Source organism: Nelumbo lutea, chromosome 3 (assembly GCF_056320005.1).
Source record: "Nelumbo lutea isolate HS-2025 chromosome 3, American lotus-T2T, whole genome shotgun sequence".
NCBI lineage: Eukaryota > Viridiplantae > Streptophyta > Magnoliopsida > Proteales > Nelumbonaceae > Nelumbo > Nelumbo lutea.
In genome coordinates, this window is record NC_142686.1 from 8282007 (window position 1) to 8353949 (window position 71943).

Below are 71943 nucleotides of genomic sequence, written 5' to 3' on the forward strand. Positions count from 1 at the left end.
TGCATGCGTCCAACCACCTGATTTTCATGTCGATTTTAGGGTTTAGGATTAGATATTAGGGGTTTAGTCTTTCTTTTCGTATAAGATTTAATGGTTTAACTTTAGGGTTTAAGTTTAAGGTTAGGGTTTAAATGTGAAAATTAATAGAACATGGTAGGAGCAAGTAATGCCCGTTTTAGAGACCAATGAAAATGGTAGCAATTCGATCCAAATTAGATGAGATGAGGGTCCGTTGGTTGAAACTGACTTGTTTCTTGGCAAGGCTGCAATGGCATTAGTTCTCTGTCTAAATAGACAGGACATCATCGGTCTCTATGGCAGTGTTTGGAATCAATGCCATTTTTTAAGAAACGTTTTCTTATAAAACAGTGTATAAGTATGTTGTTTTCTCAAAAAACATTTTCTCAGATTTTTTATTTGGTACTATTGTTGATGCTATCACATAGGCGTTTTTCAGTGCCATGTCAATTGCTAGCAACATTAGGAAAAAATGAGAAAGCACTAAAAATGACTAGCCAAACAGTAGACATTTTCCCAAGAAAAAAAAGATATCTGATGTAATACCGTTTTCTGAAAAAACAGCATTGATGCCAAATGCATACAATATCACCTGGCTGGCCCAGCCTGGGCCTTGGGCAAGAATCAAGCAAGCCAGGATGGGCTAGCATTTGATCCTGGTGGCTAGGCCAGCCACTAGGGGTGATCATGGGCCGGGTCAGGCCAGGCTTTGCACTTATAATAAGTGCTATAGCTTAGGCCCGGGGTTCCGAGCTTGAAGCATAAGCCCTAGCCCAAGTTCACTCGGGCCCGGGTCAGATTTTGGGCCAATATCTTCTATATATAAAACATTATTTATCTATAATATTTTATATTAAATGACATAACATGCATATAAAATTATTTTATACACTATGTAATATAAAATATTACATATAATATAAATTATACATGTCATGCTATAATATTTATATATAAAATATATAATCTAATTTAAAATAACATGTATACATTATACGCAAAATGTGCAAGTTTAAATATATGCAGGTTGGGCTTAATGGCTTAAAGTATTAAGCCCAAGCCCGGCCCTAAAATTTGTGAGCCTAATGTAGACTCGGGTCCTAACCGGACCTAAACACAAAACCTAAGCCCAAGCCCGGCCCTAAAATTTGTGAGCCTAATGTAGACTCGGGTCCTAACCGAACCTAAACACAAAACCTAGGCCCAAGCCCATAATTTCTGGGCCAGGCTGGGCTGAAATGATCACCCCTACCAGCCATGCCTAGTCTATTTCAATTTCAGCATTGTGTATAAACAGCTCGAATTCAAAATGAATCAAGCAATATCCGAATTCAAATCCGATATTGACGGATATTGAAAATTAATATTTGAATTCGAATTTGACCAATTAATTATTTTAGGTAATTAATAAATATACAAAATAAATATTTTATTTATATAAAATATATAAATTATTTATATTTTTATATTTTATATAAGAATTAAATAATCCGTTGAATTCGAAAATTTATCAAATCGAATTAGGTCATATCTAAATTTGACCAATTATATATTTAGATTATCTGAATTCGATTCGATTATGTCAAATCTCAAATTCAAAATCGAATTTTTGAATACTATTGAAAAATCAATTAACCAAACCGGTCGGTTCAATTTCGTTTAACCAATATAAAAAATCGACGGTTGACCGAGCCAATTGGTATACATGTTTTTCTATATATTTTCTATATATTTATGTATATTATATATTTTTTTATATATTTTATATATTATAAATTAATAAATATGCATTATATAATATATATTTATAATGTATTATATACTATAAATTATTTATTATTTAAAATATAATATTTTATACATACTTATAATTTTTTATTATGTATTTATATATATTTTTATAATATATATTAAAAAAACTAAAAAATCGAAAAACTAGCAAACCGAACCGACAGTTAACCAAACTGATCACCGGTTAATCGACTGGTTTCGATTTGGTTCCAATTACCAGTTTTTGGAAAACCGGTACTATCGGTTCGGTTCAAAAAAAAAAGCATGAATGACCCCGTATAGTCCAGCAGAACCTGAGAGGCCAATATTCGATTTCCTTATAAAGTTGCCACTGCCCTCCCTAAGTGCAAATGCTAGGAAACAAGCCACATCCTTCCTTTGCATCCAACAGCCACGACCTATTGATTGGCCGGGTGAATCACCTGCATGGCTGATATCGGCCCAGAGCAATCTTATGGGCCCTGTCTACTTGCCTTTGTGGAAACATGTGACAGTGGAAGATTTGCTTATATAAAGGTGATGTTTGGTTCTGTTGAAAAAATGGCACCACGTACAAAAATCGGCTTCAGTCAGGGCAAAATCATGTCCACACCATTCTAACAGCCTTTTTTAATTTGTATTGGGAATATCTCTTCATGAAATAAAGCATATAAGTATAGAGATATTCTCAATACAAGGCAGTAAAGGTTACCCGAAAAGAGTTTGCCCTGACTGAAGCAGAACTCCAACTTAAGTACTACGTCAGGTATTGTCAAAACTGCATCAGTATATATTGTTTGGTTAGTCATTTTCTCAAAAAAAGCACCGTTATATGCTGTTTGATTAGCCTTTTTTTTCAAAAAATAAAATAGCAAATATAAAGCATTGCATCAAATATAACTTCCTGTTTCTCTGCTTTCCTCTTTATATATTTGGTAACAACCAAAAACCAGTGTGCTGTGCTAGACCTAAGGCTGCAATTTGGGCCAGGTTGGCCCGAACCCAACCCGAAAATGTCGAGTCGGGTTGACATTCGGGTTAGGGTTAAAATTCATGAACCCGATTTTATTTCGGGTTGGGTTAAGGTTGACCCCTTAGCCAAACCAAACAAACCTGAACCTGACTCTATAGTACATGACATATATAAATATATGTTATATATGATATATAGCATACATTGATTTGTTTAGATGTATGATATCTGCATAGCCCCCACCACATAGTATCATGTATTTCTTTTAAGATAATCACTTCACTTAATCCTAATCAGAAAGACTAAAACCTTAATAACATTATTTTATGTTTTTTTGAAAATGTTATTCTTCGTCTCCTCTATATTGTTTATTGCCCAAGAAAGATTTATCATAAGCCATAACTCATAAATCATAATAAATAGTCATTTCTAACACTTGTTTTTCTGACTTTTGTACCAAAAGAACAAAAAGAAAAACATCAACAAAGAAATACTAATGAAACATAGAATTAATATATGTAGTAAAAGTTGAGTTAAGATCTAAAATTGAGAAATTCTATGAGGTTTTAAGGGATGGGAAGCCCAACCCGAAATTGACTTCGGATTGGGTTAGGGTTGAAGGAATTTAGTTAGGGTTAGGGTTAGAGTTGGGTTGGTTGGATTGGGTTAGGGTTAGGGTTGGGGTTTAGAACTTAGGATTGGGCTAACCCGGCCCGACTTACAGCCCTTTGTTCAAATGGCACATAGCAGTGGAGGCATTCACCAACATCATAAAACTATTTTTATGAATCAACCGAGGGCTGGCTCGTTGATGTATTAATTGATTTGTGATTTGTTTTAGCGTTGATATGGAATCAAATCCTGTAATCAGCACTTTAAGAAAAAAAGGGGTCAGGGAAAAGTTATTAAGGATACATAGCACCGAATACTAAAAAAATAATTATTTTGACGCATAACACAATAAGGTTTTCTGATTAACCAATTAATATAAAAAGAAAAGCATCCGGTGTGCTTAATTGTTTATAAGCTCTAAGCCTTTGGGATGCTTCCACGGATAAAAGAATTGGAATCTTTACAGAACCCAATTGGCGTGGTCTATGACAACTAACAAATTAAAATTGATAGCAAGTTAGCAACCTATCAACATAGGATTTTAATACTCGGATCACGTTTATAGACGACAAGTTCACCACATTAGCATCTTCTGTATTATATGATCAAATGATAAAAAAAAAAAAAAAAGCCTCTCTTAAATAATTCATAGATGCAATATAAAGTGGCATTTTTTGGACCATAAACCAAACTAACTTTTTTACCAAACAAATAAACAACCCTTTTTGTGTGGATTGATAATGGTTGCTTACCTTTTTCGTATTTGATTAATTGAAGTTGTATACCATGGTTTAAGTGGGGTATTACCCATAGAATTAGAGCAGATAGACAAATGCATTTGAAATCTTATGTGTTAGGCAAATACCATTTTGAAAAAAAAAAAGGAAAATCCTGATTGGTGGTGATTTAATTGATAGGATGGATCAAATCCTGATGCCACCGGGGGGGGGGGGGGGGGGGGGGGGGCTTGTGTAGAGCCATAAAGCTTAAAAAAAAAGAATAAAAAGAATGTCTGAATGTAGAGCCATAAGGCCATCTATGTTATATGGTGTAAAGTGTTGAAAATTAAAAAAAAAAAAAGCATGTCTGAATGTAAAAACTTAAATGAATGAGTGATAAAACTAAAAAAGTCAGGTTAAGAAATGAAGTCCTAGAAGATCAAGGTTCTAAGTATCAACTCTCAATTTGCTAATTTTGTGTATCAAGAGTTTGTTTTGATTAAAATAGCTTTTACTTACTTTATTTGAAAACTTGATAAGGTACATGTCCCATCAAACCACCTAATTCCATACCAATGACCTGAAAACTGATACATATGGATTAATACACACTAATATATTGCAATATTTTAAACCTTGTAAATAATCATTTACAACAACAAGTTAAAGGGGTTAAAGAATTAAGAGGCAGACCGAAAAGAATTTGAGTGAAAGTAATAAAAAATAATTTAACAATGAATATGGCACTGAATAGAAGAAATATTGAAACAAGATTCATGTAACAAATTCTATATAATTGCCACAAAGCTAGATGGTGATGGATTAGGCGGGGATGTCAAAAGGTACCTGATTACACCCTATTTTCATTTGTTATATCATGATAAGAAAATATTAAAAACACAATATTATTGAAGGTTATGGTTTCCTCGAAAATGAAACCAAGAAATCAACCGAGTTTGGCTAGCACCAACTAGTCAACAAGACGTGCTTTAAGTTTGAAATGTGCAAAACTAATTTTGAGTACATAGCAAGGTTCAAAATATTGATACAGTATCAGCCTGTATCGGTATTTTTATAGGTTTTATTTATTTATTTTTTGAAATCGGTTCAGAGGGATCAGTTTGAGACCCAGTTACCCTTGGAACCATGATCTGACCCGATACAACCTTTGGAGGGGCATATCAATATGTATCAATACTTTGAACCTTGATACTTAACATACAAAGGAGGCTGTGTTACCTCAACCCAAAATTGGCCTTAATGGTAGCCAGGCCCAATTTCTCATTGAGGTCCATAGGGGTGTGCAATTGGTCAGTTCGGTTAGAACCGAAGATATAACCGATTATTTGGTTTGACTATTTTCTCTAGCCAAACCAAATTAAAATAGAGTTCAGAATCGAACTGGCCCTAACCGAAGATATAACCGATTAATAACTGTTATTAATTAAAAGTTCAAACGGCCCCAAAGTCCAATGGTTTTAATTAATTAGCTATTATCAATTAAAAGTTAAAATAAGTCCAAAACCCTATGTCAATGGAGAATTGGCAAATTGACCATTATTCACAAACAATTAATAATTAATCTAGGATTTAATCAACTATTATTAATTAAAAATTAGAATAAGCCCAAAGCCTTATGCCAACCAATGGGGAATTATAGAACCGATCATTATGCCAACCAAAGCCCAAAGCCTTAGCCTAGATTTTGAATAACTATTATTAATTAAAAGTTAGAATGAGCCTAAAGCCCTAGATTTTGAATAACTATTATTAATTAAAAGTTAGAATGAGCCTAAAGCTCATTGGGGAATTGCCAAATTGGTTATTGGGAAGTGTAATAATTAATTAGCATAAAGTATTAAGTAGAACATTAAATATTTAATATATTTAATTAAATAATAATACTAATTCGGTTTTTGGTTCGGTTTAATTAAAAATCTCAGCAAAACTGAATTTTAGAAAAATAACAAAAAACAAAAAAATCGAATTGAATCGTTACTTGAATTAACTAAACTGAATTAGCTTATTCGATTTAGTTTTCAGTTGAATTTGACCACACCATCAATGGACCGGGAGATGGAGTTAGGAAGCAAAATGGCTAATGGATATCACATTTCGGTGTGTAACAGGGCAAAAAGATACTTATACTTAGACTTTAACCAAGGAAATAGCTAAAACCTTAATTTAGCATATCACAAGAAAAGATTTGGTATAAATTAAGCTTAGCTTTACAGTTGTGGTCCTGCAGAATGCTAAATTATATTAAATAGGGACTGGTATTCAAAAGTTTGATTTCAAAGTTTATATTTAGTATAATCGAATCGAATTCAGATAATTCAAATATCATATTTGGTTGAATTCAGATATCTTAGTCATGCTGTTTAATTAATTAAATTGAATTCAGGCATGACCTGATTTGATTCGATAAATATTTGAATTTGACTGATTATTTAACTTTTAAATATAATATATAAATTATTATATAATATTTATATATATAATAATTAATTATATAAATAATTTATATATTTATATACTTTATACAAATAAAATATTTATTTTATCTATTTATTAATTACCTAAAATAATTAATTGATTGAATTCGGATTGAATTGAATATTCGAATACTTAATCAAATTTGAATTCGAACATTAATTTTCAATATATATCAAATATTGAATCGCATTCGAATATCAATTTTTTTAATCGAATTCAAATTTGGATATTGCCTGATTTGATTTGGATTGGATTTGTTTACGCTCATACTAAACCCCAAGTCTCAATTGTCAATAGCTTTGTATAGGCTTGTCAAGGTATTTCTAGCTGATTCACAGCCTAAACTGTAAGTGTACACAATGGAACCAATCAACCAATTGAATGGTTATGATTGATCAAACCATGACCACCCTTATCGATTGGAATCCGGATCTACTCCCAACAAAAAAAAATGTTGAAACATAATCTGTGTCTGCACATTTCAAGAGATCCCAACAAAAACTAAGCTTTTCGGCTTCAGCCCATCACCATCAGTAAAGCGTGGTTTCCACCCGGCCCGAAAATGATCAAGAGGCCCATGTTTTTATAATGGCTACTTCAATTTTAAATTTTTGGAATGGAAAGTTTCATAGATGGGTTTCTCCCCACTTTTGTGAGAATATGATTGCTTAATTAGATGAGCTGTAGGATTGAACCTACTGCCTCTCTGACCAGTAATGGGATTCCCTGTAAGCAAAAACTCTCTACACACTCTGAAATCAACATATTTGGAACATTTCTTCATGAATTTAATATATATTAATGTACAGCTGAGTGTTATGTGAGCAGAGTTTTTGCTTGCATGAGATCTGAGCTCCTCAGACCATGTTCCCAATTGTAAAATCATATCGCTGGTGCACATACCTTCATTCTAAACAATTGCTTACTGTCATAACCTAAGTAAGATCAAATAGCCTTTAATTTAGTCACCTAAGGATATTTAGGCTGCATTTGGCACTCCTTATTTTATAAGGACTTGTCTACTTTTTGTGGTTAAACTATTCCTATGAACACTGAGTATTTAACAGCAAAAAGGAGGTAATTCCTTAAAATTTTAAGAAATGCCAAATGCAGCCTAGTTAATCCCTCTCATTTTCCATTTCAAGATTCCCATTTTCCATACATCCCCATTCCCCATTCCGATCCGATTACTGAAAAACAAAAAGAATCTTGTTTTCCTTCTTTCTCTGGACAAGAGAGAGAGGGAGAAAGACTTAAGGATTTCTCTTTCTTTTCAATACATATAAATAAGATTGATCAATGAGAATGAAGATAAAAATTAATCAACTACATATACTAGTTGAGGTCTGAGTAAAGCTTACAACCTCTAAAGAAGATAAGACGTTTAATTACTTAAAGATTAGAGGTGGCGGAGGAGACGAGCGTGCAGCGATCATACTCTTGGGCCGATTAGGAATGGGACTCTGGGGAGCATAAAGACCGACGACGCCTCTACGAACAAACGAATTACCTGACCAGGAAGCCACGAACTGCCCCTGATTCATATCTCCGTTGACACCAAACTTCCGTGGACCGATTATCTTCTCCAGCTTCACTTTATTCCCAAGTACTTGATCATAACCTGTTGCCCGAGATACAGCCTCGATTTTGATGGGTAAAATGCAGAGTATTGATATAGCAAGGATTACTAAGGCCCCCTTCATTTTGGTATCGAGTGAAAGATCAGTCGAGCGTATGGCTACTTGAACATACATCTAATATATTAAAGCATAAAGCTTTATTTCTGGTGGTGGTTAGGTGAGCTCCCCGGCCCGAGAGTACTTTTTTGTTCTCTTAACACGCTTCTCATGCAAAAATTCATTGGGCTTGAAGTGTGAACATGTTGAAATTTAATTGACTATAATGGGAATAACAAATATCATGCTAGTTCACTTGGTCAAATTTCAAGATTTAATACAATTTCAAGTAATGGTTAACTAAAAAAGCTTAACCTGCTAGGTGTCCTTCATGAATAGGTTTTTGTTCTTTGAAAGACCGCATCAATAATTTTCTATTGTTTAAATACAAATCAAACCTAATTTAGGCTGCATTTGGCATTACTTATTTTAAGGACTAATCTCCTTTTTGCAGTTAAAATACCCTATATGAATACTGAGTTTTGACAAGGAGATAAGTCCTTATCCCTAAAATAAAATAAAAAAAAATGCCAAATATAGCCTAATTTGTCACCTAAATCTAATTAAAAACTCAACCTAAGTTAGGTCGCCTTGCAATAGCACAATTCTTATACTTCCTGCACTAACAAACAGAAGGAGAATGTTGTTTTTTGCGATTAGCTCAAGTGAAGCATATAGAAGCCAACGAGGCTTCAAGTGGTGGCCTGCAGCCCTGCACAAGCAGAAGAATTCTTCTTCCTCTTTTACTTCCACCATGAATTGTTCTCTCACCCTAGATTTGAAGCTGAAATTTCTTTTTTTTTTTTTCTTGTAATAGGAGCTAGAGACAATAATAGAATTTTCGTTGTTTTAAAATATGTTTATTTAATTTTAGAATCTTTATCATCTCTATTGTGATTTCATATTAGCATGTTTTTGAAGTTGATCATAGTGATAATTCATGTGTTAAGGATTGAATCGAATATAGCAACATCCAAATTTAATTCGTTTATATTTTGAATATTATCCCTTGATTCATATTGGATTTGGATCAAATGCGGGTTTCAATTGAAGCATTAATAAAATAAACTTAAAATAATCAAAATATTGTATTGTTGATAAAAATGAACTAAAACCCTGATATTGTATATCATGAACAAAACGAATTGAAAATAATAACTTTGATGGCATTCTAACGCATGACTCTTTAATTATCTTTAGTAAATGTATCAAATTCTTTTGTGGGTTTGGATTCGGATTCTAACTGGATCCAAATAATTCTAATAGGATTGATCATAGATCATTTTCCGTAGAGAACCTTACATGCGGAATAGATAGTCAGACCCCATACTCGTATTCTACATGACAAGAGTCACTACTACATAACCCAGGTGCATACGCACATAGAAAACCTACTTCCAAATTCATCAAACCCTGAAAATTGAAATCATGTAATAATAAAAAGAAAAACTGCTCTTTCTTCAATTGACGTCTCATAAATTCATAATCAGACAAACCAGAAAGTAATCAAACGAAGGAAGTAAAAAAAAATCAAAGGAGTGCGAAATTTCTATAGTTGGAAACGAAATCGAAGGCAGACTGAACAGAAAACCAAAAACAAATTACATCAAATAGAAAATGAAAATCCATATATTGCTTATAAGTTGATCATGTAGAAAGGCATTAAAAGTAAACAATGTTTTATTTCTGCAGCTTCAGATGAGGTGGAGGTGGGCTCGGAACATTCATGGACTTCATGCGATTGGGAACGGGAGGTGGAGGAGCATAACGATCGCCTCTCCTGCGAGGAAACCAAGCACCTGCCCTCACCACCAAAAATCGTCTGTTCACATCTCCATCGTCCACTCTAATTTTCTTCTCCACACTCATCAGTTTCTTCATCGCCTGATGACCGTGTAAATCACTGGAACTGGTTTGCCAAGTAGTGAAGGCGGAGACTCCGTGCGTCTTCGCCTGCAAAGCACAAACTAAGAACACAAGGATAGCTATCGCCAGAAGCCTCATTTTCTGTGTGTCAGATCAGAAAGATGGGATCGATGGATCATGGGAAGGAAGAAGAGGGATGAAAATCAGTTCTACGTCATATCACCTGCCTTTATATTTAATTATTCGCATTGAGCAAAGTCAAGGAGAATTTCGATTTCCTTTCAATAATCAAAGAGTACTGGATAACCAGTCTTCCGTCTTCCATGAAACCTACCGGAGTGAAATTAAACATAATTGACAATAGTTTCTGCATTTAGTAATATTATAATTAATACAAGTTTAATTTTCTCACCTACCTTCCAGTGTGGGGGCTCCATCGATCGCCAGCTAGATGAATGAACACAAGTCTCTATTTACACAGTCGGTCCATAACTATTCATCCATTAATTAATAGAGTAGGTCACATCCTTAGTTGTCAAGGAATAAAAAAATCGATATGATTAATGAACTCTGAATCTCTGATCGATGTACCAGGCCGGCAGCAGTTATAGGTTTTGGACAACGAGTGTCCTGTGCGGGTAAGACATCCATAGTGGTGTAACCCTACGTGCTGATCGGGTCCATGCATCCACCTGAAAGATCATGTTCCACGTGTCAAAGTTTGGATGACGTGGCAAATTTGATAGGGGCCTTCTTTTTTTCTAACAGCATATTCAGAAAAAGGGTGACCCTATCTCTCTTAACTCATGGTTTTTACCCCCCTTTTTTCCCGTAATCAAACTAGTTAGAGGTTTTTAAGGCCATCAACCATCATATATACGATATCCCCCAAACATAGCCCGATTCAGTTTGCGTTAAAATGCGATTGCCGATTGACTGATTGCTGAATGCATTAGGTTTTTGCGTTCATTTTACCACTACTCTTATCTCGAATAAATGCGTGTCCCTGTGTTAGCTGTGTTGAAAGATAGGTTGCAATGAATTAATTGTCTTTGGACTTCTCTAAGGCCCCATTTGGTTGGCGGGAGTGGGGGTTTGAAATTGGAATCAGAATGAATTATTTCAATTTCAACCTTTTGGTTGAATGGAATCAGAATTCTATTTTCATTCCTATTGAAATTGGAATGATATTCTTCCATTTGAGGGAGAATGATTATTTCCTATTTCTTTTTTAGGAATAAAATTTGATTTCTGTTGATTTTAATTTTTATTCTCATTCCTATCTGAACCAAATAGATTATGAGAATAAATCATTATGATTCTAATTTAAACTGCAAACCAAACAGACTCTAAGAAAATTATATCGGTGGTATGGACCTGGGCCTAAAACCATTTGAACCACCAATTTTCATAGACCTAACCCGGCCTCTACTGATGTGCTTAAACAGGCTATCGACCCAGGCGCAAGGTCAAACTTTGGGCCACCCAGGTCCAATCCCGAGTTTTGTATTCTTAGCCGAGTCCTCTTAAAACATGGGCTGAATCAATTAGGACCAAACAATGATCTGGAGTCTACCAACTTTTTGTATATCCAGCTCTACCAAGTATAAGGCAGTCTTTGAATCATTGATAGCTCTGGTTCGCGTCAAAGCATTAAATCGTCAATGACAAGTTAAAGCCCCCACGTGGCAAATGCCAGACCTATAACCGAGTGTCTGAAGAGCCCCATCCGTAGATCAACAGTCCCGATCAAATGGTGCATTAGATATTGTGGTGTGTATAGTAAGATGCTAGTGTGAAATGTAAGAGGGCAAAACCACAAAATAATAGAATAAGGTAGTTGAATGTCTTTAGACAGAATTTCGCCGCCTCTGGATCAAATTGGGCTCAACAGGGCAGATAACCCACACTCACACCTACGTCGGACCCAAATTGATATACGTGTGTGATAAAGAATTCATATAATCAGGAAGCCCACTTAATTAAGTAAAACCTTCATCTCATGCGTAGGAATCCAACTCTCCACTTAATAAACGGGCATGTCATAATCTTCCCATCTACTTCTCTCCTTGCTTACCAAATCCCAGATAAACAAAACACTCTGATAGGACTTACTATTCTATGTCGTCTAGATCTCATTAAGTTCCATCAGCTCAACTGATTGACCTTCGTAATCAGTTGATCCATATCCATGCCAAAAGCGGAGGTCTGACATTTGGGTTACCAAACTGTGTCCCTTTCTAAACCTTACTATTTATTCCAATCCAACGGTTGTTAGGCGAGACCCCTCTCTACTATATATATATATATATATATATATATATATATATATAATGGAATCTATTCTGTTGGACCTTCTTTAGCAGTAACTTGCGTAGCATGCATTCAAGCTGCTTTCTCGATCGAGCTGCTCTCGCGTCGTCTACAGCTGGTTGAGATGGGGGTGGGCGTGCTTAAGCTTCCCGCAAAGCTATGCGCAGCTGTGCTACTGCTGGCCATATTCCTTCCTCGACACAGTCTTTCAGCGAACGCTACCTTGCTTCCTTCTTCTGGTATTCTTCTCTCCTTAACGTACGTGGTTTAAATAAACTTGATCTTACTTCCATGGATCGATCGATCTAAACATGCTGCTTCTGGGTTTAACGTTTTAGCTGTTGTGGTTTGTTCTTGGAAGGTGATGAAAATAGTTCAGAAACGTTTTCCGATTGTCATGGTAGCTCAAGAAAGGTGAACCCAGGCAAGAAACATCCTGAATTTGAATGTAGAAGCAGTCAGGTGGTGGAATATCATGGCAACAGAGAAACGCCACTTCGCAGTCTAAGATCAACATGGTATCCCGGGCCACCACCACCGATTCGAAATCAGATAAAGACATTCGGTTATGTGTCACCTCCTTCTGGACCCATGCATTGAAGAGCCAAGTTAGTTGCATTAATCTTCCGTTACGTGCATGCACTTGTGCATACATATTTGGTAATCAAGGAATTAAGTTGGTCCCAGCAGGTAATTAAACGGATCAATCGAGCTCGGTTTCTGTAAACAGTTTCTCATTTGATGAATTTCTCTATCATTTTGTGACCCAAGCATTGCATCGTGTCTTTAAATTAATTAATGGTTGAGGAATCCAGTAATTTGGGCTAACTTATGAATTTCTAGTTAACACTTTAATATGATATATCAATTTTTAACTTGGGTAAATTGATATTAGGCTCATAATACAAATATATATGAAATAATACAATATAGAAGGTTTTGCATATTTGTACTTGTATACACAAAATTATCCTCCAAAAGAATATATTCTTCATCTTCTTCTTCTTAGAACAGTGGTTAGCAGAGTCCCAAACCCACCACCAATTCACCTTTTCTCCGAGATGCCCCAATGCCATCTTAAAGTCATCCCTCATAAAAACAACTCTCATGAATAATAACAAATAAGTACGAAAAATATTTGTAATATATGATAGGATGTGTGTGCGAGGCGCGAGAAGCAGATCTAGTCTCCAGAATCATAATCAATACTTCATTGACTCGATACTTAACCATCTTGGATGTACGGAGCAAGTCCCCTCAATATGGGTGGCGTATGGAAGAGACCAAGCTGTCAGTGGCTTGCCAAGTAATCCTCATCTACCAGCATATGGTAGAGGCTAATTTATCAGTTCTCTAAATGTATTTGGTTGTTTATGATGATAAGGGTAGTTTGGTAGTTTTACTACCCACTGTATCATCCGTTAATGGTATTGGTCTAAATTGGCAGTAAATGACACTAACGTGTTTTAAAGTTTGGTTATGTGAGCTTAGCTCGCCTAAAAACTGTGGTGTGAGCTCGATTTTAACTAGAAACCAGATATCGAATTCAGTTTAATTCAAAAACTCCTAAGTTTGAGCTCAGCTCAGCTGAAACTCAATTGTGAGCAATAAAAATTTATACATATTAATGTTTTATGCGCATAAAAAATAATAATTATGAAAACTAGTAATTATTATATATATAGAAAATAAAAAATATCATATAATATTTTTATTATGTATATATTATTTTTTTGTGTAAAAGCTTGATTAAGCTAACGAGCCAACCTATGTTAGGCTCAAACTCAACTTGATTAGCAAATGAGCCAATATAATAGACTCGAATTTGGCTTGAAGCACAATTTAGACCGAACCGAATCAAGCTTTTTATGAACCAAGCTCAAATAACTCATTATCTGACACCTAATTACATGGTAATAATATGCAATTTATCCTTTTAATTTCCTCATAACCCATTGGTCACAAATCTTAAGTAGTTAATGTGACGTAAATACTTCGACTTCATATACGGCCTTGGCTGGTTGTTGGGGCCTGGAGGAGCATCGAGTACAAAGGTGTAAAACGTGAGAATTTTCCCGAATCAATTGAACATCGATGCTCTTCAGAACCTCGTCAAAGGCTCCTAGTGAAACCTCAAGGCTATAAGGGCACCCACTTCTACGAACAGTTACTTCATTGAATCCCTTAAATCCTCCTTTTTCCAAGTCAAAATGAATTTCAACACCTGCATATTCATTTGACACATGGCAAGTTTTAGCGCAATTTAAATAATAGTAAGTCCCCGATTCTTGTCTGAAGCCTCCGGAGATCGATCAATACAGTTCCCAGAGAACCTAGATTGAGCTCATACTCAGTACAGATAGCAAAACGAAGAGAATTTTTTCCGTTGTCGTGATGCGATCAACTGCGAGAAGAATTAGGGTTCGATTAGGTTATATCAAATTTCAGCAACAAATTATCATACACCCAAAATGATGAATCATGTTACAACCGATCCCACCGTTTCATGGCAATTTACGAGACTTGGGAGTGAACAAAAAGGGTAGACTAGCACCGATTACATCATGAGCTCTTAACAAGACAGAATTTATTTAAAAAAAAAAAAAATAGTTGATTAGAAGGATCTTAACTCTCGAGTCTCAACACATCTAAAACAGCAGGTGTATGTATGTACATGCTACATAGTAGACCAATAACATACCTCATTGGTATACATTAACAAAATTTTAGCCAATCAAAAAAATTGGCGTTTTTCAAATTAAAGTTTTGACAAATAATTTAATTATGGAGAAACAAAATTTAGTGGTCTTTTTTTGAGTAAACAAGACTTGGACCTTAAAATAACATTAACACTCGGCAACAGCTTTTGGTTCAGGCGGATCCCTGGGCAGCTTTGGCCTTCCTTTCCTTCAACTTGTTAACATTCTCCCGTTTGCGTTCTTTGTTTATCTGAAATAGAAGAAAAATTCGGCCATTACTTCAATAGTGCTACGTGTGTCACAAAAAACATCATTTCTTTTCAGAAAATCGCAATGGTGGTAATTTGCCCATGGCATAAAAAGTTTAGCATATTGCACAAAAAAAATAAATAAACAAATAAATGGATAGAAATGGCATGTTTACTATAAAATGCCCATACTTCCCTTGACCTCCCGTCCAGGCCATGGAAATTAAATCAGAATATTTATCATCTTATTGTTTTATTTTTTGGTATACACGTGCATGGAAAAGGCACTTCCACTAGTGACAGTAAAATTTATACCATTGCATTAACCATTTAGGGGGTGTTCTTTTTTCGGATTTTGGGAGGGGGGAAAGTTGGTCAATGGGATTTTGGTTATCCCATGTTCATTTTTCAAACTTATGTGGGGACCAAGAAAGTTTATTTTCCTGGTACCCATCTCCTAGGTGGGTAAATAACTTTCCCACCTAGGGGAAAGTTGACAACACTTGAATGGGACAAAACAGCCCCTTTTAATAATAGATTTTTATGGCTAAAATGGTCATTGCCTTATTTACATGAGAAATAAAAGAACATGGGTAAATGCACTTACCCGGGTAAATGTTTCCCAGGAAAAACTTACCCAGGTAACTGTATTTGCCTGGGTAAGTAACTTACTGAAAAGCGAACAGGGCCTTAAACATTATCCATTACCCATGTTGATCATGGCTACTGTGCGGCTCTTTGGAGCGATGGACTGCATACAGATTTACCTTTGGCATTTTTGCACAAGCATGTACCATCGATCTAGGATCAATTCCTGCCCTTACTAACCTTACCCTAACTCTATCAAGTTTGCTTAGCTAAAACAAAGTGATGATACTTTTTTTTTCTTTTTATCTGATGAAAGATAAGGATGTGATGGAGTTTGCAATTTGATAGAAATTTCTCCTCGTTAAAAGAAAGTTGATTGCTGGGGAAAAAAATAAACTTACTTGCATCGCTTCATAAAGCTTCCTCTTCTTCCGTGACATCACAACCATGGACATGCTACTGCTGCTATCCTTGGCAATTTGATCTGGATCTGGAAGAGACTCTTCCCTACCCTCGGTATCATTAACAGCACTCTCTGTAATGTCATTTGAAACAGAGGAAGAATAAGGAACCCCTTGAAGTTCCATTTTCAATTCGTCGTGGTACTGCTTCTCAAGCATTGCCATCTGCAAACACCACCTAGAATTAGAACTTAAACCAACTGCTGAAGTCTATTAATTCTGCTTTACCCAAAACAAAAACCAACAAGCAAAGAGAAGAATAAAATCTTATCAAGAAGCTAAAAAGTCCACGTTGGTCTATGTTGAGAGATGAACTGGCTCTATCACTGTTCCTATCTTGTTCTGATAGTCTGTGATGTACGACAAACATCCAGTTATAATTGTCTCACTGTAGTGTTACACATTATTATTATTATTATTATTATTATTATTATTATTATTATTATTAAAAGAAGAAAATACGGTCTTTAACCTATTCTCACAATTTCTCCCAGATAGAACTCTCCCCACTGTATCATTGCTTCTCCATTTCTCACCCCTTCTCTAATAGTATACCCATTAAAACTATTATCTAGAATTAAATAACCATAAAAGGAGAAAAAAAAAAGGAAGCGTGAGAAATAGATTAAGATTCACTCTTTTATTTTAATTTCTAAACCAACAAATTGAAACAAAACCAAGAGACAACCAAGTTCAATTAGCCACCAAAAACTTCACCCAAGTAAAGAAAAAGGTGCACATACCTTCCGCTTCTTTTCAGCTGCTTCATTAGCTTCAGCACGACTTATGACACCTTCAAGTAATAGATTCTGAGGATCATCAAGATCTCGTTTATCTACACCAGGCATTGGAAGGAGTTCTTTTCTTGCAGCAGCTTGTAAGCGTTTAATTGTTTCTGCATACTCAGGAATATAGCCTTCAGCCTCATTATCAACAAATGGTGACAAGTGTGGTGGAGGAACCCTGTGAAATCAGCAAATGACATTATGGAATACAGTCAATCACCTTTGTTATCCATCAAGATTCAAGATTTCAATATATCGGGTGTATCATTACATCAGTGACTCATTGATATGCCCTTTTAAGGCATTTCCAAAAACTAGTATTTTTAAATTGTTAATTAAATGCCATTAAAAAAGGTCCCTGTGAAAATCTCAACCAATACATATGTTTGTATTAAAACATGTGTTTGATAGTATTAAAACAACCAATACTTTGAACCTTGTTATCCATTAACAAGGGGTAACATAAAATGATCATGTGTTAATTTCTGCATATACTTTTCATTAACAGGAACGAAGAAGAGGAATTTATGAAGTGAAGCCAGTATACATTATTGGTACTTGTAACGTAACTTATTAAAAGGTAATCTAGTATTAGATACTTTTTGTTGAACACCACATCTCAGAGGGCAACTGACTGAATGTAGGCTTATATTATGACATAACATTGCGAACATTTAGCCAACTTTATCTCTAAAACCACTCATTTAGAAAGGACTTGTTCACTCTTTTGTAAAATTCAACTTTACTAGGAAAAATATTAGAAGTTGGGAAAAAAACTACAACAACAAAAGAAACCAAATCTAAATTACTTTTCCCAACCTGAGACATAGCATATGTTGTAGAAAACCCTGGATAAAGATCTTCAACAGTCCCAGCACTGCCATAGTCAACAGCATTCAAGGATATAGGTACATAGAAAATAAATCATCTTTTACATCAACCGCTTCAATGAAACCCAAGAAGCTACTTCATAAAGTTGCAAAAAAGTACTACATGTTCCCTAAAGAAGAAAATTATGTTTCAAAGTCCCTCACATATCAAATATATTAGAACTTCCTTTTCTATCAAATGAAGCTTACCAGCACACCAACTAGTACAGAAATAAAACTAATTAACTGAAAGGAAACTGTTGAATTTCTTATTTTTCTATATATACCTTCCCACTAAATAACCATCTACTGGTAAAATAATCCGAGCATTTGCACAATCATAGACCCATTGTGGCTGGACATATTCTCTGGAGAGGAACTTATGACCCTGAGTTGGCCTATCAACAATCTGCACAAATAAAAGTAGCAAGTCAAAAGAAAGATCCTTGATATGTGTCAGCAATTAGTAACAAGGTTCGAAGTATCACCACAATGCGCACAATAAGGGGCATATCATATCATATTCTTTAGGTCTGATAATGCAAAAGAATACTTTGAGAAAAACCTAGCCTCTTATCTCACTGGTTTTGGGGTCATCCACCAAAGCTCTTGTGTTCGTACTCCAAAACAAAATGGAGTAGCTAAGAGGAAGAATTGTCCCATAGTTGAAGTTCCAAGAAGCATTTTGTTTGCCTCACATGTTCCTACAAAGTTCTGGGGGGATGTTGTTCTCACTGCAAAATACCTAATCAATCGTATGCCATCCAAAGTTTTGGGCTTTAAGTCTCATTTTAATCTTCTTTATCCAGATAAAGACCTTTTTCCCTTCCCCTTCGTGTCTTTGGTTGTACTTGTTATGTACACATTTCTAGTACCCAGAAACATAAATTTGAACCAAAGGCCCATAAGTCCGATTTTCTTGGTTATGCCTCTACACAAAAAGATTATTGTTGTTTTGATCCTAGTAGTGGAACTCATTATGTCTCAATGGATGTCACTTTTGTCGAGCCCACTCCTTTCTATGGTTCATCTCAAGGGAGCATCATTCTCATTGGGAGCATTTATCATAGTTGTTTGCACTCCCCCTTCCTCTTCCTGTTGGGTCTTCTTCTGTTGAGTCCAGGGAGGAACAATCATCTTTGGGTCCCTTCATTATTCTTGTTCCTCCTCCATTGCCTCCTCGTCGTCTTTCTACTCACGGGTGGTACCAACGGAAAAAGACCAAGATTGAGCAGCTTGTTTCCTCTACATTACATGAGCATCCTACACTTCTAGTTACTAAAGAGACAAGTACTAAGGTCACACCCTTGCAACCTCCCTTCTCAGAACCTTGATGTCCCAATTGCCACAAGGAAAGGTAAACAAAAGTGTATTGCACATTGCATTTCTAAACATCTTTCCTATGGCCTTCTTTCTCCTTCATATTAATCCTTTCTTTCCTCTGGTGCTTCTAACCCTATACCCAGGTCTGTATTAGAAGCAATCCCTATTCCAGAATGGAGGGATGCTATGAGAACCGAGATAGAGGCTCTGCATAAGAACGACACATGGGAATTGGTTGATTTGCCTGAAGGGAAGGAGCCAGTGGGTTGTAAATGGGTGTACACCATCAAATATCATGTTAATGGCTCTATTGAGAGATACAAAGCTCGATTGGCTGCAAAAGGCTACACACACCCTTATGGAATTGACTACCTAGAGACTTTTGCTCCTATTACGAAGATGACCTCTGTGAGGGACTTACTATCTTTGGAAACTCATTCAGATTAGCCCCTCTATTATCGATTAAATGTAAAAAATGCCTTGTTGAATGAAGAATTACATGAGGTTTATTGTCTCTCCCTCCAAGGGTGTATGGCTTAGACATGGAAGATAAGGTGTGCAAACTAAAGCCTCTCTATGGGCTCAAACAGTCACCTAGAGCCTAGTTTGAAAGGTTTAGGGCTGCTCTTATTAAATTTGGTTACACACAAACTCAACCTGATCATATCCTCTTTGTGAAGAGGAAAGGTTCCTTGGTGGTATATCATAGCTTTTTTATCGATAGTATATATGTGGATGACATTGTAGTGACTAGCACAAATTTGACAAGGATTGATGACCTTAAATCCTTCCTTCACAGAGAGTTTGAGATCAAAAATCTAGGGGAATTGAGGTATTTCCTAGGTATTGAAGTGGCTCGGTCTAAAGATGGAATCTTTATTTTCTCAACATAAGTATGTGCTAGACTTGCTCACTGAAACAAGTAAAATGGGTGCAAGACCAGTGGCTACACCTATTGATGAGTCACAAACTTTCTACCTCTAATGGAGAACTATTGGAGGATAAGAGTGTTTCAAAGGTTATTAGGGAAACTGCTATATCTTTGTATGGCTCGTCCTAACATTGCATATATTGTTAGCTACATTAGTCAATTCATGGTAAAATGGGTGCAAGACCAGTGGCTACACCTATTGATGAGTCACAAACTTTCTACCTCTAATGGAGAACTATTGGAGGATAAGAGTGTTTCAAAGGTTATTAGGGAAACTGCTATATCTTTGTATGGATCGTCCTAATATTGCATATATTGTTAGCTACATTAATCAATTCATGCATGCTCCCAAAGACACATATAGCAGTAGCAGAGAGGATTTTCTATTACTTGAAGAGCACTCCAGGGAAGGGTATTCTTTTTGCTAAACATGGTCATATGAAACTAGAGGTCTATACAGATGTTGATTGGGCAGGCAACATTAATGATAGGAGGTCAACTTCGGGATAATGTAGTATGGTGGCATGCATTATTGTTTCTTGGAGAAGCAAGAAACAATCTGTGATTGCTAAATCTTCAGCTGAGGCAGAGTACAAAACTATGGTTCATGGAGTTTCTGAGTTACTTTGGCTTCCACCCCTGATGGAGGAATTAAGTGTTGAGCATGACACACCTCTAATGTTGTATTGTGATAATCAAACTACCATCAACATTGCCCATAATCCTATGCAACACGATAGAACTAAACACATTAAAGTTGATAGGCATTTCATCAAAGAAAGAGTGACTTCTGGAGAAGTTTGTTTGCCTTTCATTGCATATAAAGAACAGTTAGCTAACATTCTTACCAAAGGAGTCTCCAAGGCCAAGCTACAACATGATACAGGCAAGTTGGGCATGATTGACATCTATTCTCAGCTTGAGGGGGAGTCTCCAACTTTTTTATTTTGTTTAATTAGCTGGTCGCCCAAATAAGGGCCTACTTGTAATAAATTAGTGATTAATTCTTAATGAAAAGATTAGGGGAAGGAGGTGTTGTACAAACAAGACTTCTTCTTCTTCTTCTTCTTTGGGACTTTTTCTTCTCTTTCTGTTTTTTTCCTTTAGTGCTAAAACAGGGTCTCCACCCTAGAGTATTATAATTGACCTTTCAGCACTAACTTTGTTTTAGTGTATTCATATAGTTTGGAATTTGTTAGTAACAAGGACTTGTTTGCTAACCCATCAGGCTCAATAAAGTAGTTGTTTACACTACCATATGAATGACATTTGCTTATATACTTCAATTTACTACCACATGAATGAATCAACACTACTAGTCTAATTAGGTAAGATTGTCAGAATGGGTATAAACTATAAATGTACCTTTGATGATATTTATTGTTTTCCAAAATACATCAACTAGGTGATACCTAGTCCTAGGTGGATGCCTAGGCAATTAGGTGCTCCCCATTCAAAAATTGATACTAATAGTACGATATGCACTTGGTTGTCAAGGCACCAAGGGGCCCTAGATGTTTAATAGGTAGTAAATTTCTACATGGTACCATGAAATACTTTTGGGAAAATCAATGATACTGGAAAGGCATGGTACCATAAGAGCTTTGACCAATCATGGCACCCCCCTGTGAATTTTGATGAGTACCACTTGATTGGTCACCTCTTTTATGATACCGGTTGATTGGCTGTAAATTTTTACAGTACCATGTCTTTCCCATATCAAAGTCAAACCCAATATAAACTAAAATGTTCTCCCTTAGTGGGTTTATATACTAGTTAATTTTTATTATTTTCTTGTTTGTCAAGGTTCAATCAGCATACATGTTGTATGTTGTCTCGAACCCTCAAAGACTTCAACACATTCCTAAGACAGAAAAAGGGGATTAGCCCCCATATTTTCTGAATTTTCTTTTCTTTCTTCTTTTTCTTCTCATGAATATGTTGATTTTCTATAATTCAATGAGGTTTGTACTTTTTATGAAAATTATAGATAATTATTAATGAAAGATGGTTGCCAGATGCTATGAAACCTAGGGAACTACCATATGATTCATGATTTTATTTATGAAAAAAAGCATTGCCTAGACTACGAGGCAACAAGGCGCTCCCTATCACCTAGCCTTGCCATGGTGCCTTCAAAATTATGACAGAGATAGTAAATTGTATTGTATGATCCAGTATCTCTGAGATTCTAATGCTTGCTTACTCAAAATCAGTCCATGAATCAATCTTATGGTGTCCATTTATAAACAAATTCAATCCTTTTCTAGTACCCCCACAAAAAATTAAAAGAAATCATACCTATTATCTATGCTTTAATAGAATGAAAAATAAAAAATAAAGCAACCAAACAGGTGAACTCAAAAAATAAAATAAAATAAAAGCATGAAGAAACAAAATATGTAATATGTAAGACTGTAAGGCAAATAAGGATGCTCAATAGCATCCAATGTGCAAATACATCCTCCAGCTCTACCATATATGAAATAATAAAAGCATCAAAGAAAGAAATTGCAATCCAAAAAGTACAAGCCATGCACCAATGCTATCAAGACTCAGACTGGATACAAGTGTTTTTGGTCATTGAATCACAAGTCAAATGGCCCAACCAATTGATTCACCCAAAGAAATTGAAAAAAATTAAAAAATAAATAAATAAACAAATAGTTCCAGCCTATTTTAATGTTATTTTATATCAAAAACATTGATCAAATCAATATGTCTAAGAACCATGCAGTGTAAAAACATTTTGACTATCGATTTATGGTTCTGATGGTCCTACCATCCAGTCCAGTCTATCATTAGAACCTGTCTTGAAGACATAAAATATCTAAACAACATGTTTTCTGACTAGTAAAAATCATAGTTGTCAGGGGGCCTAGGCGACGCCTTGGGGACAAGGCGCCATTGGAGGCTCCCCTCGCCAGTCGCCAAGTAGTTTTGTGCACTATGTTATAAAATAGGCATTATTAAACTAGAATACTCATTTTATGTGTTTATGTACTAATTTCTTTTTATTATTTTCTTATTTTTTAGGGTTTAATCAACACAAACATTACTAACTGCTGTATTGAACCCATGATTCAAAGTACCGACACACCTCTGTGTATCAGTACTTATAGCAATACTCCCCCTATTTTTATTTCTTTGGTTTTCAATTTCATTTTTAAATAAATATATAGATATATATATGGTATAAATATATACTTCTCTTATGAAAATTATGTTTAATTATTAAGGAAAGATGGTTATGGAACCAAGGAAACTACCCTAGGATATATGGTTTACTTAAAAAAAATCGCCTAGGCGACCCCCCCGGTGCCTAGCCTCGCCTTGGCGCCTTAAAAAATATGGTATAAATGACAAGATTATACAACGGATGATAGATGTCACCCTATAAATAAAAGTAATTACTGTGACTAGACATAGTTTGAAGGCCAATGTTACATTTCTTGAAGATAGTCGATAACAATAAATGGTTAGACAGAACTAATACAAATAATCAAGGGCAAAGATCCATTATCCAAAGATACTGAGGTTCATCCTTGACACTTCCAACATATATGAGTTAACTGGGGCCTATCAACTGCCAAGTTTGCAACTGGACAGCCCTGCATAAAGACTTCACAAGAGTGGTAATCAACTTTATTATTATGCATAAAGGAACAGAACAGAAATAGCTTAAGTTATTTTCCACAGTTAACATCAAGAAATAGAAAAAGGTCACAAAAAAAGCATGGAACAAAATGATGATCTAAAACCCCATAGGAAATTTGAAACAAAAATAAAGCAATACTACAAAATTATTAGATTTGCATTTGCACTCAACAAAAAAGGCATTGAAAGAATAATATGGATTACTGCATTAGCTAAATCAATTAGTTAATAAGAAGTGTTTTTTCATATCGACATATGTGGCTTCCATATTTGTATATAAACAAAAATGTGTGTATGGAGGCACAAAGAACACACCTGATGAGTAATTCCCTCATCAGCTTCTTTAAATGGAGCCCCATCTCCGTCCCAAGAAACCGTACCTCCAAAAGCTGGAATAACAAACAGCAGTGACTCTCTTGGAACCTAGACATAAATAAGACAGGATATCAAAACCGACAGTTAGGATAAGCAGAATAATTGTATAATGAAAAAGAAATTATTAAAATTGCATGCATCATATACCAAGCATGCAAAAAGACAAGAAAGTAGTGCTTGCAAGTGTGTTATCAACATGCTAAAAACATGACACAGCACTATCATGAGTGTTCTCAGTGTTTCCACCATTAAAATATTGATTGTTCAACAATCAATGATAGAATTTTCAAGGTCTAATAATGCATTGCTGCAGATTTCACTCCCTTCAGTAAATGAAACCCATTGTTTCTGGATTTGTGTTATAAATTTCCCTTTGTTGAAGAGGTTACAGATGAATATCAGAACAAAGAAACAAAGCTGCAAGCGTCCTACTATTGAATAAGATATAGGTGACTATCCAATTAAGGAGAAAAACAAAGAATATAAGCAGATGGATATAAAGAAAGAGAATAAACACATCAAACAGTATATCATTCCTTTCCCAACTTAGAGAAGCTGCAAGTTCATCCCCAGATTAAGTAATCCCCAAACAAGACTTTCCCTTATAGCCCCTGCTTTTGCTAAGGTGTCAGCCAAAACATTTGCATTCCTAAGCACCCACTTGGATGAGCTATTCAACTACTGCCCAGGATTAGTGTCTGTCTCACTAAGATCCTGAAACTCCATGGGATTTCCCTGTTTCCCTCATCCAAGAGATTACTATTTGGCAATTCCCTACAACAAAATCTTAGTCTACCCCGGCCTAGTTATCAAATTTAAGCCTTGATTCAGTGCCAGCAGCACTGCCCTTAAAGAGTTACCTTGCCAAAGTGGGCCTGAGAAACTAAGGAGAATATTACCATTGGTCTCCTTAAATTCCTGATGCTCTTGGATTACCAAGTCTACACCCATCAAAATTGAATTTTAGCATATCCCAATCAGATGTTCTCCAGTCCCAAGTCCTCTGTTGATTTCTGACTTGGCCAAAATTTGCCAGCCTCTAAGTAGGTCATCCATTGTTGTGACCCCTTTAAATTGCTCACTCACCAAAGACCAATGTGCAATTCTAACCATTATGAGATCTATCAATGGGCTGATCCCAAGTGTTTTATCTTCACAGATTCTCACATTTCTCTACCCCCACAATCCCCATTAAACTGAAATGCTCGTTTCTGACTAGAACCTTTCAAGTCTTGCCATAAATCCATCACAACATCCTCATTTCATCTAAGTATTTTTTTTACATGTTTCTTGATTGCCCAAGCACTCGGTAAATATATAACAAAGCTGATCTTATAATTGTAATATAGAATTTACCTTTTAGCCTCATTCATATATGCTAGACACTCAGTGACAGCACAAATAGTTGCAGCTCTCCAGTTCAACCTCTTGCCTTAACTCTATAGGCAACACCCTCTTTAATTTCTCTTCATGTGGAAGATTGATCCAAGGTACCAGAAGTCCAAAAGTGGTTAGCTTGAGGTATCTTCTAATCATCAGTCTTAATTGCAGTTCGACTCTTACGTTTTTTTACTAACACTGCAAAACATGTATTTTGTCTTACAACTTATCTTGAAACTTTCTGGTTCTAAAGCATTACCCCATTGTAATATCTTTGCATTCAACCCACCTTTAGTCTTGTCAACCAGTGCTATATTATCAGCAAACAAAAACCAAGTAATGTCTAGTTAGGTCATTCTTTACACAAAAGATACAAAGTGCTGACCCTTGGTGTCAACCCATTGTGATTGGAAATTTCAACTACACAAGAAATGGGGAAAAAAACAACTCAATAGCAAATTATAGAGCATGCACCACTATATGTTAGCATGCATTATAAAAAATATACATGTATCAGCACACAATAAATTTACATGATAAATAAATGCGCTTTTTAGCGGAAGGGATCCCTTTTCCCAGTGCTATATGAGAGGGTGGTATTTAGAGGTTTAGAGTACAAAGGAAAAGGAAAATGGTGCACATTTGCAATTTGCTGCCAACATTAATATTGGGTAAATACCATGATGTGGAGAGTATTAAAAAATTAAGATAATTCTAAAAATAGTGAATAGAGTGGTGGTGGGAGAATCAACCACTCTGAATACAGAGGTGATTAGATGTCCAAGTATTTTAAATTGTGAAATAGATGATAGCCCCTTACGTATTTAAGTCTCCTCTTAGGATGAAACGTAAAAGATACTTCTTTTGCTGGACATCATGGGGGAACACTTCTATAAGAAATGAGTCCAGCATTTATCAGGGCACGCTGCATACGTGCACCGTTCGCACAAAAGGACGTGTCACGTGTCCTTAGCTTCGTGTGCCCAGTTAAAGCGTGCATGTAAGAGGAAACGACATCTCCTATCAACGTCATTAGTTTCTATTTGAAAACCTGTTCACTCTCACTCTTTGCCGCCTCGCACCGAACCCTGTTCACTCTCATTCTCTCCCTCTCCAATCGGCAGCAACCAACAATCATCATTGGCGATTATTAACACTGGCAACCGGAGGAAAAGTTCAAGTATTGATTTTTTTTCATTTTTTCTTCCCCAAATAGTGCATCAGGTATTGCATTTCCTTCCTTTTGTTTTCCCCAAAACCTAATCGTAATTTCATCTTCTCTACGCGGCAACCGACAACCGGCGACAATCAAGTATTGCACTTCCTTCCTTTTGTTTTCATGGCAAAGATGCATTGTTTGGGGAAGAAAAAATGAAAAAAAAATAATAATAATCAATACCTGAGCTTTTCCTCCAATCACCCGTTTTGACAATTACCAATAATGGTTGTTAATCACCACTGGTTGGAGAGGGAGAGTGAACAAGGTTTGGTGTGAGGCAGCAAACAATGAGAGTGAACAGGTTTTCAAATAGTCTTAGCGGCAATCACACACGTTTTAAGCGGGCACACAAAGATAAGGACATGTGGCGCGTCCTCCTTTTGCGCGAATGGTGCACATATGCAACGTGCCTTGATAGAAGCAGTGATTTCAAAGGCGTGCCTAGGTGCATAGGCAAGGCGCATTTTAGGGTAGGCGTCTCACCCAGATCCTAGGCACAACCCTTTCAAAAGGTGTGTGCCCGGTGCACCCTGCGCCTTAGCCCAGGTGTGCCATTTGAAAACTTGACGCTTTTTTGCTTTTGTGTCTAGCTTTGAGAACCCCCTATTTGGTAACGTTGTTCATTCATTCATTCTAATAAATATCTTCTTAAAAAGCAATTAAAACTATAAAATCAGTAATTTTTGTGCGAACTCTAAGAATTTAAGACCTAACATGGAGTTGATTGAGCTTGCTTCGAGGAGCGTGGCACAAAGGCGACTCATATATGTTTTACATCACACTAGCTACTTGAAGTAATGCAATTGAGAAAAAAAAAAAAAGAAAAAAGAGATAGTAGTTTTATATGCTTGAAAACATTTCATATGTTTGATTTTATTATTAAATTCTCATTTGAATATGCTTTACATGTTATGTTCATGTATTTTAATTTTAGATAATAGGTTTTCTAAAAGATTTATTTTAAATTTTAAGTTTATATTTTTATTAATACTTTTTTTTGCATTTTTTAATTGTTTTGACATTTTTTATTTTTTGAGCCTTGCGGAAAAAGGCGCACGCCTCACCCTATGCCTTGCGCTTTTAAAACATAGGATAGAATCCAGACTGGCTACAAGGAAAAGAATTATATATCCTTAGGCCCAATTTAGGAAGAGCACAAATACAAATACGTATAGTGCAAAACCTTGAATACAGTATTTCTAAGCCTTGTATTTCCTTAAGTGAGCCTAGAGATGCAAAACAGGCCATGTTGGGCTAACACGGCATGGCCCGCACGCGGGCCGTTCCTCCCTCCCATGTGATATTTTAGGGGGTCAGCCCGGCATGACACACGTCTGGGCTGGTCCATGGGCAAAGCCTTAGGCTAGGCCAGGGTGTGGACCAGGCCAAAGCTATTTATTTAAAAAATATGAAAATAAACCTTAAAATTTTTATTTTATATTAAAGCAGTTGTTTATATATACAATAATTAAATAAAATAGTATAAAATAGTATAATAAAATTGAAAACAATTGTTTATTTTATTAATATATTATATACTATATATTATTATATAATTATAGTTTATATAATATACTATATATTACATATATTATATATAAATATATAAAATATATAAATATATTATATGATATATAAATATATCATATAATATGTAAATATATAAACATATATGGGCCATGCTAGGTCGTGCCACAGGCCAAGCCAGACTAGCCCACGGACCTGAAACCCCAAGTCCGGCACGACCCATACAATCGTGTCATGCTTGGCCCAGCCCATGAACCATCGTGTCATGTCAGGCCGAGCCGGCTCAAAATCGTGTTAGGTCGCGGGCAGCACGACCCAATTTAAACCTCTATGCAAGCCTTAGGAGGTTAGATAAATCCATCTTTACTAACCGGGTAACTTACTTTCTCATTATCAAGTCTCCAATGGTAGTGATGAAGGGAATTGACATTTATTTTTCATTGAAAATTTCTCTCAAAATTCAAGAGATTAAAAAAAGCCATCTTTTGACCCGAGGCTACGCATGTAGAAGAAAAATGGGGGTGTTCTTAAACTAAGAGGGTACTAAGGATAAAAATTCAACATTGTTAGGATGATCTCGCTAGAGATTTCCATTAAGATCCAATACCTTTGGCACTAAAACATAAAAGGCAAATACAGCATCAAAACAATTGGGAATCAGGATCTGCAAGAAGAATAACCTTGCAGTGCCATCGAAGCTATTCCTTCCTGAGGCACATTAAGGTATAATAATAGCATCTACTCACTATCAAATTTTGGAAAGACAATAAGGTGGGGGTGATAAACCTTTTTATCTCACCTTTCCTAGACTCTACTCTGTTTCTCCACAAGAACATACATATTGCAGAGCTGGTTTCCATTTTCAAACTGATATTGAACTTGAGAGGCCAGTTTTAATAGACAGCTAAGGTACCATGAGAACACAAATGTGACGAGTCCTCTATAGAGTGGAGAAAATTCCGATCACTTGTTGCACTTTTCCTCATTCACTACAAAGTATATAACCATTTTCTTCATTGACCCCTGATGAGAATTATATAGGGCCTCTTTCCCACTTAATTGAATCCCATGCTTGAAGAGTGGAGACAGTACCAATCACCTACTTCTCTCACTCGTTCACCAAAAGGTAGGAACAATTTCCCTTCCAGATTTACTCCTTAGATCCCCCCAATTGATAATGTTGAACCTCTTTTCTACATAAATGAATCCCTTACATACAAAATAGGAAACCAATGTGGAATTCTATAAGAAAAGTTGTTTGTGCCTCTATGGAGAATTTGGTGTCAAAAGAATACCAAAATCTTAAAAATAAGGGAAAAAATACACATTTTCACATGGCAAGATTTTGAGAATGACATGTTGGTTGATGACAAGAGATAAGTTTGAAGGGCAGATGGCAGCCAGCTTTGCCCCTACTAAGCAACAAGAATTATGGTTAGGACAACTCCAAATACAAGATGGATAAAGCTGAATCTTGATGGATGCTTTGTAGGCAGCCAGGACCATTAGAAATAGGAGGAATCAAGAACCTGGATGCACTACTTGCTCAAGGAATAAATTGTAAAGAAATGGTGAGGTCAGCTTTGTGCTCATATTTTAGTCATCTTCATTCCACAGAAAATGAAATGAAAGGGTTCTCTTTTCTATATATTAACAAAAAACCTTATTGTTGTTGCTGATCAAAAGGACAAACAGATATACTCACCTCTCGACTTAAAAAGAACTTCATGTTTTTGAAGAGAGTCTTACACTCTCTCCTTTCCACATCTTCATCATCATCACCATCAGCAGCATCCTCGATCAGATGCATCAATGTGCCTGGTTCATTGGTAGGAAGCTGATGTTGCAGCTGAGCAAGTCTCAGTTCAGACTCATCAGTCTGCATCTCCTTTCTCTTGCTATCTGCTTGCTCTGATCCAGATGAAGTGACCATTTGAGATTCCCCAATAGTTGCTTTAGAATTGGCAGCAAAAAATCTAGACAAAGCATATAGATCTGCAGAATAATTCATAGATAAATTTTTCATGAGAATCCATTAAAAATAAAATACTATGGCCTACAGTTTATGGTTATCCAAAAGAACTTTAACAAATTTACATAAACAAACTATAAGTGAATATTATAACAAATATACAGTGGATGCAGGGGGGAAACATGATGAGACTAGACTAACTGAACCATGCAACGAATACCTGCCGCTAATGCTTCCAATCGAGGATCAAGAATGGGTGGATACTTCACATTTATGGAATTATAAAGTTTGAAGTTGACAAAAGCAAGGAGAGTCTGCAAAACATACAGCCAAAGACATGAATATCCAAATATAATGGGTAAAATGTGATCATGGAACCATGCAATGTGTATTTAGAAAATTAACCCAACCTACAGGCAGTTACAAGCATAAAAATAAAAAATAAAAAATAAAAAAAGCATGAAATTCAATGGACATAGTGGCATATAGATACCAGAATTTTTAAATCCATTAAGTATTTTTCTACTTCAACTAACAAGCAACTGAATGAGATTGATTACAAGCAAACAGGATTGGATGATGCCGACGACGATGATGATGATGGTGAATTAACAAGCAACTGAAGGGACATTGTTATGCCCATAGCAACAGCCTCACCAGCTTAAGCCACATTACTTTACTCAAGCACAAATAATGTACTGCAACTGCTTTTAGCCTCTAAAAGAATAACAATGGCACAACATAATGAAGTAGATTTGGCTAAATATATTAAGTAAATCCGGGCATGAAAGCAACTAGCATGCAGGGGGGAGACAAATTACAAATGACAAATGTAAAACAAGTGGCCTTGAATATGAAGAATAACCTCATAGAACTCCAAAAAGGTTAGCATGACATTGAAGTCAACATCATCTGTTAAAACTTGCTGCAGAGCATGTGGAGTTAACCATGTGATCTTTTGCCCTTCAACCTCAGCCTGTATGAGTCAAAATCATCAAATGACAATCGTGATGACATCTACTCAAACTGGTACTCCCAACACCTTTAAATGTATTATGTTCCTAAATTGTAAAAAAAAATGGCACGCCCAATTTACCTGATAATATATGCCTTTAACAGATATGAAAGTCTTCCGTAGGCTGTGTGTTCGAGAAATATATGCTTGCCATTCGTGGCTCAACCTAATTAGAAAAAAAAAAAAAAAAGGAGCAAAAGAGATCATAAAAATTCGCAAACAAATCAAAAAGAGAGGTCATCGAACAAACCCAGTCTGAAAATAGTAATGTATGGCTTAAATAGACAATAAATTTGCACACACAATATCCAGAAAATTAGTTTGAAACTACCCCACTAAATACAATTCTCAATCGAAGCTAAAAAAAATGAAGTAGACCTTCGGCAATTGTGAATACGCTTAACCGGAATTTGTTCCTTCTCAATAGCAGGTAATGCTGCAAATAGGTGCACCATCGTAAGGCAATCATCCAAATCCCTGAGCGCGTCAATGAATTTCGGGTACCTGAGTCACAGCATACAACCCACAACAGGAAGGACATGAGTTGCCAAATACGGCATGTTAAGGACACAAGCATAAACCTATCGAGGGTAAAGGACACAAACCTTTCTCGTATAAGCCTATCGAGGGTATAAGAAGGCTTACGCGTCAACAATCGATCAGCGAGGTCCTTGTTCTTCTTTGCCAGAGCCTTCTTTACCTTCTTGTCGTAGGCCCTGATATCTCTGAACTTCTCGAGTAATGGTTCGTGTACGAGAAACATAATGTCCTTCATATGATAATATGTCTTGTGGTTTCCTTCAACCTTCTTCTTCGGCTCTCGTGGGAAAATACCCTTGAGAATGCATAGTCTCCTGCAATATTTTCCCAAATATTAGCAAATAATCATATGAAATAGCAAGGGAATTTCTTAAGAAATCTTATAAGTTTTAAATTTTCAGAATAAACGTATATAAACCCTTCGCAGAAGTGCTAGAATCGAGTAAGGCATTGCTAGTAGAAACCCAAACTGCTTAAACCCCTAAAACCCTAAACCCTCTAGTTACAAAGACACCCCTTCGCCATGAAATAATAAGTTAACAAAACGAGATACCTGAAAACAGGTAGAGTGACTTGCAGGTATTTAAGAGCTTTGGATCGGGTGATGTATTTCGCGGCATTTCCTTCCTTTTTCTTTCCCTGAAATCCATAGAACAATACAGTGAGAGGTTTATCTAAGAAGTTAATATGTCCGAGACCTTCAAACTTGCAGGACGAAACATATGCTCTCTAGATTAAATTAAAAGATAGAAAAGATAGTTACAGGAGGTCTGTAATGCTTCGGCATCTTGGAGAGAGAGCGCTCCAACGGAGCAAAGGCTCGCAACTCAGCGGAGAGGGAAAGAGAGTCTAAGCAATGTTTCTCCGCCTGTTATATACATAGGGCAAAGTGGTGCATCACTTATCGTAAATTTTCTTCATCCTTGGTTGTCCTTTTTGGCTGTTACATTTTCACTTATGTCCTTTTTGGCTGCATCACTTGTCGTAAATTTCTTCATCCTTGGCTGTTACATTTTCTAACAAGTATTATTTCGTATTGTGAAGGAGTCATGATTGATTAGATTAAGGCTCAGGCGTCTTTTGTTTTCTCTTGACTTTTATCTTTTACCATTTTTTGCGAGAACCACATCAATAAATATCTATTTACGTTTGGAAAATAAGACTGAAAAAAAATGATTATCATGAGAATAACATTTAATTGAGAAGTTTAGACTTTGGCCTTATTTTTAAATGTTTATTCAATAGGACCAGCTACAAAAGGCATAGCCAATATTTTACATTAGGGCAGTCGTTGTGTACGAGTTTTTGGGGTGATTTGGTCCTTGTAAACCAAATGTCTATGAAAGAGACCAAAATGGGCTCATCCATGATATATTAATTGTACCGAACATCACCTTGATCTATTCCCATGAGTTGGTCAATAAGGGTCTGAAAACAGTATGACATTTTCATCATCAATTGTCCTCTTTGAACAGAAGAATTGGTTAGGCGAGAGTTTACTCCTACGGGCCCTCTTAATTTATATATAGGTGTTTCTAGTTGTTTTAATATTTTTCTTACCATTTATTATAATCATCATTATTATCATCACCATCATCATCATAATAATAATATATTTTAGAATGTAAAATACAAACCATTCCCTTAGGCTATGTTTGGTTTGAAGGAAAATGTAGGGAAATGAAAGGTAAGATTAGGTTTCCTTACATTTCCCTTCATTTCCCTATTTTTTCTTTTAAATCAAACACAGCCTTAATGTTTGATTGAGTTGCAAATTACAAAGTTGTTTTAATAATATGTCAATTAAGATAAATTTTAGTAAATACATGAAATTATAAGCGGTGTTTAAATAAAATGATCTATTTTCAACTCCTTGTTGTTAAACCAATAATGGAATGTGTTAAATTACCAAAATACCCTACTAAATTTTTTCTATTTTCTTTTTTTTGCCATTTTTCCTTCAAACCTATTTAACCTATTGTTTCCCTTTCTTCTCTTATTTTCCCCTCCTTCACCGTCCTCTCTCATTCTTTCTCTCTCCCAACTCTTAAAAAATGAAAGGACGGAGTAAACTCATCTCTCTCTCCCAACTCTTCTCTTTAAAATTATGATATCATCTTTTTTCCATCGATATCTCAAAGTCAAAGTAAAAGAAGTGGTCAATTTGTATAATTTATCCGAAAGGTAGAAGAAGTTTTTGGAAAAGTTAAATTTCAGAGGAAGTTAAAAGAGGGAAAATCTGTAGAGCTACTGATCGAGGAAGTAACCGGCTATTCTGGGTTTCCTCTTATGGATGTAATTTAGCGGAATATTCATTCTCTTTCGTCCGTCCGGGAATTTTTTCTCTCTCCAACCCATTACCTTTCTCGATTTTCTTTCTCATTAGCTTATCCATCCTTCCTTTTGATTTCTTTTTTAATTTTCTTTTGATAAACCCATTTGTTTAATGGATCTCGGTCATCATTAAAACTCCTACCTCTTTGTCTTTTATTCCTTCTCGAAGTGTTGATATTAGTCGCAGTAGATAGGCTAATGATCTTTGGTGGCAATTTCTTTTAAAAGGATTTGGGGCTTAAAAGACAAAAGCATACACTCTTTAGGTAGATTTCTATTGTTAGGCATTGTTTATCATTTTCAACTTTTCCTTACTCTTTTCAATATACCAGTTTTGCGTTTCATCATTGAGATGATATGTGGAGTTCTTTAGGTGGTAGATTTATGTTGTTAAGCATTGTTTGTCATCTTTTAACTTTTTCTTACTTGGTACTCTTTTCAATATTCAGGTTTTCTGTTTTTGTCCTTGAGATGATATGTGGAGTTTTGTTTTCTGTTTATTCATGGAGAGAATGAGATGTTTTTCTTAGGATAATTTTGCATAGATAATGAGCCCCTTCTTTTGTTAATTGTATATTTTGCTAATAAGTGTTATTTAAATCAACAAAGAGTGAAAGGAGAGCGTTCAGTGTCTTGCATTGTGGAGTCATTTAATTTATTCTATTTTTCAAATTTGATGCTTGTAAATATATAAAGGGATATGATTGTGATCACCTTTTGTTGCAGATATTGGAAAAATCCTCTCAAGGAGCAAGCCTAGTATTAACCAGGACAAACTTGCAGAAACTCTACAATTTCAAGGAGCAAAAAAATCTGAAATCATAAGTTTGACAAGGGAAGAAATAATGACGGCCACTGTGGAGGTTGCAACAGAGAACAAGGATGAAGACAAGAAAAACGTTTTAGTAGTTATTCGAATGCATAGATATGGTCGAGATTTGATTAATTGGGTCCTTATTAAAGTTTCTGAACCAGGGGATGGCGAAGTTGCAGCCAATATTTGTCGAGAATCTAGTAATGGTAGTTGTCTTTTTTTTAATAAAGAAAGCAGTAATGGAGAGAGAGATTGGGATTGAATTAAATGGGTTCAATCACGACACTGTTAAGGGGGAGGGCAAGAAGAGAGAGAGAGAGAAATGTGAAGGAACTGAAGGGTAGTATCGAAAGGTCATGGACGATGAACAGTGTTTTTCTCGTCTAGTTATTACAAGGGTAGTATGGGGATTAAAAATATTGTAATGGCCTTTTTTAGACGAAAGGCTAACGAAAGGGGTCTTTGTCTCACGGTCATAGTACAGGGGGAGTCTTTTTTGCAAAACAAAGTACAGGGAGGTCTTTGTCACAGGCCCCATAAAAGGAGGGTGTTTATAATTTACCCTTTTTTCTTTATATTTATGCTCCGTAATGGTTGTTAATGGTTTCCTTTTGTCAACAAAAAATATAACATTTTATTATAAAAAAAAAAACTCACATTTTATGGACCCTTGGTCCACCTTCTACGAATACTATCCCAATCGTGTATTGGGAGTTTCTCCCATTGACAATTTCGGGAGATGTTCCCAATGCACGTTGAGATGTGTCAATAGGGCATTTGCTGGGAGCATATGTGATCTCACTTTTTACATGGACCCTCCAATAAAATTGTACCACATCATTTAATTCTTTTCATTTCAAAACTATTGGGGATAGGAGAATTTAACACCATGAATGATCCACGATTTCCCATCTCTCTCTTTCTCTTTTAATTAAACGTTTAGATAGATGATGTGGAATTACACAAAATTAGAAAAATAAAATATACAAGAAATAAAAAAATTGATGCCACATCAAGTCATTGCATTTTAATATTTAGGTATAGATGTTGGAAACTTGAGGCAAGATCTAGGATGACACAAGTGATGTGGGGGTGAAACCATTAAAGTTTGCGGCCAAAATTTATTTGGCGATGATAGAGTGCATTTGACTCTACCACTGCCACTAGATTGGGATTTTGAAGGAGTTGAGCTTGGCTATGGTCCATCCTAATGACTAGAGCTTCACTTTTAATAAAAAAACCTTGCACATGACCCAAGTGACCTCGCATAATATAAATGGGATTCAATGGTGCAAAGCCGGTTCAAACAACCATCATAGCCTTACATTGGGAATACCTCCCCATGAAATAAAGCATAGAATATCTCCCCCAAGGCCCTAACCTAGCCGACCTAAAGGTTATAGACCACATGGCATCAGAATTTCCATTAAGTGAAGCCCCACTTGTGGCCATGGTTGCATTCCATTTTGATTTTTACAAATGAAGGGGGGAAGGTGAATTATCAATTCCTTCAAAGATCAAACAATTGTGGGCTTATATCTGGATGTTCCAATAAGAGAAAAAGTTGAGTATGAAGCTCTAACATGGAGATTGGATAACAAAAATAGGATCCACATATGAAAGTATGAGCAGTCGAACCAGATAGCTTGGGAATTGGGATAAAGGATTAAAGGGTAGTGGAGCAATGCATTGTTTATTGATTCGGAAGTATGAGTCATCTTGGGCAACAAACATCAAATTGACAACGTCTCTTGTGGAGATTTAGGTTGGTTTAGCGCCTTAACCCTAACCTTGCTTGGAGATCATCCAAACCCTAACCTTGCTTGGAGATCCAAGTCCTAACCTAAGTTGAAGTCAAGTTGGGCTCATTTTTCAACCTAACATTGATTTTCACATGCAATCTCATCTGATAGGAAATGGGATCTAGTCCCAACAACTGGTCCCGATAACCATTGTAGTTATATACTAGGAACATCTTGTCGTGGAGGATAAGGGAGATATTCCAACTGCACGGCTGCAAAGTTGATGGAACTATGTATTGGGACCATTTGTTGGGATGTGATTTGAATCAATCTAATTATCCTTTTTTTCCTTTTTAATATTTCTAGTAGAATGGACTGTGTGATGCATGGTATACTTAAACCATGTATAGGCTATCATTCAAATGATCATAAATCTTTATTGCATTATAACATATAGATAAAATCATAAACAAATCATAAATCTAAATTGGAAAAATGAACCAGAAACATAACAAGGTAGGAAAAGATGAACTAACCCATGCATGTCACACTAAATTTTAACAAGGTCTCTGGTTTTTCTAGTGATTGCATGGAGTATCTGAATTTTCTAGTCCTCATCATAGACTTTAAGAAGCCCATCAATGTGACAAATGGTCTCAATAATTATGTAGAAATTTAGATAGATAAACGTATATGTTATCATTCAAGAGATCATAAATCTTTATTGAATTATAATATATTGATAAATTAGATGTACAAATAGATTGCCCAAGCAACGAACCATGGAAAATTGTTCTATAGTCTTATGGGTTTTAATCAGTTTCCACAACCAAAAATTATGTTTTTTTTTTTTTGAGAAAAACCTTAGTATAGGTAAAATGATATTGATTGCATGGGAGTATCTGCATTTTTTGGTCCTCATCACAAACTTGAAAAAGCTTATGGACAAAGTAATTCCCAAAAGGATCCATCATGAGCTCAACAATGTGAGCAATGATTTCAATAAGGGGCAACCATGTTAATCCTTTCCTATGAGATTTGTGATGCCAGGGAATGAACCCTTGGGAGTTCTAACCATGTAATTAATTGGAAGGATGCCACATTTAGAAAGGATGGATGGTATTGGTAGTCACTGTTCATGAATTTACCATGGTTTAGTGCTATTGTTCATAAGTTTTATTGGATTACATTTTATTCTTTTCAATTCATAGAATGGTAATATGTTATGAACTTGATCCATAAAAAAATATTCTTATTAGCCAATATATATAAGAAACTGACAATGTAATAAGGGATTTTTTGATAGGAAACCAAATTTGGTTGATTCATCTCGGCATTGCTCATCCTCTCACTGCCTCAAACCAAAACAAAAAGAACACTTTGCACTTCATCCCTGCCAAGTGTCGAAAAATGCAAAGATTTTTCTACATTCAATTTAGATCTTCTACTATATTTGAATGTTTGGAAAAATAACAAAGGATAGACCAGGCATGTTGAAAAAGAATTAATGCTTGTTTAAAATGAGGGCATGTGAGGGGCGTATTCAAAAAGGGCAATATTAAAAATATAAAATCAGGATGTTTTGACAATTTTAGTAATTTTAAGAGAATAAATCCTACAAATATGAGATCAGGGTGTCATTTTTATAAATGGGTTAAGATAAGATGTATTTTTAACATAAAGTCATATACATTTATGGTTTTCTACTTAACAATATTATGTATTTGAGTAAGTCATAACATTTTGTCCTAAATTAAAATGTATTTTTAAAATATGACGTTCTCTCGAATATTTAAAGTTGAATGTCCTATTGTCATTTAAGCTGAGAGTTGGCCTAAGTTGTACTTTTCCCATTCTTTTTTACCTCCTGAGTCCCGATTGATAACCGATGCACCTCTCAGGCTCTCCTCCGTAGTCACAGGCTCACAGCTACAAGAGGCTGGCCGAGACTTCTCCTCCGAAGTCAGAAGTGTACCCAAATGGCGGCAACTCCGTTAAGCTCGTCTTCTTCATGCACAAGCACAAACCCTGGCTTCGATTGTGTTTCCAAAACCCCAAAATACTCGTTTCTCACCAAGAAACCTTCAGTCATTCGATTGCCGAAGGAGAAAAGCCAGATTAATTGCGAGCTTAGAGGTTTCGGAGACCATCGGAGATGGAACACAGATTACGGGTCTCAAATCGATCATCTTAACATCATTCAGAGCTCTTCTGCTCTTCCAATGGCCGCGAATGCTGCACTAGATTCGCTTCCAAAGAATTCGAAGAAGGTCTGCCTTTTCTACTGCGCAGAGACAAAGGCTCTCGCCGAGAGAGTTGCTGCGGAATCAGACGCGATTGAGCTCCGAAGCATCACGTGGAGGTGGGTTCTTCTGGTCGCATTCATGAGGAACACTTCCAAACTGTTTCATGTTCTTGCATCTCTTTGTTTGGATAAATTTTCATCTTCTTACATCTGATTGGCGAGCTTGTGAAGTTTACATTAAAATACGGGTTAGATAATATAACGGGGTGGAGCCAAATTAAAAAAAAAGGTGGGATATTTTGTAGTTGAACGGTATTCATGGCTACAATTATAATACACCGTTGTTTTGGCTTCCATTCGTGCATTTACCTGTCTCAAATTGAGCAATTGTTCCTCCCCCCCCCAATGTCGGTTAAACTATATATACGAAGATAGGTCTAATTTTATCTTGTATATTTATTTTTATCTCAGTTTACTGGGATTGACAACTTATCAGGTGGAATTTGATGGTTCTGGTTTCCATGGACATGAACATGGGTCCTGTGAAATTTGAATCATGTTGTTGTGGTATGCTCTAGTTACATGTTCTTGCGATGGACATAAGTCTGAGGAGGATGTCAGCCAAGAATGTGATAATACTTAGACGAGAATACCTGGACAGTTTTTACCTATCAAAAGAAAAAACCTGGACAGTTATGTTTGAACATATTCTAAAAACTTACTAGCTGACAATTATCTTTCCAAATGCCAAACTTTAATGAAGCTTAGATATAGGGAATCCGTAGGGGTTGCAATGAGCCTAGATTTTCACGAGCTATTCGAGCTCGACTCGGTTTAAATTGAGCTTCGAGCCAAGCTCGAGCCTAATAAAGCTCGGCTCGTGAGCCTCGCAAGCCTAATCGATCTTCTACATACATACATACATACATATAATATTTATATATTTATATATAATAATAATAACTAATTATTAATTTTTAAATATCAAATAAAAAATAAATTTTTTATATATAATTTTTTACTTTTATAAAGCATTTGACTCATAGTCGAGCTCGAGCTTATGAGCTTTTGACTCGATCTGAACTCAAGCTCAAGTCTTTAGCTTGAACCAAGCTCGAGCCTCATATTGTCTTGGCAAACCGAGCTCGAATAGCTAGCTATTCGGCTTGGCTCAGCTCGAATCCACCCCTAGGAATCCAGGTCCTGGAAGTAGGAAGAGGAGGATGGCTGTTGCAAGTCTTTTAGACATTAAAGTCTTGGAGGAAGCAGGTGCTTATTCTCTTGTACAATTCCAAATCTTTCACTCACTTGCAGGTAACCTGAAAGGCAAAATTTCATTAATTTCTATAAGTTCAAGCTCTATCATTTTGACTCTAGGGAACAAACCCCTATGGAGTTTTTTTTTTTGTATTTTTTTTTAATTTTTTTATGCTCATATTGTTGGATGCCCCCTTGTCATGTCTTCTGGGGGCTAATCATATTCTTGTACTTTGCCATTGTTTCCTTACTAAGCCCTTGGGATATTATTCTCTAACCAAAGCCATAGAGTTAAACCTTGGTTTTATGCCCATTTCTGACATATTTTATGCAATTTACTGCTTTAGGACATTTGAAGATGGATTCCCCAACTTATTCATTACAAATGCTCATGGCATACGTGGCCAGCATGTAGCCTTTTTGGCATCATTCAGTTCCCCAGGAGTAATTTTTGAGCAACTCTCTGTTATATATGCATTGCCGAAGCTCTTTGTCTCATCATTTACACTTGTCCTCCCCTTTTTTCCCACTGGTACTTCTGAGCGTATGGAGGAGGAAGGAGATGTTGCAACAGCATTCACTCTTGCAAGGATCTTGTCAAATATACCAATTTCAAGGGGTGGACCCACTAGTCTAGTGATTTTTGACATTCATGCCTTGCAGGTTTGTGCCAATTCTTAGAATATAGTATAATATATTGTTTCTTTCTGTATGCAGGGAGCCCTTAAGGACCCTCTTCATAACCAGTCAATAATTGTCTCCTGTTTGATGAATAGTTTGAATTGGCAATTTCATCAATCAAGATGGCTGTAGAGGGGCATGGAATCCTGAAATAAAGAGATCTAGTCATTTAGATGAAGTGTCCAGTCAGTCTTTTAACCTTATATATAAGTTCCTTTGAACAATTATCTATAAACATCAGGGTATATCAATTATAAACCTTTGAACAAACTTTATTCTTCAAAATATAATTTGATATCAGCAGTAATTATTTTGTAAACTACCAGGGCCCTGGTTGTATTATCCAGTAACATGCAGGGTTTCTTGTTTTGGCCTCCCTGTCTATGCCATATTTCAAAATTGACACCTTTCTTATCTATTTGTGTTTCAGGAAAGATTCTACTTTGGTGATAATATCTTACCATACTTTGAGAGTGGAGTACCTTTGCTTAAGAATAGGCTCCAACAACTCCCTGATTCTGACAATGTAAGATTGATTCTTTTTCTAATATATATATACTTTAAGGATAGTAAAACAGCTTTCCCATCTTCTCATTTGTTGCTCTGCATCTGCATAATGTCAACAATATAATGGACAGGAAATCCTAAAAGAAAAGGAAGCTGCATGGGCGCCCATACAAATATATGGAAAATGGCATGCAGTATCCATGGCATTTTTTCTCTTCTGTTGTTAGCTCAAAGATAATTTTCCATGCAAGCCAGCAAATTTTTGTGGCCAATTGATTTGGAAATGCAGTTGTGAAGGCCCTAATTTATTGGACCAAGCAAAAGCATGCAGGGCGGGTTTCTATGTGAATGGTGCCATTATTATAGCCATTTTATAACAGTTAAAGTTTTTTCTTCTTTTGACTGAAAGTTATTGCTTCTGGAGTTTTTTCTGTTGCAGCTAGTGATTTATTTCTATTGATTACCACCTTCAAACCCATCTTCTCCTGCTTGTCAGCTTGAGATTTTATTGTTGCACCAAGCAATGGCCATTTGATAACTTTTCTTTGATTGCCTTTTCAAACTTTTGGGTTAATGGGGACATTGATGATAATGCGATAATTGCTTATTCATTCTAATTCATGACACCTGTGTCACATTTGTTGTTTTTAGATATCCATTGCTTTTCCTGATGATGGTGCATGGAAGCGCTTCCATAGGCAGTTGCAGCATTTCCCAACGGTAATGTGCCTAACATGGATAATCTACTTTTAGATGGAAATGATGGACACAAAAATGAGTCGCACATCAGAATAGCTATGCACACTAATGACAAACTTACCAGTTTCAATCTGACCTGGTTTTCACTGTTTATGGGCTTTCTCAACTGAAATGTGTACATACATTTTTGTGTGTACACAGGCATGAAAACACAGAGTGGCCTGAGTTTTGTCTAACTGGCTAGACAGTCAATAGAATGTTTGTCACCCAAGGGAAAAATGGCTCAACTATATGGACATTTTTTGTTTGTTGCTGCAAAAGGTTTTCGTCTAGACATCCCATGCCCATGTGTTTCAACAATGCCCTATGGCTCTGCCCAGCTCAGTAATTCCTAATTGATGTATCATTTCTATTGTGATTGTTAGTTATCTCATGTATCTTTTCACTTGTATAATCTGTTACAAAATTCAAAATTCAGATCGTCTGCAATAAAGTTCGTGAAGGCGACCAACGAATTGTACGCCTTAAAGAGGGAGATCCCAGAGGCCGTCATGTTGTAATTGTTGATGATCTGGTCCAATCTGGTGGTACTCTGATTGAATGTCAGGCAAGCCCATCCTAATTGATCTTTTACTCTATTTTAGTCATTTTCCATCCATTGGGATGAACATGTGTATTGCATCAACCAAATACATTATTTAAGGACATTAATACCAGTATTAAGTGAGCTTGTGCTGTTCGTCAGAATTTTTGTTTCTTTACCTGCATGATAACACATACCAAGTCTGCAGGCTTGCTGCTAGGGCTGCAACTTGGATGGGCTCAGTTTGAGCATTTGCCAAATTTTGAATGGGCCCAGCTAGGGCCCAGACCTAATGCTATGTAAATTCTTCTAGTCGGATACCTGATCTGCACTCCTACTTTGCTGCCCTTCTTGATAAGCTCAACCCCACGGAAATGCTTAGTGGTATCTGGTATAGTTTTTTGGATTACCATTTACCAGAAAAAAGCTCATCATCTAATGCACCAAATGCTGATATGTTCCCATTGTATGTGTTCAGATATGTGGCTTTGAATTTCAGCTGTTATTGGTAGGGTATTGTACAAGTTGAGTTGATCTGAGCTTTTTTCCCAACTCAGCTTGGGCTCACAAAGTAACTTTTGCACTTTGGATTCTATGCCTCTTTGTGCCACATAATTTTTTTTTTATTATTTTTTTAGTTTTCAGTTTACCTCTTATCTGTTGGCAAGCTGAGAGATAATATTCCATTTGAATTTCTTTAAGGCTATTCCCTTCCTTTCTCTCTCTACTTTTTCCTTTAAACCAAACACAGCCTAAGAACAAAACCAAAAACACAAAAGTACCCACTCATCTTTTCAAAACATGACTAGACTGAAACCTGTAAAAAGCCCTCTCTTGAACTCCAACCACCCTCTTCCCACCATGACTCCAATGGAACTTTTGGCTTTGAAAGATGAATGGAGAGAGATCTCCATTTCAACAAAATCTATTGTACCCCAAACCAGCATTGCTCTTTGAGACCAAATCTGCCTTATATTTCCTTCTTTTTTATTTTTTCATGTTGGCTTGTTAGAGTGAATTAATTCATGGTGTATCCAATGTTTTATTTTTAGTTTTCAATAAATACAACTCTGTAAAAGAAAAAGGAAATGTTCTGTTATAAATGTTTGGTCTTTTGGGGTTTTTAAGAACTGGGGTTGATATTCTGGTAGAATCAATGCAAGCCCATTGAGACGATCTCGTAGTTTGGAGATTGTGTAACACAGAACATTTAAAAGCTGACAAAATCATAAAAGAGAAACTGACGCCTTAGATTACAATTGATGTTGCTGGACCCACAGTACCTCATTCCAATTCCCTCCCATCCCTGCTAGGCTATCTGCCAAGCTGTTAGAAGACCTTGATATCCAGCTGAACGAGCAATTGAGATTGGCTGCCTATGTCATGGCTTCTCTTAACTGGCTGAACGAGCAGTGGAACATTATACATAGGAGCACCCTATCCACCAACTTCTTTTGCAGTCAATATAAAACATTTCAACATACCATACATAGAGATTCAAAAAGAAAATAATCATAGGCTGGGACACCCCCAAGTCCTTGCTTTCCATTTTAAAATGATAATTTGACCTTTACAGGGCTTCAAGCAAATTATCAATTGCCACCAATTATATAGGGAATAACTAGAGTACTATTTGGTTTGCAATACACAAATTTATCATCTAATCCCTTCAATATCACTGTTATTTAATTTGAAAATTTTAACTACACTGCCATTTATTTCAGAAAATGCTGGCTGCACATGGAGCATCCAAAATCAGTGCATATGTGACACATGGAATTTTCCCTAATAGGTCCTGGGAACGGTTCCAACACGATAGTGGAGGTATGTATACATTCGTTATGCTTTAGTTTGATTAGTGATGACCAAATGTAGAACTATTGTCAGTGTTGTTATAACTTTCGGTTATTAATTTACATGTTCCTTGTTTGCGGTAATTAGATCTAGATATGGACCTTTTTAGATGCCCTACCAACATGTCATCAGTGGATCTTTTAATCAGACCATCATTAGTTTAGAATTTAAACTGGGTACACATTCATTCATTCATTTGAACTGTTCTGGAAGTAGAATGCTGGATGGTAATTCTTGTTCCAGATGGAAGGTTCATATTTCATGCTAACGTTAAATGTTTTAGTTGCCTATTTCTGAGACATTTCATTTTATTTTCGTTCTTTATTAATTATTCTTATATAAGTTCTTGTGCTTCTCAGGGTCCCCAGATAATGGACTGGCCTACTTTTGGATCACAGACTCCTGCCCTTTGACAGTGAAGGAGGTTAAAAACAGACGCCCCTTTGAAGTGCTTAGTCTTGCTGGCTCCATAGCAGCTGCCCTTAAGATATAACATAGTCTATGTTCGGAGAAGTTCTATTTATCTACCTACTCTTTTTTTCCCCTTCGATTTGCAAGTTCTGATCGCATTTGGAGAGTCTCAGAATTTTGGACTAGTTGCGGCTTAAATGCATTTGTATCATTGCCTATATCGACAGAAAATAATATCAATCCTTGTTCCAACTTCAATTACTGAACCCATTCTGGGTATTCTTTCTCCTATTCTACTGTGAACGGAAACCCTCGGTGCCCCCTTTCGCAACCCACCCACCCAAGATAAATTCTTTCGAGTTCCGCCGGCGGATGCCGATGGCCATACAAATGGCGAGAAGGTAAGTATTCTGTAATGGAGGGAAGTAAGCGTCGCTGGTTTTCTCGGCGCCCCCTAACTACTATTCTTACTTCCCTTACAGCGGTAGCGTCGCTGGTTTTCTCGGCGAAATGCTTAGCATCGGATTTAATGTTGTTGGGTTCAACTGGATGTCGTCGCCGGCGGCCACAGAGCTGGAGTGCATAGTCATGGATTGGCTTGGCAAGATGCTTAAGCTCCCCAAGCCTTTCCTCTTCTCTGGAAACGGTGGTGGTGTGCTACAAGGGGCTACCTGCGAAGCCATCCTTTGCATGCTCACGAGAGCCAGAGATCGGATGTTGAACAGAATTGGTAGGGGGAACATAGGGAAGTTGGTGGTTTATGGATCAGATCAGACCCATTGTGCACTCCAGAAAGCTGCCTAGATTGCAGGGATCTTTCCAAGCAACTTCCGTGCCGTTGCAACGAGTAAGGCCACCTCATTCGGGCTGGCCCTCGAGTCTCTTCGGTCTGCAATCCAAGCAGATAAACAAGCTGGGCTCATCTCATAATTCCTCTATCGACAGTCGTCAACCCAATTGCTCCTCTATGCGCAGTGGCCAAAGAGTATGGAGTTTGGGTTCACATCGTCATAGCATACGCCGGAAGTGCATGCATATGTCCTGAGTTCAGACACTTCATCGATGGGGTAGAGGATGCCGACTCGTTCAGTTTCAATGCACACAAGTGGTTCTTCACCACTCTCGATTGCTGCTACCTTTGGGTCAAGGACCCTAGCGCCCTTGTTAAGGCCCTGTCAACCAGTCGTTGATTCCGAGCAAGTGATAGACTACAAAGATTGGCAAATAGCCCTCAGTCATCGATTCCGAGCCATGAATCTCTGGATGGTGCTTCGGAGCTGTGGTGTGGCCAGCCTAAGAAATTTCCTTCGAACCCACGTGAAAATGGCTAAGCACTTCGAAGAGAAGGTAACCATGGACAAGAGGTTTGAGATTGTGGTGCCGAGGAATTTCGCCATGGTATGCTTCCGGCTGCTACTGCCGCCGGCGAAGGATCATGAGGATGACACGCTCAGACAATTGTCGGAGTTGGAACATGCAAACGAGACCAATTGTAAGTTGCTGGAGTCAATCAACTCGGCTGGGCGCATATACATGATGCATGCTGTGGTTGGGGGTGTTTACATGATCAGGTTCGCTATTGGTGCAAGCCTTATGGAGGACCGCCGTGTGAACTTGGCATGGAAGGTAGTGCAGGAACATGCAGAGGCCATTCTCAAAGCGTGCTGACTAAGGTGGCGACCTGCGACCACCACTCCGCATTCGTGGAGTTGAGGGTTTAATTCGAACTTACGAAAATAAGTAAGGCCCAGGAAAAAAAATATAAGAAATTAATCACTTGGGTTCATTAATTTTGTTTCTATTCATCATCTGTAATTTTTTTCTTAAATTTCTTTTGTATCTATTAAATCATCTACATTGAATTGTTTCTACTATGAAATTATCAAATTATTATTGATTTTACAACAATGATTCTTAATTCTTTCTCTTATCTCTCTCCGTTTGTATGGCCGTCGGCGTCGGTCGACGGAACTCGAAAGAGTTTATCTCCAGTGGGTGGGTTACGAAAGGGGGCGCCAAGGGTTTCAGTTCACAGTAGAATGGGAGAAGAAACCCTTCTGGGCGAGAAGGAATTAACAGACGTGATACAAGCAACGTGAAATAGAGACCGCACGAGTCATCCTAGTGCGCGTGTGTCATGACACGCATTGCGCCTAGGTTTCGTGGGACCTTTTTTGGGGGCAGATGCAAACCCGGGTTGGGTTTGGTTTGGATTGAGCTTTAACCCAAATCATCTAGTCTACCAAGTCACTAATGACTATATAAAATTAATTGGATTGGGTTCAATCCAAACCCACTTTAAACCAATTCAATCCACCCAAATCCATTAATTTTATATTTATGTACTTAAAACAAAAAATTCTCTCTTTTCTAAATAAGTTGGTAATAGCTTGATGGTAGTAGTAGTTGCTATTTACACAAGTGGTGAAGGTTTAAATAACATTACATGCATGTTATATTTACACAAGCGGCAAAGCCATTTGACTATAATAGTAGTTGTTATTTATACAAGTGGTGAAGGTTCAAATCACATTACATGCATATTATTTTTACACAAGTGCCAAAGCCATTTGACTATATTTGGGTTTCGGGTTTGACCAAACTACTTAGGTTCAAACCGGTCAGACCAACTTGAACTATCTAATTGGATTGTCTTCGAGCTAATCACATCAAGGGTGGTTGAATCATTTAGATCTGGATCAGTCTAATCAGACCAAACCACACCGGATCAGTCAATGGCGGATTGACTTGGACCGGCCCATATCAGGTTTGTGATCGAATCAACTTGCCCGAAGCGGGTCAAGAGAAGTAAATCGGACCGGTCTAGATTTGAGTCGGGTTGTGCGGATACGGTTCGAATGATCCAAACTGGGCAAACTAAGCGGGGCGGATTTTTGGTCAGGACGAACCATCACGCAAATACCTGCTTTGGATTCAGGTCGATCGTATCGGCCTATCCTGGGTCGGATTTGGACTGGGATTGCTGACCCAAATGAACTGAATCGAGATGATCGGGCCTGTTCATATTTAGACCAAATTGATCTGGTTCGGACTCGGGTCGATTTGGATTTATGTTAATTTGGGTGAAGTGTGTTGATTCGAGACAAAACTAATTTTAGTCAATAATTAATAGAAAATTAATACATTAATTATAAATTATTTCATTCAAATGAAGAAAATAAAAAAAAGGCTAAAGAATTAATACTTGTATCTTTAGTGGTTAACCCAATGGTTATCCACAACTCAACCCAACCCAACCTATTTAAATTGACCAAATGGGTGATCAATCCATTTCCAACCCGCCAAGTAAATAGGCAGGTTGGGTGAAAAACTGCCCCCCCTACTTGTCATTCAGGTGGTTCGATGCAATGTTTTAAAAACCGACTGGGAGGTTGATCCATTTTGCTTTTGGGTCTGGGTCACTAGTTTTTTTGGTAGAGGGGTCATTGGTTTGACCATTCGGGTTGAACAGGTAAGACCATGCCATGTCATTAAATATGTCTATTTATCTACCTATTTGTCTATATACATACACACATAGATATGTATAAACATGTATTTCATTATTAAAAAATGTATAATTATTTTTTGTGATGAAATATACGTATATATATTATTTTATGTTTAGTTTACATTTTTAAATTTGTTTTTTTTTATTTTTTATTTTGTAAATAAATGTTAAAAATTGTAATTTGAGGCCCGTTTTTTTTTCTATGAAAACAACAAGCAAGGCGTCTTTTGATATAATTCTCAAAAAATTACTCAAAAAAAAAACCCAATCATACATTAGAGTGCAAAGTATTGGCCTCTAAAAGTTTGCACATACATGCACATAATTGAATGTGCAACCTGTGACTTGATAACCAGGTCAAATGGATCAACGATTAAACCACTTAGGTTGGATGGTTTTTGGCCAAGTCAATGTTTTTAACCAAACAATAGATTTCAACAAAACTAGACCCAAAAATCAAGATTGGGTGATGGTTCAAATGATTCAATTGGTCGGGTCAATAATGGATTGAAAACATTGGTTTGATGCAATGTGACTGCCTTGTTGAGCAACTGGTTTGTTAGTCACATTTAGACCTGTTCATGGGTCGGGTAGCCTGACGGCCCATCCCACACCCCGACCGGGCTTGGTCATATAATTAGGCCTGCGGGCCTGACCTCGGGCTTAACATAGTAAGCCCAATTGTGTTTTGGGTTGGGCTCGGGATTTGTCAAAAAAGCCCGGCCCGACCCGACTCAGTATTATATATTTTATAAAATATATAATATGTATTTTATATATTATATAAATAATATAATATTTATTAAAATATATATATTTATAATTTAATATATATATTATTCTTTTCTTTATAATTTCAATATCTCTCTCTATTCAGTTGCTTCAACATTAATAATAATAATAGTAAGGCTAAATTTCGGGCTCGGGCTTCGGGCTTTTTATGAGGGTCGGGCTTGGGCTCGGGCTTTAAAAAAATTTGTTAATACACAGTAAAAGCCCGGCTCGGCCTGACCCATGAACAGGTCTAGTCACATTGTTTTGTGAACTTCCTTGACCATCAAGATTGCTACTTATTTTGGGCTCTATGGGAGGCCCTAGGGGTGAGCATGGGTTAGTTGGGTTCAGTTCCATGGCAAAACTTGGGACTTACCTTGTAGGGGTCGATTCAAAGTTTTTGAAATTGGAACCTACCCTGTGAAGGTCGTTTCTGGCCTTGGTAGTTCTAGGGTCGGTTCTAGGGTCTACTTATGGAACCTATTATTTCTTTACTCTCCCTCTTAAAAAAATGAAACATGTCCTTTAAAAACTTTATTTTCAATAATGATAATATATAGTTTAAAGCTTATATTGTCTTTACTGATTAAATTGAGTAACTTAATATGTAGGTTATCATAATATATTAATGTATTGTTCAAAATTTATCATTGTTATTTAAATTTTGCAAATATTACCTTTTTACATTATTTATTATTCACATTCAAATATTAAAACGAAAACAAATGGTCAAATCACTCAAATAACTCAATGGTCAAGTGAGACCATGGCTTTTGTAACCATGAGTGCTTGGGTTCAAATATTTACATCTTTCAAAATATTTTGGGGTTTATTTTAAGGCAAGTTTGGTTCTAAGGTTTGTTCAGCCAAGGCCAACCAAGGCCGATTCATTGAGTCGGTTCGGGTAGGGTAAACTCCTAGACCCTGAAATAGACTTGGGTGGAGGTCAGTTCCAAGAATTTGAAATCAAACCCTATTTTATAACAAATTGGATAGAATCAGTTCAAAGCTGATTTGACTTTGGTCCAACCAATTCTAGGTAAAACCTACCCATTTACTCACCCCTAACAAGCCTTGTCTTCCTCCCTCAACATCTACTTGTGAAAACAACTTCAGTTCAAAAGGCATTGCTAGTGTATTGTCCTTACAAAACATTTTTTATAGACATTGTAAAAGTAAAATTAATAAAGAGGTAAGCTATAAATGTTCCATTGAATTCCTTCATACGGTAGAAATAAGTGGATCATGTAGGGAAAATTTCTCAAGTAAAAAAGAAAAAGAAAATAAAATTGAGTCCGTACCCTTAAAGACAAGGTTCTGCATATCACATTCTCACAAGCCGATACTCATGGATTGGAATTGTTTCAGCTTTCAAGTTTGAAACATATGAATTTGGATTAGCCGAAAACTTTGGCTGTGAAACCAAGGATGAGATTTTATGCGGGTCATAAATTCATGGGCCCCATTATGATAGCTACTGCAGAACGTTATTATTGGTTCCACAGCCCCATAAACATTCAACACGTTCAGTTAAACCTTGCCCAAACCATGCAAGGTTTATAACAGATTGGATAGAATCAGTTCAAAGTTGATTTGAGTTTGGTCCAACCAATTCTAGGTAAAACCTACCCATTTGCTCACCCCTAACAAGCCTTGTCTTCCTCTCTCAACATCTACTTGTGAAAACAACTTCAGTTCAAAAGACATTGCTAGTGTATTGTCCTTACAAAACATTTTTTATATACATTGTAAAAGTAAAATTAATAAAGAGGGAAGGTATAAATCTGCCATTGAATTCCTTCATACGGTAGAAATAAGTGGATCATGTAGGGAAAATTTCTCAAGTAAAAAGGAAAAAGAAAATAAAATTGAGTCCGTACCCTTAAAGACAAGGTTCTGCATATCACATTCTCACAAGCCGATACTCATGGATTGGAATTGTTTCAGCTTTCAAGTTTGAAACATATGAATTTGGATTAGCCGAAAACTTTGGCTGTGAAACCAATGATGAGATTTTATGCCGGTCATAAATTCATGGGCCCCACTATGATAGCTAGTGCAGAACATTATTATTGGTTCCACAGCCCCATAAACATTCAACACGTTCAGTTAAACCTTGCCCAAACCATGCATCTCTAGGAAGGGTATGTTATGACCATTCGTCATAAAACTAACGATATTGGTGACATTGAAAACCGATATTAGGGGCGAGCAATAAAAGCTGAAAAATCGATCGAAATCGAATCGAAAAATCAATTAATCGATCTAGTTGGTTTGGTATTTTTTACTAATATAGAAAACCGATGGTTAACTAAACCGATCAATATACATATATTTCTATATATTTTATGTATATATATTTTATATTTTTTATATATTATAAATTAATAAGGGAAAACTCCCGATTAGTATCCTGTACTTGGGACCTAGTGCCACTTTGGTCCTCGAACTTTAGAATGCAACAATTCAGTACCAATACTTTCAAAACTTGTCAATTCAGTACCTATTGTTAATCAACTGTTAGCCAATCGTTAAGTGGTATTTGAAAAAGACACAAATGCCCTTCAAGTGTCATATAATTTTTTTGATCAACCATCCAAATGTTAACAAAAAATTAACAATCCCAAATTCTTGCTTTTTCTATTCATGAAAGTTGGGGGCACATCTCAATGGGCATTATAGACCCCAACTTTCTTGAATAAAAGAGGCAAGGATTTAGGATTGTTAATTTTTTGTTAATGTTTGGATAGTTGATAAAGAAAATTAATATGAAGTTAACGATAGGTATTGGATTGACACTTTTTGAAAGTTTAGGTATTGAATTGTCACATTTTAAAGTTCGAGGACCAAAGTGGCACTGGGCCCAAGTACAGTGCCAAAATATATACAATATTTTACATATGCCTCTATTTTTGTTATATATTTAATATTTTTTATATATTATAAATATAAAAAAATAAAAAAACTAATGAATTAAACCCACAATTAATCGAACTGGTCAACCAATTGACTTCAATTTGATTTTGGTTACAGGTTTTAAAAAATAAGCCCACGGTTTGGTTCATCAAACTGCGAGCACCCCTATCATACGACATGCAGTGGGACATGTATAAATACTTTTAACCTTGAAAGCTAATTTTGCTAAATTTAAATCTTATAATCTTTCCCTTTTCCCTTTTCATGCTTTTAATTATTACCATTACAAATTTAATTAATTATAATAATGCCATTGAATAAAACAAAAAACAAATCATAACTTGTATGGTGCTAATGATAACTATTTACAATGATGTCACTTTACCTTTTTCACATTTGTCAAAAATTGTCTTTTATCTCTCATTTTATTTACAATCGGGTTGTGTTGGGCCGTGCCATGCATGCCGTGCTTCTACTTTAGGGGGTCAGCTCGACACAGCCCTTGGCTTGAGCCCGTGCAAACTTGTATCATGCTTCAGGTCGGGTTGGTTTATGGGCCAGGTCAGGCCACGAATTGGGCTAATCCATGCTTTTTAAAAATTTGGAAAAATAATGAAAAAGTTAGCATAAATTAAAAAATAAATAAATAATTAAAAAAGATCTTAAAAGTTTATTTTATATGAATTTTGATGTATACAATTGTTTATACATGCAATAATAAAATGAAATAATATAATAACATTGAAAATAAAATTATATATTATATAATTATTGTATATAATATACGACTCGAGCCCGCGTGGGCGGTGCTGTGCCACAGGCCAAGTCTTAGGCCAGGCCGACCACGAACCAGGCTAAGCCACGTATTTTAAAATTTTTGAAAATAAATAATGAAAAATTTAACACAAATTTAAATAAATAGACAAAAAATTAAAAAAAAGATCTTAAAATTTTATTTTATATGAATTTTGATGTGTATAATTGTTTATATATGCAATAATAAAATGAAACAATATAATAAAATAGAAAATAAAATTATATATCTTAATATAATATATAATTATTATATATATACGGCCTTAGCCTGCGTAGGCCCATGCCATGCCACAAGTCGAGCTAGTCCACGGGCCAAGTCTTAGGCCAGGTCGAGCCACCAACTGGCTAAGCCATGATTTTTAAAAATTTGAAAAAAATAATGAAAAATTTAGCATAAATTAAAAAATATACAAAAAAATTAAAGATCTTAAAATTTTATTTTAGCTTGAGCCCACACGAGCCTGTGTCATGCCACAAGCTGGGCCACGAACTGGGCTAAGCCTGTTCATGGGCTTGATAGCTAGTAGTTCAGCCCGGGCCATTAACAACGCTAAATTAATTAATTAAATAATTTGAGATATGCTTTACCAATCTTATGTTAATAATACATAAAGCTTTATTTTTATTTACTTATTTTACTAAATTATTTAATTAGTTAATAATTTAATAACCGAACAAATTATTATTGCTAGAAAAGTAAGACATAGAACCGTGTATATATTTATATATATTTACTCCTCAATTGATTGTCTATTTATCTCATTTATTTTATAAATTTATTTATTTATTAAATTTAATTAATTATTATTTAACTATTTACAATTATTCCACTATATATTTACTCTCTCCCTCTTTCACTCTATTGCCCGATGACTGTGGTTATTTATTTATTTCAAATAGATTTTTTCCAATAAATTTTTAATTAAAAAATTTACAACGCAGGGCCCCTCCGCTAGTGTCATTTGGTGTTGTTTTGACAAACCAAATCGTACACGTTGGCCAACAGTCCCTTACAGTGTTGATGTAAGAAACTGTCTTGTTCGTTGTGCCTAGTGTGTGTTTTTGCCTTGCCGGTTACTGGCCGATCCTGATCGGACTCCATCAGATAACCGCCCACGGTACACTACAAAAGTATATAAAAGGGAAAAGGTTAAGTCGCATATCATAGAAATCGCCAAAACGTAAAGAAAGGAAAAGGTGAAAAACAAAACGTAGGGTGGAGAAAAATGGCGGGAGCTCTTTCTCTGGCTACTGCGGCAGAGAATCTTGAGACCTCACTCAACGCCATTAAAGACCACTGGGAGGTCGAGTATTCCCGCTTCTTCAACCTTCCTCCTCCCTCGTCTTCTACGTCTCTCACTCTCAAACCTCTCGGAACATCCAAACGCAGCCGTTGCAAAGGAACCTGGATATCTTCTTCTTCAACTGCTGCTCTGCATCTCCTAACCTATCACCCGAGTCCTGAAGTGATCGTCGTCGTTACTCTCCGAGGAAAGATCCATGTGAGTCAAGAAGAAACCGAGATGCTGACGAGCTTCTTTTCTTTTTCCTTATGCATTTGTTTAAGTTTCTGGAGGTTTCCTGGTTTTCTAATTCATTTAACCGGGCTTCAATCGCTTCACGTCAACAGTTTCGATGTCAGAGGTTTATACGTTCTTTTTATTCGTTTTGTTCAGTTGCGCTTCAACACGTTCTCTTTGCAGTCTCGATTTCCAGAGTTTTTATTTTCATTTTTTATTTGCGCCGATAGTTTCAGGCTTTGTCTGGATTAGTCGTTAGTTTTTACTATGTTCTATTTTCATTTTCCGTTTTCCTCTCATATCGACTTCATAGAACTTTGTCCCTATCCGGATCCTATTTTCTTGTTCTCTTCTTTAAGATACGTGAATCATAATTTTTGGATAGCACATCTTTTTATATCCTTAGATGAATTATTTGTATATGTAAGCTTGAACAGGTTTGCGTATTACTGCGATGTTTGTGTAAAATACCTCTGCCTTGTCCTTTCGTACTCTGAACGAGAAATTCATACAATTAACACAGAAAACCTCTGTGGATTCATTTTACCTTTGGTTATGCGTGCCTTTTGTACCGTAAACTCTTCAAATTATGTAGGCATTTGATTTATCAGGTTAATGGATACTGTGGCCGTTGATGCCTATTTTTTTTTCATGAATTTGCATTTAAGTGGCTTGTTTCTCGTTGTTGCTCCGTTCACTTCTTGATTTTTCTTATTCTCATTCACCGAAATTGCATTGAAGGATTCCTGAACCTGCATTTGGTTTATTTAACTTCACTATTTATATTGTCATTCTCCATGAGGGTTATAGGCATGGGACTTCAAGTCTCTTGGAATTTCAAACTTCCTTTTTCTTATATATTTGATTTTCAATAGCTAGTTTATACTGTATCTCCTTTCTTTTTCTATTATGAGGCAATTAGTTAAATGGATTTTTGAAAATGCTGGATTATTTGCTATTGGGCCATCCTTCAGATTCAGATGTTTTAACAGAAAATTATGTTTCTTCATTGTTATTTTTAACATATGGTGCAGGAAGAGCACTTCATTTCCAATCTGCAATTTTCCTGGCCTCAGGTATCATGCGTCTATCAATGCCCTACCAGAGGGAGCAGAGTTGTATTTGCAAGCTACAGAGATTGTGAAGGACAGGCAAGCTTTTTATCTCTCACTTTCTTCAAGATCACTACTGATAAACTTGGTATGTGAAGGATTGATTGGCTAAAAGTTTCGTTTCTACTTTTGGTGATACCATAACCCCGATGAATGTTTTCGTACTTACTTCACTGCAACAGTTTGTAAGGAGTAGCTGATTTGCAGTCGCAATCTTCTACAGTGGAAAAGAATGTGATGGTCTAGGTCCTAGGGAATACATATTTTACTATTTGTTTTTCTGAGTTCACCTATTTCCAAATAGTGTTTCTTGTGACATCAATGCATTAGAAACAAAAGAGTATACATAAGAGTGAACCTACAGTTTTTTATACCTTTTCTGCATATGAATTATACTGCAGGCAGTTTTTTTCATCCGGTGATGAGAAGTATAAAATTACCACATGCAATTATGACTTTTAATGGAGAGGAGTAAATGCTCTTTCCTTCCAAGCCAACATTTTAGTTCAACATTCCAAACCAAATAAGCAACTGCAAATCCTATTAACTAGTAAACCTTAATTGTCTTTTAATGTCATACACAGTTGTGCATGACTAAAAAATTGGTAAGATGATGTTCTCTTTACATCTTTTAAATCCCCATCAAAACAACATATATACATGGTTTAGATATCAAATCATGTCATTCCAAAGTTAGTTATTGGTTTGTTGATATTTGGATTATATCCTCTTGCTTTTTGTCAGTTGTACTGTGTCATTTGAGGCTAACTTTTGTGATTTTGTTTTATTTTATTAGGCCTCTTTAGTGTTATCCTCCATTATAGCAACCTCTATTAGTGCTTTCCGTGGCTTTGCAGATCCAGAAGTTTGCCCTATCGTTCTCTACATCTTGTGAAGCAGAGAGGTTCATAAATGCTTTGAAGGTATAGTCATCAAAACTTGTAATCCTAACAGAAGTTATGGTCTTCAATGCCATATGAAATATAAGCACCAATGGTCTGACCTTGCTTCTGCAACCTTTCTTTGCCTTTTTAGGAGAGGTTGAAGGACATAGTAAACATCAGGTATCCACTAGGAAATTTCGGATCTGAAATTTCATCTCAATCTGAGTTAATCTCTTCCAGTGTGCTCCAAAACAGGCATGATCTCTGCACTTTCTGAAATCCTCTTTTTTGAGATATAAAAGAAAAATGTAAGATATTGAAGTATGGTTTGATTCATGAGGATTATGGCTATTGCAGAACTGATGAGGAATTGAGCTGCCTGACTCCTGTTGATACATATACCCCTCAGACTGCTCAACCAAACTACAAGGGTGAGCAGCAAACATGTTCCCAGGAACCAGAACCAGAAGTTGATCATAACTTTGATGGAACCTTTGAAAGCTTGCCTCCTAGCTTCACAGCACTGCTTACCAGCTGTTCCTCTGAGGCTGAACAAGGTTGATTGGTTGCACATACCGCAAATACAAGTATTCTTATTTCATTTGAATACCTGACTTTTCTAATTGACATAGATACTGCAGAGAAACAACAGGTAGCTGAGGAAGTTGATCTCAAGTCTCAGATCACGGTATCCTTCCAAACTCTGGCATTCAACATCCTTAATTGATGTGGTTTCTACTACTTACAGTTTCACATGTTGCCTATGATTGTGATGGATTGGTTTGGGAGCTCTCCGGACTTCTATAGTTGTATTTGTCCACTAGAGAGTGACAAGAGCAATTCCAGTGGACATTTTAGTCCAATAATTTTTTTTAATCTCTCCTTTACCTTTGCCTTCCATTTACCTATTTATTTATTTCTTTTTGTTGCAGAAATACATGTCGGATACTTGCTTCAGTGGTAAGTGGAATTCCTTACATGTACTAAATAACTGCATTACCAACAGGACATGGCTGGACAAAGTGTTGACATGAAATTTACACTAAAAATTTAAGTGTCTGACAGTGTTGGCATTTATTAGTTACCTTTCTGGAACTAAACTGTTCCACTCAATATGATGCTGTTTTCTTCTTGCTTGCCTTGGCTAGTTAGATGGCTGAGGTAGCACGGTTTGTACATTTATTTGATTTGACCAGACTAGTATCTTGGGACATGTATACGCTGATTACCTTGTGTTGCCAAATGACTTGATCTATACTTTTTTCTTGGAGAGAACCAACTGCTTGATCCATTCCAAAAATAATTAAAGCTTCCTTTGGTATAGCCCTTTCCACTATATTTTAAGAGGAGTTGCTGATTGTATATGTTTTTTGTTCTTTTCAGAGATGCTGAACAAAGTTGAGAAAGTTATCTTTCAAATGGGAGGGGAATTGGCACTATAAATCTGTAATTACCGTAAAAAGCTCTCTCTCTCTCTCTCTGTTATGAGTTGGCCTTTACATGGTATGGTTGAACATTTTTGGATGGTTGATTGATTACCACACGTGCTGTGGTGGTATTGGAAGTGTAGAAACTACTCTACGCTTATAAAATAGGATAGGGGGAAAGGAAACGATTGAAGCCGCCAATGCTTTTGACGTCTGTAGTCTACTTGTAATAGAATTTTAAAAATCATTTTGGTTGTGTTTGACATTATTGGTCGTAGGCGTTTGATGTCTTCATTTAAAGTCCATATTTCAATTGGATTTGGTCCAATCCGATCCAGTCCAGTGTGGGTCCATTACAAATAGACTAGGTCCAATCGAATTCAATGAATATTTTGGACCATTTTGGACCGGTCCAATTCAATGTCTGGAACGTCCAATCTGTTCAAATTTGTTTTAATTTAGATTGGTTTCAACCCAAACCCGGTCCATTGAACCTATATTCTTATCTCATATCAATGGACCAGATATTGGATTAATTCAACCCAATCCAATATAAATTTATTATGGATGGATCAGGTCCAATCCAATCTAATAAACATTTTGGCTATATCTTGTTGGTCTGTTCAATCCAGTCCATTGACACCCTTACTCTGCACTTAAAGTTTAAAATATCCTTATATATACCACGTAGGATTTCTAAACAGGAACCAATGGTCAAATTGATTTTTTGTTCGCCTCATTCTTACTTTCTTAGAAATGTTGACTTTGTTAAATTTACCTTATTTGCACGTATTAACATGCGTCATGCCCTCTAATGTTTATAATTTCAACCCTATTTTGATGCAAAATATCTTTACAAGATGATCTCAAAAAGCTCTACAGTCTGAGACAAAAACAGAGTCCAAAAACAGGGCATCAAGGCATCAAGTAATTGCTATACAAAAGAGATATATGGACTCCAGATTTTGCTGAAGTATCAGCTACAGCATTTTGTTCCCTGGGAACCCAACTGAAGGTTGCACTAGCAGAGGAAGCTATAACCCTTGCTGCTTTTGAAGCAGTATAAAAAGCAAACCAAATAACTCACCTGAAGTGGAATATATGTACCTGCCTTTTGGATCAAAGACAATACTATATAGACAAACATAGCGTTTTTTTTTTTTTTTTCTGTTGGGATTAGGAGTCCGTTCAATATTATCTTGTTTGTATACTTATCCTTTTCTTATCATGAAAGGGTAGGAAAGTTATGTTATCGTAAAATTAGGAGTTTTAGTTGCCATTTGAGGTTAGGTGGTTATATATATACTTGTATTCTCAATGAATAAAAGACAGAAAAATAAACCAGAAAAGCCACGAAACAGGAGCAAGAGGTCTGCGTTGCAAAACCTCTGGAGATCAGTGGCGACAGCCACGATTGTTCGGCACTCTTCAGCAATTAACGCCTGTTCAGAGACTCTTAATTTGATCTTGCAACATAAACACGGCTTACGGGGCCAAAAGTGCGGAAGAGCTCCAGCAAGTCAGGTTCGCGAGTGTCCTCCGACAGATTGGTGACCCGAACTGCGTTCTCTTCGTTTCTGCGTTTCACGTCCGTACCACTTCTATCCCCACCTCTCAATGTTGGAGGAACATAGGTCGTCGACTTACCAGTGCCAGCAGCAGCTACCGTGGTTTATGATGCAGAAGGCTTATCAATAAATCCTTCAGGCTGTACTGCAAGATCCTTGAGGCCTAGGTCGCTCGAGGAGAATCTCCTCGGTGGAAACTATGGTGAGCCTGCTACCGACTTCTTCATGAACAGCATCGCCGAACTTGGCCCATGATCGCCTCTCGACAGCACTCTTACTAAGCCTGGCCTTAGCGAGTTTCCTAATCCGAGTGGTGGTGGTTATCTTGACCTTGTTTCCTTCGTCGTTAAACTTGTACTCAATCACCTTCTTGACGCCGTTCTCGTTTGGACCGATTACCATACGGGGCGGCAGTAGGAAGTCCAGATCCTCCCCGTGGTCCTCGTCGAGCTCTCCCCATCGAATCTTGTTCGAATGCGGGGGGTTCTGATTCGTCGCTGAAGCTCGTCGATCCAAAGCCATCGCCATGACTAGAGCTTCTCACACCGTCACACGAATGAGAGAGAGGTGGAGGAGCATATTAGGGATAAAATTCTGAAACCCTAAAGCGGTCGCACCAACTCAGGGGTCTCCAGCAACTGAGAAGAGCGGTTGTTCTTTGCGAGTAACAGAGAACTCGTGGGTCCATTCTCGAACGCATTGATTTTGGACAATTCTCTCGCGAGTCAACATTCTGCGGCAGGTTTTAGGGAGAACCTGGGATCGGTTATTTGTCTCGTGGGATTTTGCACATAATAGTCGGGATGACCTAAACAGAACAAAAGAATCAATTGATGTAGTCAAGACTAGGTTAAATAGATTGAGTAGTGAGTATTAGAATATGTTACTCAACTTTTAAATACACAGAAAGAGGGGAGTCAATAATTGGGTGATAAGCAAAAATTGTCAGAATGGATAATAGACATAGGGGCCTTTCATCATATGATAGGAAGTCTCGAGTCGATGAGAGACAAAGAATGTCATTCTGTGCTCTGTCGGATTACCAGACGGGAAAGCGACAATAATAGAGAAAGAAGGCATAGTTGCACTAGACGATCATCTGAAACTTATTAGTATTTTATATGTGCCTAGTTTGAAGTGCAATTTACTTTCTGTATCGCACAATTGATTGAGGAATCGAATTGTATTGTCCAGTTCACTAATAAATTCTGTGTGATACAGTACCGCACTACGAGGGTGTTGATTGGAGCGGGCGAATAGTGAGAGGGATTCTATTATTTCCGGAGCATTGCATCAACAAGAGCAATGAAGACTATAGAAAGCAGGACGTGTGATATTTGGCATCAAAGGTTAGAGCATCATTCTTACAGAATTGTTAAGTTGTTGCCTTCTATTAGTATTAAGAATAATAATGATGACAGTATTAAGGGTTGTGATGCATGCTTCCGAGCTAAACAATGTCGAGAAGAATTTGTTTCTAGTAGTAATAAAGCATCCGACAATTTTGAGTTAATTCATTATGATTTGTGGGATCCTTATAGAACTGCAACTTCTTGTGGTGCTCATTATTTCTTGACCATAATAGACGATTTTTCTAGAGGCGTTTGGATTTATCTTCTGGTTGATAAGGCGGAAGTGAGACGAGTTCTTCGAAATTTTTTTGCTATGGTTCAAAGGCAATTTAACAAACTTGTAAAGGTGATCCATACTGATGATGAGATTGAGTTTGTATGCTTGGATAGTTATTTTGCTGAAAGCGATATTATTCATCAAACCACTTGTGTCGGGACTTCTCAACAAAACGGGAGGGTTGAACGCAAGCACCGCCACATACTCAATGTTGCCCGAGCTTTGTGCTTTCAAGCCAACTTGCCTATTGAATTTTGGGGGGAATGTGTCATCATCGCATGTTATTTGATCAATAGGACACCATCCATTCTGTTGAAGGGAAAGACTTTCTATGAAATGTTATTTGGGCGACCTCCTTATGATAATGTGCGAGTTTTTGGTTTCTTAGCATATGCGTTCAATCATGGACATGGAGGGGATACATTTGTAAATCGAAGCAGACAATGTGTTTTTGTTGGGTATCATTTTAGAAAGAAAGGATAGAGCTTGTATGATTTAGAGTCTGACATGTTCTTTGCATCAAGAGATGTTACTTTTTTAGAGCATAAATTCTCATATGCACACAAGGAAGATGCACAGTCGAACAAAGCACAAGGCCAATTTAATTGTGGAATAGGTGGGACAGATGAGGTGCTGATACCATCCACTTATTTATCTAGACTAGCAAATGGCGAGATGGAGGCTAACCAGCGAGGTAAACTCGCTGAAAGAGTCCGTGTAGAAGAAAGAACCCGCGTAGACCCGAATGCAAATGCTGGTGAACCCATGCATTCTTGTGACGCCACCACAGAAAATGCAAGTGAAGACTGTCCTGATGTTAGGGGGGTGGCAATGTTGGGCAACAACAACACTCTGAATTTCAACAGCAACACTCTAAACTTCATTTGGGGCGTGGGCATCGATAGAAACAACAGTCCACGAGGCTGAAAGATTATGTGCTTCACACTACACAGCGCTTGAATCCCTCTTCGCGTTCCTTTGCAAGCTCACTCGAGCAATCACATTCTGCAGGTAGTCCTTATCCCATAGATAACTATGTGAAATGTAACAATTTTTCTTGTTGATATCATGCTTTCTTGGCAGCTATTACTGTAGGAGTTGAATCTACTTCTTTTACTGAGGCCGTAAAGGATGAAAAATGGAGGGATGCAATGCAGAAAGAAATGCATGCACTTGAAAATAATCAGACATGGACTATGGAGCCTTTGCCATCCGGAAAACGAGCCATAGGACGCAAATGGGTGTATCGGATCAAGTATAACGCTGATGGGACAGTGGAAAGATACAAATGTCGTCTCGTGATTTTTGGGAACAAGTAGGTTAAGGGAATTGATTATAATGAAAATTTTGCCCTAATTGCAAAAATGGTTACTGTCCATACCTTCCTTGCAGTCGCAACAGTTAGAAATTGGGAGCTTCATCAAATGGACGTACATAACGCATTCTTGCATGGTGACCTTCATGAGGAAGTCTATATGCGAATGCCTCTTGGTTTTCAGTTGGATAAACCAGGTATGGTGTGTCGGTTGCGAAAATCTTTGTATGGCTTGAAACAAGCACCGAGATGTTGGTTTGTTAAATTAACCGCAACCTTGAAGACATATGGGTTTCGGCAATCATGTTCAGATTACTCCTTCTTCACATTTCGTCGAGACAGGGTGCATGTGCTTGTTCTCGTGTATGTGGACAACATTATCGTGTCAGGTAATGATCGTATGTCAATTTAAGTCTTCAAAAAATATTTGAGTGACTGTTTCCATATGAAAGACTTGGGACCATTGAAATATTTTTTGGGCATTGAAGTTGCCCGAAACTCAATAGGAATATTTCTGTCTCAACGTAAGTATGCTTTGGATATTATCTCTGAAGTTGGATTACTTGGTACAAAATCTGCTTCTTTTCCTCTGGAGCAGAATCATAATCTTGTCTTGACAGATGGTTCTCTCTTATTTGATCTTGAGCGATACCGACGCTTGGTGGACAGTCTTATTTATCTCTCAGCAACTCGTCCGGAGTTGTCTTATTGTGTGCATGTTCTGTCCCAATTTATGCAACAACCGCAAGAAAGACATTGGAAGGCTGCATTATGAGTGGTGCGCTACTTAAAAGGAAATCCTGGTTCAAGAATTCTCTTGCGTTCAGATTGTGACTTATAGTTATATGCATGGTGTGATTTAGACTGGGCGAGTTGTCCTTTGTCCCGACGTTTTCTGACTGGATGGTTTATTCTGCTTGGGAAATGGCCTATTTCCTGGAAAACTAAGAAGCAACACACTGTGGCTCGTTCTTCAACGGAAGCAGAGTATCGTTCTATGGCCATGACCATGTGTGAATTAAAATGGCTGAAGGGATTGTTATTGGCTCTCGGAGTTACGCATTGAAACCCAATGCGATTATATTGTGATAGTTAGGTAGCCTTGCATATTGTAGCAAACCCAGTGTTTCATGAGCGTACGAAACATATTGAAGTTGATTGTCATTTTGTACGTGATGAGATTCAAAATGGTTGCATTCGTCCTGCTTATTTATCGACTACCGTTCAACTGGCTAACATTTTTATAAAGGCACTAGGTCGCAGAAAATTTGAGTATTTTCTCTGCAAGTTGGGCATTCACAATCTGCATGCTCTAACTTGAGGGGGTGGGGTGTGTTAAGATTAGGAGTCCGTTCAATATTATCTTGTTTGTATACTTATCTTTTTCTTATCATGAAAGGGTAGGAAAGTTATGTTTGAGTCACTGTAAAATTAGGAGTTTTAGTTGCCACAGGAGGTATACTTGTATTCTCAATAAATAAAAGACAGAAAAATAAACCAGAAAAGCTCTGGTTTTACATTTTCACAGCTAAATGTTTAATCTCTCTAAAATGTAAATATTACACTAGAACACATAAACACCGACATAGAATGACATTGCAGTTCTTTTTCAGTCAACCATTCTTTATCAATATTACAACATCCCTAGATATTCAAATATCCCGTGCGTTCAATCTGCTAGTGTATCATATGCATAAAGGCTTCCAAACAGCTCATGCTGCTACGAGTTTGGATGGGCTCATGGGCTCACCACAAGACACTAGCCGCACATGGTGGGGGAGCATATCTCATTTGTGGCTGCAGGGTCATGTGATGTGGCCAGCATTTTGAAGTTAGCACTAGCAGATCCAGACTCCCAGTGCGCACGGATCACTGGCGTGTTCGCTGTTGATTGGCTACTCAACCTATGTACATGCCTCTGTTTGTAGTAGGTCTGCAGTATGGCGTTGATTACATTTATTCTTAAAAAAATAGCTAAATCTAGTATGGCGTTGATATAACAAACCCACAAACCCACAAAACACAATAACCCATGTATGATTCAATGTCAATGGAGGAAGGAAGAGGAAAAAACAGAAGAATTTCATTGTCAACATCATCATCATAATCACTTCATCAGTTAACCAATCGGCAGTAGTTCCTGATCTCTCCTTGGTTTCCCGTTAGTACCTCAATTCTCCCCATCCGAGTCATGGCTCTGCCAAATTTCTGGGACCAACTAGTGGGATTAAGGGAAAACTCTTCCACAATCTTACTGGTATTTCTGTCTTTCATTAGAGCCTGATCTGATTCCAACAACCCTCTCCCGAGCTTGAGACCCAGGTAGTACTTGTTATCCAGCGTCGTGGGAGAGGCCTGGTCGAATGGGATGGTTGCTTCACTGAAGTAATCTGCCATGAAAGTCCCGGGCATTGGGCAAATTACCTTCAAGTAAGAAGCAAATATGTAATCCAAACTTGGGTCTTGCAACACTGTTGGGCTATATTTGTATAGCCTGTAGGCGAAGGTAGGGCAGTGAGCAACGCCTATGGAGTGTGCCCCGGAGAGCGTGACCATCTCTTCCTGGCTGAGTCCCTTCCTGGCGAAGAGCTTCGTTAGTTCGTCAACTGTTGCAGTGGGTTTAGGAAGTTCGGTGGCTGCGACAGCGGCTCGGGAGGACCGACCATCGCGGCGACCTGCTGGGACTTTGTAGGGAATGAGGCCTACAATGACAGCAGCATCGCGGGCTGCAAACGCCAGGATGTCAGCGCAAGACACAATGCCAGGGCAGAATTGCTCTACACGGGCTTTGATCTCGTCGATCACCTCCAATCCCCGTAGCGATTTGTAATTGCCCGTGGCTTCCTTCTCTACTGACTCTCCAGACGGGGTGGCATCCAACAGAATTGAGGCATCGCAACCCTGTGAATTCACATTTCACAAGTAACAATTGTCACTTGTCAGTCACGGCTTCAAAGTTCAAATGAAGGTTTGATACTTTGGTCATCTATCACTTTGCATCTTCTTTTTCTTTTTTTTTTTTTTTTTCTCTGAGAAATGTAACAATGTGCCATCTCCATCTGATGAGTGATGACATACCATCCATGGCAGATAGTCATCAGATACCATGCCACCACTCATCACTTCAAACAAATGCAACCCATCTAAGGGTAAGCAACATTAGATGATCCTAGCACCACCCACAGCGTTAATAACGCATCTAATGTCCAAGAGAAGCCTCAAGATTAGTGCTGTAGTTACAAAGCTAGCTCTCTGCACATATATATTTTGTGCTTGCTTGACAAAGCAAAATACAAGCTCCAAGTTTTTTTAGATATAAATCAACCATTGCCCAATGTTGTGGTTCTAGCTATCTGGGTCTTCTTAGGAGGGGTGGGTTGAATATGGATCCTTATCATTCCACTTTTCCTTCCACTGCAACAAGCAATGACCCTGCAAGCTAATCTAAACATCTCTCTCTCTCACACACACACAAGATTTTAAGCTCAAAACAGACAAATATCGTAATTTGTAAAGAGAAAGAGAAGGGGACTAACATTGACAAAGCAGTCATGGAAATGCAGCCGAATAAGGCCTGCGGCCACGCCCGCATTTTTGTTCACGGCTTGCGCCACTACCAGGCGTGTAATCGTCTCCACCTGCGAGCAGGTCTTGTTATAGAATCCAAAATGTAAATGGTTGCCGTCAAGATCAATATCTTCCGACAGAACGAGGAGGCAATGCAAGAGAAAGAAGGTTGTTGTAATGACGGAACCGGCCTTCATGTTGATTGGAATTGGTGATGATGGCCGGCTAATTTGGAACGACAACAAATCAAGAATTTATACCAAGAGCAGAGCATAGATTTCTCCTTGTTTTATGGATACAAAGTTGGCACCCGCGTAGAAGGAGTCTTTGGTTGTTAGGGTGGACGTTTTTCATGAATTTGGTGGTCGGAGACGGTCGGTCAATTTAGTTTGACGTTTCCCCAACTAACAAACACACGACTACACGATTAGCTAATTTCAACAATGTTTTTTTTTTCAACTAATTCTACATCAATTATCATTTTCTTTTGTAGTTAGTTATTTTTGGACAAACTTTGTTTATATTCTCAAGAAAATCCTTCCATTAAAATACATAAAAGTCACTCTTATTCGTGCTGATCTTTATTTACTACTCACTTCTGTTTTGGTCCACTCTGTTTTTCTTTTTCGGTTCCCCTATTACTCTTGTTTGATCTCGATCTACTTGGGTAACATGATCGTCTAATTTGCTCGCTTGACCATTACTACCCTACCGTATGGTCCTTGTCATACACGAAATGTCACAGCTGGGCCTGGACATGAAAACCCACTGGGTGGCCCAATTTTGTTTATTTCACAGAGGTGTGCAGATAGGGGTGCAAGTAGGGCGGGTTGGGTCGGGTTTATGGTCAACCCAGGCCCGGTCTTAAAATTTAGGTTTAAGACCTGAGCCCGAGGTCAAGTCTGATTTTCCTAATCCGAGCCCAGTCCTCCTTGTAATTTGATGTATTCGGATTGGTCAATAAACCCCTCTAAATTATACATATATAAATGTATTTATGCAAATATATATACATATATTTATGTTATATGTGAATATGTATACAAAATATGTATACAAAAGTTATATATACAAATATGTATGTATATATATGTAAATACGTATGCAATATTTACATATATACACATATATGTATAAATGTATATAATTGGGTCGGGCTTGGGCCGGGTTCAGGCTACCTAAGGGCTAGGCCCGAGCCTGTCCTGAAAAATAAGAAGCCTGACTTTTTGGGCCTGAGCCCAGCCCAAGGACCGATAATCCAAGCCTAACTTGTATAAAATTCTAGATTAGTCTGATTCGGGCTCGGGCTGGGCCTGCCCAAGTTCCACGCTTATGTGCAGATTGGACCAGATCTAGTAGGCACAATATAAATAAATACATTAAACGAGCATTTAATAAGTATTTTGAAAATTGTCAAAAATGGGTTTTAATCTTTTTGAAGGGTAGGGTAAAGGTATTTTAAGGGATATGTGTCAAAAAAATTTTCAAGTGCTTATTAAATGTGCTTACAACTTTGTGCCTACCATATCCAAAGTGGAGGCACGGAATCAAACTCGGGGCGGATTTTGATAGGTCAAAACTCTTCCCCTACCATGCCTTTTTCGCATCACAGATTTTTCCAAATAAAAAAAAAAGACTGACTTAAATACTCCAAATAAAGATTTATAAAAAACAAAGGAATATATATATATATATATATATATATATATATATATATATATATTGAGTTATTAAATAATATCTCTTCAAAATCCATTTCCATTTTGAAGGAAAAGATCGGAAATGGAGAAAGAAAGAAAACAGTGGATTTTTACCCATTAAAGGCAGTGAAGACCAATTCATGAAATAGGATGTCTTTGCCTTGCATGAGATATTCTATATCACATACATGTATACAAGTGTGGTCAATATGATGCCACCTTCTGAAGAAATTACATTTGTGTGGTGGGCAAGTCCAACTGGGTACGGTTTTAAACCAAATACGAGTAGACAAGCTATATAGCTAAGAGGGCCCTGAAAACAATTGATTCAGACAAGAGCTAATTGGTTCATGTGATGTACACAATTATTCTTTTCCACTGTACGTGCCACTACTGCTTAGCTAGCCCATGGGCCATGGCGCTTTATTGGAAGGTCGGAGAGTCCCAACCTCCTACCTCCCCACACCCCAACCACATACTTGTTCATGTAATAAGATAAAAACGATTCTATTTCTCTGCGTCAACAATTTCTTTTTTTTTTTCCTTTTCTTTTCCTTTTGAAAGAGAGGGCACACAGCAGGGACAGAGGGGCACCTATCCCTTCTTTCTACTTCTAGACGTGAGCTATCTGGAAACTGACAAAAAGGTCATGTCACCTTCTGCTGGATTTGGATTACCCTTCTCTCCACAGTTTAATTTTGAGTTACTCTGTCAACCAAATTCCTGTATAAAGATGGAGTGTTGTTGCAAAAGGTCATTTGTGCAATCTGCAAAGAGCTGTCACCCTGCTGCTTCTGCTTCTGGGTTGGGGCCTGGTGCTTGGTGGGCTCATCACCAGTGATCACGACCATCCATATGAGTCATGGTGCTGGGTTTCGAATTTCGATCGTGTTGATTGATTGTGTTGGCACTCGATCACATGGGCTAATCTTGATGCAGTCATACAGTGTCATTGCTTCTCAGTTCTCACCCGTAAGTCTTAATAACAGCTAGCTTCTGGTTCTGATGAGTATATAGATGATGACTCTTTGCAACATTATCTTGTTCTTGTGATCGACACAAGAGATAAGCCACTCTGTCTCTGTCCCTCTCTGGTCTGCTTTTCTTTTTTCAAATTGTTTCAACTTTCAACTTTGAACCATAGAAGAGTTATGCTGGCTAAATCTCGGTTCTGGCACAAAGGACACGTAGATTGGCTGAACCCAAAATTACCGATTCAAGCAAGTCCAAGAACTGCACCCAGCCCAGCCCGGTCTGGAAATCAAATCGACAGACTGAGAGACTGCGCCACTGGGACCTAAGACTGGCCCAGCAACAATTCAGGCGTAAGCCTTGATACCAAGGCTCAGGTATTCATACTAGTCGCACCTATCGTACGTTTGTTACAGAATGGGTCTATCTCTGAATTTCATCAGCAAATTCCCAGTCTAGAATAGAATGCCGTCAACTTGTATTATGGCTTCAAGGTGAAGCTTTTAGGTCCATCACCATTCACTACTACTCCTGGCTAAGGAATTCCAAGTTCCAACCATCCCATTTGGGCCTAAGATCCCATCAGACCATCAAATTCCAAGCTCGATAGACACCTCTAGCTCGTACAACTATGCATTAGAAATATCTCCCCTATCATTCATGAGAGATGTTCCCAATACATGGTGATAATACATGGTGATGATGCTGTAGCAGATCCCGAGTCAACCTCGGGGTAGTTGAGTCTGTTTGCTGGGTTCAGATTTGGAACAATATCATAATTCACACCATTGGGAAACTGAAACTTTGCCATGTGTTTCAGTGGTTCTTGGTTCTTGATCAAGGCTCTCCGGAGGTCAGACTGCACAGGTTATCTGATTGATGAGATTATATTAGCCAAATATTTGATAACCCATGTTTATGGCATCCATAACTGGTTAGTAGGCTGCAGTAGTGAAGGTTTATATGTATTAATTCTTGAAAGCTATTAATATTAAATAATTGTACTTTTTTAAAATTTTTAAACTACCACATAAAAGTTATTTTGAACTCTGGAAGATGAAAGTGACCATTGTCCTTCTATATGGAGCTCTGAAAAAGCCTACCATCCTGTGAGTATAGGAATATTGTATTATAGGTTTCCTTGTTTTTTGCTTCTCTTTATATTATAAGCGATTTCTGTACTGTGGTTAAGAATTTTTTTTTTTTTCCTTCCGAGGTCTGACTACATAATTTGAGTATACCAGTAAACCCCAATCTTTCATCTTATAAGAGAAGAATCAATACTTCATTTCAAAAAATCGTACTGAAAACTCAATATTATCAGTGGGTTCTCGTGTTCTCTGTCTTATACAAATCTTTAGGGGGGCGTTTGGGTAATCAAAAAAAGGGAGCATTTGGCATGTCTTTTCTGCAGTCTTTTGGGCTTTTCCATGTTTGGAAGACCAAAGTTTAGCCTTTCTCCTTTTAGCAATGAAAGATGATATAGGTGAATATGGCAAGTCCCAGATGGCACCACGTGGCATCGGCCGGATGAGATCCTAGCCATTCATCTCTAATTGCCTCCAACCACTCTATGGCAAGGTTAAGTATAAAAGGGGGTGCCCAGTTCAAGGTAAAATCATCTTGTTCACTCTTGCTCTCTTGCTTTCTTGCTTTCGAGCGACCTCGTCTGAGCCCTCGTCTCAAGCCTGGTCCGACCCCTCTCAAGCACTTGACTAACTTGACCATTAGAGTCTCCGCCATTGGGATAATACCCGAGGCCTCTGACATGTGCTCTTTGCTTACTCTCATGTTGGATTCATCGGCTTTGGCTAGAAGCGAAATTACCTTGTTTCCCTCGGCTCCATCCTAGGCATTAACAAAAGATATAAAGCTAGAAAGACCTATGCCCTAAAAAGCTCAGAAAAGATCAAAATGGCAACAAATTTAGGACCTATTTGGTGTGTCTTTCCATGTGATATTTCGGTTGTTTACAAGCTAGGAAGATCGATTTCGGTCTATTTCCGTTTGGTGCATGGAAGATCTAGCCGCCAAAAGATGGAACACTGAAAAGACGCAAAAAACCCATTTTGGGAAGCTCCAAATGAAGCTTCTTATGTCTTTCGCATTTTAGTCTTGTGTAGAAAGAAGCAGAAAGACACACATCTGCCAAACATGCTTCAGGTTGCTCAGATCTTCATGCAAAAGCTCAATACGTCTTGTGACAATCAGATCTAAGCTTCTTGTCTTTCTGCCTAAAATCTTTCATCTCATATCTTGAAAGATCATGGCATATTAGGATACTTACCAAATGTTCTTAGATCTTTAAAGACAAGACCCTAAAAGCTCATTATGCCTTTGTCCATCTGAGCTAAACGACTTGTCAAACAACCCCTTAGTCTTTTTTACTTCTTTGCTTATTAGGATAAAATAGTTATATGCATGTAAAGCCATAATTCTTTGCAAATAGGGGCAGATACCAATGGAGCTAAGCTGGATATTAGATTATTCGAGCTTAGCTCAACAACAATTCAAAAGCTAATTAAGGGGGCACTCTACAACATGAATGTGTTTGCTTTCATTTGTTTTTGGAATCACCACATCAGCGAAAAAAAAACATGTTCTTGAACTCTATTTTTGATTTCAAAGTGAAACAAATTGGTGTTGTTTTGAAAAACAATACATGCATGCTTTTGGAACCAACAAAATATCAGTTTTTAAAACAAAAAATAAAATTTCTAGTATAAAAATTAGGGAAAATTCCTGATTAGTACCATGTACTTTGGGTCTAGTGCCACTTTAGTCCCCGAACTTTAAAATGCGATAATTCAGTACCCGAACTTTCAAAACATGACAATCCAGTATCTGTTGTTAACTAACTATTAACCAATCAGAAAGTGGCATTTGAAAAAGACACAAATGCCTTTCGAGTGTCATATAATTTTCTTTATCAACCATCCAAACATTGACAAAAAATTAATAGTCTGAAATCCTTGTCTCTTCTATTCAAGAAAGTTGGAGTCACCAAAATGCCCACTCAAACGTGACCCCAACTTTCTTGAATGGAAAAAGGCAAAGATTTGGGACTATTAAT

General features: G+C 37.0%; 4 protein-coding genes, 2 long non-coding RNA genes and 2 pseudogenes across 8 annotated transcripts; 4 read left to right on the top strand and 4 right to left on the bottom strand.

The window, feature by feature from the left end:
• Nucleotides 1-9698: 9698 nt before the first annotated feature.
• On the bottom strand, nt 9699-10710 carry LOC148862728 (uncharacterized). The gene is made up of 2 exons (XR_016110741.1): nt 10547-10710; nt 9699-10460 (listed from the first exon to the last, which is right to left on the bottom strand). It is a non-coding gene; the product is annotated as an uncharacterized LOC148862728 (long non-coding RNA).
• Nucleotides 10711-12480: 1770 nt separating this feature from the next.
• On the top strand, nt 12481-13271 carry LOC148862729 (uncharacterized). Its single transcript, XR_016110280.1, has 2 exons — nt 12481-12682; nt 12805-13271. It is a non-coding gene; the product is annotated as an uncharacterized LOC148862729 (long non-coding RNA).
• A 1327-nt stretch (nt 13272-14598) lies between these two features.
• On the bottom strand, nt 14599-33087 carry LOC148862730 (pescadillo-like protein). Of its 2 annotated transcripts, XM_088977092.1 has the most exons (14): nt 32796-32952; nt 32586-32671; nt 32098-32346; nt 31871-31996; nt 31574-31658; nt 31343-31453; nt 30698-30791; nt 30211-30500; nt 24320-24427; nt 18381-18502; nt 17183-17402; nt 16380-16604; nt 15278-15392; nt 14599-14847 (listed from the first exon to the last, which is right to left on the bottom strand). In XM_088977092.1, exons 1-13 carry the CDS (start codon nt 32817-32819, stop codon nt 15315-15317), a joined length of 1818 nt encoding a protein of 605 aa, XP_088833218.1. In that variant the 5' UTR covers nt 32820-32952; the 3' UTR covers nt 14599-14847; nt 15278-15314. The 2 variants fall into 2 exon arrangements, with proteins under 2 accessions (XP_088833218.1, XP_088833217.1); XM_088977091.1 differs by lacking the exon at nt 14599-14847 and having other exon boundaries at nt 15030-15392; nt 32796-33087.
• A 5654-nt stretch (nt 33088-38741) lies between these two features.
• Nucleotides 38742-45417, top strand: LOC148862731 (ribose-phosphate pyrophosphokinase 4-like). The gene is made up of 7 exons (XM_088979521.1): nt 38742-39284; nt 40772-41087; nt 41536-41631; nt 42264-42332; nt 42790-42918; nt 44619-44718; nt 45108-45417. Exons 1-7 carry the CDS (start codon nt 38902-38904, stop codon nt 45239-45241), a joined length of 1227 nt encoding a protein of 408 aa, XP_088835647.1. The 5' UTR covers nt 38742-38901; the 3' UTR covers nt 45242-45417.
• A 7-nt stretch (nt 45418-45424) lies between these two features.
• On the top strand, nt 45425-47067 carry LOC148862732 (tyrosine decarboxylase-like; annotated as a pseudogene). The gene is made up of 2 exons (XR_016110281.1): nt 45425-45560; nt 45642-47067. The product of XR_016110281.1 is annotated as a tyrosine decarboxylase-like (transcript).
• A 7281-nt stretch (nt 47068-54348) lies between these two features.
• Nucleotides 54349-58134, top strand: LOC148862733 (poor homologous synapsis 1). The gene is made up of 8 exons (XM_088974542.1): nt 54349-54678; nt 55731-55847; nt 56666-56731; nt 56844-56947; nt 57050-57249; nt 57334-57380; nt 57625-57652; nt 58076-58134. The coding sequence occupies exons 1-8, from the start codon at nt 54403-54405 to the stop codon at nt 58132-58134; spliced, it is 897 nt and encodes a 298-aa protein (XP_088830668.1). The 5' UTR covers nt 54349-54402.
• A 1271-nt stretch (nt 58135-59405) lies between these two features.
• Nucleotides 59406-60768, bottom strand: LOC148862734 (uncharacterized; annotated as a pseudogene).
• A 3301-nt stretch (nt 60769-64069) lies between these two features.
• Nucleotides 64070-66519, bottom strand: LOC148862735 (peroxidase 5-like). Its single transcript, XM_088975074.1, has 2 exons — nt 66168-66519; nt 64070-65532 (listed from the first exon to the last, which is right to left on the bottom strand). Exons 1-2 carry the CDS (start codon nt 66393-66395, stop codon nt 64747-64749), a joined length of 1014 nt encoding a protein of 337 aa, XP_088831200.1. The 5' UTR covers nt 66396-66519; the 3' UTR covers nt 64070-64746.
• Between the last annotated feature and the right edge of the window lie 5424 nt (nt 66520-71943).

Bases quoted from the DNA above. Each gene is read 5' to 3' on its own strand.
- LOC148862735 (XM_088975074.1), bottom strand. From the start codon at position 66,395: ATGAAGGCCGGTTCCGTCATTACAACAACCTTCTTTCTCTTGCATTGC. The intron at 65,533-66,167 runs GTTAGTCCCCTT...GTGAATTCACAG, and splicing joins TCCATGACTGCTTTGTCAAT to GGTTGCGATGCCTCAATTCT.
- LOC148862730 (XM_088977092.1), bottom strand. From the start codon at position 32,819: ATGCCGAAGCATTACAGACCTCCT. The intron at 31,454-31,573 runs GTAAATTGGGCG...TGACTCATACAG, and splicing joins TTAAAGGCATATATTATCAG to GCTGAGGTTGAAGGGCAAAA. The intron at 18,503-24,319 runs GTGTGTTCTTTG...TTATTTGTGCAG, and splicing joins ATGAGGGAATTACTCATCAG to ATTGTTGATAGGCCAACTCA.
- LOC148862731 (XM_088979521.1), top strand. From the start codon at position 38,902: ATGGCGGCAACTCCGTTAAGCTCGTCTTCTTCATGCACAAGCACAAAC. The intron at 41,088-41,535 runs GTTTGTGCCAAT...TTTGTGTTTCAG, and splicing joins TTGACATTCATGCCTTGCAG to GAAAGATTCTACTTTGGTGA. The intron at 42,333-42,789 runs GTAATGTGCCTA...TTCAAAATTCAG, and splicing joins AGTTGCAGCATTTCCCAACG to ATCGTCTGCAATAAAGTTCG.
- LOC148862733 (XM_088974542.1), top strand. From the start codon at position 54,403: ATGGCGGGAGCTCTTTCTCTGGCTACTGCGGCAGAGAATCTTGAGACC. The intron at 57,381-57,624 runs GTATCCTTCCAA...TTTTTGTTGCAG, and splicing joins ATCTCAAGTCTCAGATCACG to AAATACATGTCGGATACTTG. The intron at 57,653-58,075 runs GTAAGTGGAATT...TGTTCTTTTCAG, and splicing joins GTCGGATACTTGCTTCAGTG to AGATGCTGAACAAAGTTGAG.